Consider the following 72,089-nt stretch of genomic DNA (forward strand, 5'->3'; position numbering starts at 1 on the left):
CAAGAGGCAGTTTTATTTACGGGATCTCGGGCTGACACTTATCCCATACAGGAGATTGAGTCAAGCCCAAGCCTCTCTAGGCAGGAGCTTATATAGGGAAAACCAGGGATTTCGTGTGGATACACATATTGGCTAATACAAAGGGTGCACAGTTGCTTTTGGCATGGAGTTACATCAACAAAGCACACCTGTGATGTAGCATCTCAGCAATGTGGGCAGGGCAACTCATCTCACTGCAGCAGGGGGATGACCCATCCTCAGGGAGTGAAGGAGGGGGGTTGGCTCCAGATGGCCAGTGTCCTTGGGAGCTGATAGTTGGGCTGGTGAGCCGTATCTCAAATTCTCTCAGGCATGTCTGGACTTTGTTTGAGACTAACTTTTTGAAATTTAACTCTTCATTCCCTTCTATGTGTTGTGAGTAATTCTAATCTTAGAACTACATGGAGAACTCAGCTTCATCTGGCATAACATCATGGTACTGTTGTCTTAACATGAGGACGTGTACAGCGCTAATCCGCTTCCTGACAAAAGCTAAAAGGTGATTAATGGTGTAGGGCCCAAAGGTGAACAAAAGGAGGAGGATAATCAAGGGACCAGCTAAGGCTGAAAGCAGGGTGGTAAGCCATGGGGACCTATGGAGCCAGCTTTGAAACCAGTTATCAGTGGTTTCTCGTTCTCATCGTCTCTTTTTCAACCTCTCTCTAAGTTTAGCCATAAAATCTTTTATGGTCCCAGAGTGATCGAGGTAAAAACCTCATTCTTCTCTCAAAGCAGCACATAGCCCTCTTTCTTTAAGGAATGTCAGGTCTAATCTTCTCCTATTTTGAAGGACTACCTCTGAGAGAGAGGTTAGGTATTCTTGGAGGTCAGCTAAAAAGTCTTTAGGATTCTAATCTGAACACTATCTAAACCTATACACCAAGGTCATGACTATCTTAGAACTTTTAAACTGATGGTCCCTGAGGTACAATCCCAAGAAGTGTTAGAAGTATTAACATATGTAATGTTACATCATTTGTAATAGAAATCAAGCCTATCTCTATATTTTTCTCGATGGAACCCAGGGCAAACATGAAATTCTTGTTTCTAAAGCACACTCCTCAAGTGAGCATTATAACAACCTCCCAGTCACTTATCTGATGTGTAAGTCTAGGGAACTTTCTGAAGATCTGAGTGTCCCTCTAGGTCCCAGCTCTCAGCCCCAACAGCTAGTATGCGGCTGGTGAGGGCTGAGAATTCACGGCTGTCTGGGTGGTCAGCAGCACCAGGTATGGCCCTTTCCAGCGAGGCTCGAGTGTCTAGGCTCCATGTCATTGTATGTAGCTACAGTCTCCGACCTGGAACAAATGAGCTGTCTTGCAGGTTCCTGGGGCATAGGCTGTGGCTAGCTGTGAGCAGATTTCTTTCTGTATCACCTTTAGGTCTTTTAGCCTGGCATATAAATCATTATTACTATGACATGTTAGTTCAGTAACATCATCTAATACAGTCAGAGGATCTGAGGCTCCATATAACATCTCAAAGGGGGTAAAGCTGAATGTGGAAGGGGTATTTCTTGCTCTGAAGAGAGCAAGAGGGAAGGAGTGTCACCCAGTCGGCGCCAGTCTTCATGGTCAATTTGAACAGGTTCTCTTTTAGAGTCTTATTTATTTATTCTACCTGTCCTGAACTTTGAGGTCTGTAAATATAATGTAATTTTCAATCAACCTCTAAATACTTGGCCACACCCTGGCTTACCTTGGCAACGAAAGTAGGGCCATTGTCTGACCAGATTACCTTGGGTATTCTAAATCGGGGGAAAGATTTCTTCCAGTATTTTCTAGATGATTGTAGAGGCCGTCTCTTGTTTGGTGAGGAAAGTTTTTGTCTATTCCTGGAAAGGTATCTACAAGCACTAGGAGATACTTGTGATCATATTTTCCTGGTTTTATCTCAGTGAAGTTCACTTAGACTTTTTACTAAACTCTCTAGGTCTCTTTGTCCTGTTTTCTTGTTAAGCATTTACTTACTGACATATCTTTCTCTGAGGAATATAGTTTTTTTTTTTTTTTCTCAAGTGTGTCATTGTCTTTTTTTTTTCTCTTCTTTTAATCAATTTGGACCTTTTCTTCTGTTGTACATTTTAAGTGAGGCCATCCCTTAGTCCAATCCCAGTTCCCAGTGGCTGTCTCTTGTAGGCCTGTAACTAGGATAGGCTACTGCATAGCCATTTTCCGAGTCACTTTATCTGCTTTGTTACTTTCCCATGCCACTGAATCTCTTCCTTCTGATATGCTGAGCAATGAATAGTACTCACAGTTGTTGGCTTCATCAGTGCATCCAAGGTATGGTGAAGGCATCTGCAGCACTGATGTGCTGAGGGGTAGAAGTTCAGCCATCCCAGATGATATTGTGTTTGTTGCCCACCATGGCAGTACCCACTTATCTCTGACCTTCATGAAGAGAACTGTTCCCGTCTGTGGACAAGGTCCTTGGCTTTCAGCAGGGGTCAATCAGCCAGTCACAGAGGTTTTTCCTCCACTCATGGGCTTCTGCCAGTGCTTGACACTTGTGCTGTGGTGGCTTCCAAGTCAGGATTGGGCAGCAAGTTGAACAGATTGCCCCCAACAGGTGGAGAATCTAGTCCATGTCAGCTGATCAGTGATCCCATCCTCTGTGACATTTCATTTAAAGGCAAAACATCAGCCACTCTACCACAGTTTAAGTCTTGGATTGGGTGATAATTGTAAGAGCCCGGCTGGCAGGAATGATGTGTTCCAGGCAGAACGGCACTAAGCCACACACACATCTCACAGCATCAGGTACTGGTACACTGAGACAGGTCTTAAGCTCCACATACACAGTCTGTAGATATGCATACACAAGGCCTCACCCAGTCATTTTAGCCCACGCAAGCCATTTTGGAGAGCAATTTTCTCATGAGCAAGTTATAGGGCCAGTCAGGGATGACCATGAACTAGTGTGTTGGTTACCCGGCCCACGCCAATGTCCACTGTTTTTCAGGCAGTCCATAAGTATTGTTCATTGCCAGTAGCCCCTTGCACTCAAGGTCTTTGGATATTGGCCCACTGGGGGGGGGCATAGGACCACAGAGCATTGGGTCCCTGTATCCACACTTCCCTTCTATCTCTGTACATAGCCAGCACTCTAGGACCAAGAAGCTCTTGGTCCTAGAGGGACCAGTGGCCCCTCTTGTTCTTTCTTGGGCAGAACCTAACCCTGTGCCCTTTTTCTTCGTATTAGGCACCCTGATCTTTAGACAGGAATTATCTTCTGTTGCCAGGTACTATCTTCCTAGGTTCCCTAACTACTATGGCAGTATATGTTCCACTCTTTTCTCTTTTCTTCCATAGCTTCCTGTTCCTTTTACCTTCTTCCCTCTTTCTCTGACTCAGTCTCATTGTCTGTATCTTCTTCTACAGCTATTCGTTGCTGTTTACTTTTGTGCACTGACCCTGAACCATATATCAACCTTATTTTCTCTGCAACTTACAACAACTCTCTCAGTGACTTAGCTTAACCCTTCAAGTTTCTGTAACTTTTTATTTATACCTTTTTCTTACTTTAGCCAAATTGGTGGGGCATTTTCTAGCCCCTCAGAGACCCACCCTTGGAGCCTGGCGGCAGACCCGCAGCACTCCCTACCTTCAGGGGTATTCAAGTCAACAGTCAGGAGTGACAGTCTTCCATCGGTGTCTGGAACATTCTTTCTGGCTTCTAGTAGGAATCTGTCTTTCCTCAGTGGTAAAGAAGACCTGTAACAGTTACTAACAAGCATCTCAGATGGGATGGTGAGAAAACAAGGGAATCTTGAGAATAAAGGTCTACTGAAGAGGGCAAACAGCATTTAGTCACACAGCTAAACCAGGAGGCCTTCTTGGGACAAAAAGGCCATTGTAGAAATAAGCGCAAGCTTTGTTCCTGTGAAACAGAAAGGCAAGCAGGGAGGCAGCTGATCTGTTATCAACTATCTCTCTGGACTTAGATTTTACTTAAGAAGTACCTCCCTTCAGTGTCAGCTCAGTGGCTCTGTCTCTCAATAAACTCAGCCTCTGAAGGACACTAGGCTTCTAGTAAGAACTAATAACAAAAGGATGAAGAGAGGGTTAGAACCTCGGTGTTAGATACTAAGTGGCTGACAAAAGAATTGTAACCAGTTCACCTGGGGCTATGAGGACTGTAGTAGTAGTCCTTTACCAAGCTGTCTCACTGGGTTAAAGGCCCATGGAAAAGAAAACATTAATCCTGACCTTGGCCACAGCGAAAGCCTGAATTCTAAATTTTGACTGGCAAAACAAAGTTCTTCACAGTTTGTTGTAGATTCCTTGAAACTATTTTAGGGGCTTCTCTGCCCCCCCCCCAACCTGGGGCATTTTGACCACAGGGGCAGGAAATGGCTGCTGTGGGGATAGGATAAAAGGCACTCTCCATGTCAGTGATGACTAACAGGGAAGGTTACTTAATGTTGGAGATCAACTCCTCTCAGGAATAGGGCCAGCAGATAAGGCAGGATCCTTTAAAGAACTTCTCTTAATAAACACTCTCCTTTTGTTAGCAAGTGTTGAAGGTCTGTCCACTGAAGGCAGCAACTGTAATTATTTATTTATTTTTTCCAGGGACAAAAGTCTCATAATACAACCACTAACTCTACGCTATCTTTGTTGTCAAAGCGTCAACCCCAGCCGGCCTCCTTACCTTGAAACTCCTCTTACACTGACTTGGCCAGACCTGCACTGCTGCCCACGCACAGCCTGTAGCTTGCTAGCAGGCCTGCATGCCTGCCACCCTCAGCCCCTACATTTTCCTACTCTGTGCTGTCCCTTCCTTAGAAGCTGTGAATGTTTAAGCAACAGGGAGAATTTTTCTTCAGGATCTAAGGTAAAGCTTTCAGGTACTTGTTAATGCCTGCTTCAGACGGATCACTCGCTAACCTGGAGTCCTTCATACACAACGGTTAACAGCAGCTGGACTGGACAATGGGAGTAAAGAGAGGGGCAGCTCTCCTTGGGGATGAGGCTCAAGAGAGAAAGATAAAACTCCCTGGAAGAAAACAATTTCTCTCAAGCAAATTATTTTTAACTTGTCCTGCGCGCGACTTTCCGCCGGCAAGAAGCATGGGAGACATAGAAATTCTTGCTATGAGTGATACTTTATTCCTATCTCATGGAGAAAGCCCCGCGCGCCAGCTAGGCGCGCCTATTTAACCCTCGGGCACGCATCCATGCCTGATTGGTTGTTTACTCATGATCTCATCAGGCACGCCCCGGAATGGGCAAAGACCTGGCAGGAAGGCACTCTTGCACATGCGCACAGTTAACTTCCTGATAGGGGGGCCAGCTGGCGCAGCGAAGGCTGGCGCCATCTTGACTGACTTGGCCTTCCACGTGGGGCGCAGTGGAAGCCAGCTCCATCTAATGGTCGTGCATGTTATTGCGGCCCTCTACAACCCTAACCTCTGAGAAATGAAATGTAATGATAAAATATACTACCAAATGGGATGGACACTCATTACTTAATTTCTTTTAAAAGAAAATAAAACATACTTTAGGATTTTGAATAAGTGTGACAATCAGAGGTTCAAATACTTGAATGTGTTTGGTTTCCAATTTGTGGACTGTTTAGAAAGGATTGGGAGTTGTGTTTTTGTTAAAAGAGATGTGTCAATGGGAGGTGGGGGCCTTGAGATTTCAAAAGCTCACCAGGCTTCTCTCTCTCTCCCTCCCTCTCCCTCTCCCTCTCCCTCCTCCTCTCCCTTTCCCTCTCCCTCTCCTTCTCTCTCTCTCCCTCCCTCTCCCTCTCCCTCTCCCTCCTCCTCTCCCTTTCCCTCTCCCTCTCCTTCTCTCTCTCATATGGGGAGCAGGATGAGAGCTCTCAGGAACTACTCCAGCCATGCCTACCTGCCTGCCAGCCTGCTGCCATCGTGTCTACCACGATGGTACATGGAGTCACCCTCAGAAAGTGTAAGACCACAATTATATGTTTCCTGTCATAAATTGATTTGGTCACGGTGTCTCTTCACGGCAATAGAACAGTAACTAAGGCACACATCTTCCTGTGTATTTTTCTAATACTTCTGTATTTATTTCATTAAAGTTACCTGTTGTTCCTTGAAAAGGTTTATGGATAAGTTTCAAGTTTAAAGACAAATAGTACCAAATAGGAATGGCACTACTAGGAGGTTTGGCCTTGTTGGAGTGGGTGTGGCCTTGTTGGAGTAGGTGTGTCACTGTGGGCATGGGCTTTAAGACTCTAACCCTACCTGCCTGGAAGCCAATCTTCTAGCAGCCTTCAGAGGACGATGTAGAACTCTCAGTTCCTCCTGCACCATGCCTGCCTAGATGCTGCCATGCTCTTGTCTTGATGATAATAGACTGAACCTATGCACCAATAACCCAGCCCCAACTAAATGTCCTTGTAAGACTTGCATTGGTCATGGTTTTTTTTATAGCAATAAAACCCTAAGACATACAGACATATATACATATACATATACACCTAGGTTTACACACACACACACACACACACACACACACACACACACACAATTTACAGGGATTTTAGATCTAGCCAGGGCCCCTGCAGTTTCATTGGTCCATCTGATACAAGTGTTCATGTAACATGTCTCTCTCTGTTTCTTGTTCTAGGAATTACGTGGACAACATCTGCAGACTCGCTTCATTTTACTTTATTCTCCTCTTCAGTCTTAGAAATCTCAACTTACGGGGCTGGGGATTTAGCTCAGTGGTAGAGCGCTTACCTAGGAAGAGCAAGGCCCTGGGTTCGGTCCCAAGCTCCAAAAAAAAGAACCAAAAAAAAAAAAAAAAAGGAAATCTCAACTTACAGAGAGGGGAAGATGGGAACTTGGTTAGATAGCTCTTTTTTTCTGTGGGTAGCTTACATCTCAAGTCACAAAGGGAAAATAAATATAACAAGAAATAATAATACACATCCAAACCGTGATGGGAAGTTCATATTCGTTCCCCTTAATGAATGTCAACTTTGGAAATTGGAATCCTCAATGAAATTAGAGTTTTGAAAAATCCTAATTCTCAGGCAGGCTTTGGTAATTCTCTTTCCCTGAAAAGGAACACCACTAGAAAAAGACAGAGGGTAGGCTGCTTTTGTTCACAAATCGAATCAGAAGCATTTGATAATGAGCATACAGGGGGCTCACCCCATGTTTACCAAAGAATAAAGTATATGTGGGAGGGGGAGACATCTAGAAAACAGTTGGTGCCTTATTGGTATTTAAAAAAAAATCCAGAAGTGAAGAAATAATATTTGACAAAAGAAAAATCTAGGTTTTCATTAGGCAGAACTGTTTTTAAAATAGACTTCCTTTTATTCATGGAAGGAGGGGGGTGGAGCAAGTCAGTTTGTAGATAACTAAAGTCATTACCATCAAAAAATTAAGAATAATGTGGATTTTTAATGGACTTGAATAAAATTAGAAATTTTAGCTTTCAAAGGGGAAAAGTTGTGTTCCAGAGAGAGAGAGACAAAGGAGTGTCCAAACTCATACTTGATTCTTTCAATAAATCTACTGGTAACTCATGTGTTTGTTGATATTTGGATTAAAATAAGTTGGATATCTTGACTTAAGATTTTAACGTGTGTGAATAGCTGCCAGAGGAAAGACTTGTCCTCGGATTTCTCAAAAGGCATGAAAAAGCCACCGTGGAGTTACAGAATTTTGTTTGAAAGACTTTAGCTCCTTGTCTGCAGGGATGCAGAACCTCAAAGGAATGTCCTGAGACCTCCAAAGAGGTCCAACAAGTGAGGTCATGCGCACAGAGGGAAGTAGCCTTTCTCAGAAAATGGAGCTAGGAGATCTAAAAAATGAAGGCAACATATCGATCAAATCACTGTAAAAGAACGACGGAAACCAGTTCACAGAGTGAGGCAGCTGTCACCGACTAGGCCAAGAACTAAGAGGATTTGAAAAGATTATAACAACCCAGAGTTCACAGAAGCCACTATAGACTCATGGTGTCTGCGAATTTAATCCCATGTACTTTGGGCAGAGAAAACAATCCACACCAGAGATCCCTCTTGCTCAGCCCAACGGAACGCTGTGCCGTGCCGAGGATGTCCCATGTCAAGGATTCAACCTAGATGCAGGAAGCCTGTGAGAAACCGGAAGTAGGTCATTTACGTGCTGACACCGGAAATGGCTCGTCTGCACCTTCATTGAAAGGAGAAAAAATAAGTCACACAGCACCGGAAGTAATCCTTGTCAGTCTGTGTGAGGTCGGAAGTGTACGGCGCTATGATCAATCAGTAAGCACTGCCTACACGTGTCGGGTGAGCCCACACAAATGAGGAAATGATTTTTAAATTTAAACACAATTTCTAATAACTAGTAACTTTTAAGTGTCCAGTTTTAGCACTAGCTTCCAGATTCACAAGCTTCACTGAACCTGGTGAAACATTTCCTACTCTCCTAGGAATCATAGAAGTGAGAGGGAACCAAGGCAGCCTGGGCATCACACTTCAGTCTCCATACAAAGTGCACTTTGCAGGCTAATACCCACATGGCTAGTCTGCAGTTCACAAATCCTGGTCTTGAAGTCATCGAAAAACAGTAGACTCCCTACCTGGTAGAGCCACTGTCTCTGGTTCCTGCCTTCTGGAGGCTCCATGGTCATTCCACACTTAAGTCTCCACCATCCTGTTGACAAGTGTCTGGGCTTTATCTTTGACTTAGGAGTATATTTTAGTCCTTTAGATAGATCTCTCTCCCTCCCCCCTCCCTCTCACTCTCTCTCTCTCTCTCTCTCTCTCTCTCTCTCACTCTGTCTCTGTCTGTCTGTCTCTCTCTCTCTCTCTTTCTCTTTCTCTCTCTTTGTGTGTGTGTGTTTGTGTGTGTTTGTGTGTGTGTTATTGTGTGTGTGTGTGTAAATTTTATAAAGGTAAATAAAAAGAAAAAGTTTCAGGTTCCAGTTAAAATTTAAATAAAGATTCTTTTTTTTAAAGCTTTATTTATTCCATGAATGTAAGAACACTGTCACTGTCTTAAGACACACCACCAAAAGAGGGCATCAGATCCCATTATACATGGCTTTTAACCACCATGTGGTTGCTGTGAATTGAACTCAGCCCCTTTGGAAGAGCAGTCAGTGCTCTTAACCACTGAGCCATCTCTCCAACCCTAAAGTAAAGTTTCTTAAGAGAGCAGTTTAGCATGTGAAGCAGTAGATGCCCCATTTATGGATGAGCACACAGACTCTTTTAACTCCTGGGACTCGGGAAGCATCTTGGACAAGGAGGTGGGAAGAGTGTAGGACCCAGAGGGTGGGAAGAAGGGCTGTGGTTTGCTGCCTTCAGGACAGGACATGACTGCTGCAATTGTGAGCTCACAGCAGCTGTGGTCACCTGCATAGGTCTATAAAGGACAACCAGCAAGACAGAATCCCTTACTGAGGAGGCTTTCGGGTCCTAATGGCTGCTGGGGTAAAAGAATCATTCTTCTCTGAGGGTTTGGTCACTGGTATACTTCCCACATGCCTGTAGATGGTCACACACCCATAAGTACATAACCAATGCTAATTGGGCTTAGTGGTTATAGGTTGGGAAAGAGGATAGGAATTTTGAGGGATGGTTATTGTCAGGGAATTTGGGCAGAACAGAGGGTGAAATGGAAGAGTTTATGGCCATGTTTCATTGTATCCATGTATGAAATTCTCAAGGATAATGACAATTTATTATTTAATAGAAAATTTATACTATAAGCTTTAGCTATGTAATATAAGGCTGTATGACTCTGAAGAATTCAAATATTGAACATTAATCAAACCAATTGACTGCCTTATGATTCAAGGAGCAAATTATATGTACTTAATATAATGCACTTTCTCTGTCTTTTGGTCCCTTTCTCTCTCCTGTCTCTCTGTCTCTGTCTCTGTCTCTGTCTCTGTCTCTGTCTCTGTCTCTGTCTCTCTCTCTCTCTCTCTCTCAAACACACACACACACACACACACACACTCACACATGCAGATGTACACTTACATTATTTTTATGTCAAAGAGTCAAAATTCATGACACAATCAAAATAAAGGAATAGAGGTTTGTTAAGGGCACACAGTCACAGTCATTGGGTTCAGACTGTCGTGGCAATGACTTCATGGCAACAGTGTATTGATCTGTGTCACTGAGAGCCTGTATGGGCCCTGCTTATATTTGGGTGGATCAGACAGCCAAGAGTTCGGTCTTAACCAGCCAGCTCCTTCCTTCTTGACCCAGTGACCTACTTCTGCTAGGGCACAGCCTGAAAGTTTCCTCCACCTTCCTAGACAGTGCCATCAGCTTGAGACAAAGTGTTCCCACAGCTGAGAACCTGGGGAAATGTCACACTCAAGCCCCAACAACAATGATCCAGGCAAGTGTGAAATATTTTGTGAAAACAGTTTAATTTCAGTTCTGTAAACACGTCAGGGAGGAACCCTTTGATATGGATTGATTTAGTCTTTAGCTTACAGAGTGCACCCCCAAAAGATACATAGTGTAGAAAATACACAGTTTTCTATGTAGCAATCATGGCGCTGAAAACAACACACTAATGAAAATAGAATGCAAAGAACTGGGATATATAGTAACAATTCCAATCGTCAGTGTCAAAGGCTCTTTTATTTATATATGTGAGCTGTTTTTATTAGTTCCCTACTGGGTTGATTTTACAAGAAAAGAAAATCGCAAGCTCTGCCTACCCCATTGACCACGGTGTCATTCATCTCGGTGTTAGGGGGCTTCCATCTAGGGATTAATCGTCAGGGCTTGAGAACAAAATCCATCGGCTCAATACATGAGGCTTTAGTGGAGAAAGTGAGGTTAAAAGTATGTAATGCCCTTTAGTGTCTTCTTTGCCAGTCTGTTGCTTGCATGCCTTGTTGTTGACTATTGTCGATGGTAGTGGTTGTTATTGTTTTTAAATATGAAATGTTGAATGCAAGGGCAAGTGGCAGGGATCTGATAGATCTTTGCATCCTCATTTCTCCTTTCCATCTCTTGCTAAGTCTCCCAATCCTCAGCTATCATTCATATACACTGAAACAACTCAAATATACCGAAACAAGGTGAAATCAAGACACTGAAACAACTCAAATATACCAAAACAAGGAAAAGTCAAGATGCACTTGCCATCTCTAATTTGTGTTTGTATGTTGACTGTAATCGTCTGATAAGCCTTAAAAACCACAGGATGGTTCTTAGGAGAATGGGTGGGTAAAACCGCTTGCTTTCTTAGCAAACCCGAACTCAGATCCCAGTCATCATGAAACAGGCAAGGGTAAACTGTAACCGCAGGGACAGGAAGGGGGAACAGAATCACTAAGGTCTGCTGGCTTCCAGCCCGGATGAAAATATGAGAGATTCGGGTCAGGCAAAGACACCACCTTTCTTAGTTAGAGTTCCATTGCTGTGAGGAGACACCATGACCAACACAACTCTTAATAAAGGAAACATTTAATTGGGCCTGGCTTACAGTTTCAGAGGTTCAGTCAGTTATCATCATGGTGGGAAGCATGGCAGAGTCCAGGTAGACATGGTGCTGGAGAGTGTTCTATATCTAAATCCGAAGGCAGACCAGAAAGAGACTTGCATGGTATCACCTTGTAGCAGGGTGCTGCAACCCCCCCCCCACACACACACACACATATACCCATGCACATGTGCAAACATGAGCAGATTTATTTACTTATTTATTTACTTTGTTTTAATTTTTTCCTTAAGAAATTGGTACATACACATAATGTGTTTGAGAAAATCCATCCCCATCCCCTCCCCTTAAATCCCTCCCCTTTCCTCCCTCCTAATTCCATCTGCATTTTAATAGAAACTGCTGAGTCATTTAGTGCTGACTAGATGTGTGGGGTGGGTACAAACATCCAGGGGAGCATGGACAGCAATCAGGGGCCAAATCCATGAAGAAAACCGGCCCTCTGCCCTGTACTCATCAGTTGCCAGTAGCTCCTCAGTTGGGGGAGGGGATCTTCCAGAGTCTCCACCCGTCTATTCTGGGATTTATCTTTGCAGATTTTGTAGATGGGATCCTGGACTCTGTGAAACACATGAACACACACACACACACACACACACACACACACACACACACACACACCAAAATTTAAAACCACAGAATGTTTTCTAAAAGGTTACACAATGTCCTAAATTCAGTTCCTAGGTGACGAAATATTTAAATTCCACACCAGATCATATTACTATCTATATAAAATTAAATTATTCAAATGGATATTTTAAAGTTCAGCCGATCTTTATCTGTTAAATATCACAGGTTGAATGAAATCAGGTGGTGCCAAACCTCCCTACGACTGCACTAGAAAAATTGGAAATCAGTGTTCAAAAGCATGAATCCACAAGGCTGAAGGGATCATCAGAGATCGAGGACCTACAGGATTGGGTATGGAGGCTCAGTAGATCAGACAGGTGGACCATAAGCAAAGAGCCTGGAAAATGTGCCATTCATACCTTGACAACCTTCAATGTCTAGGTTAAACGAGGGATAGGTACCCCCCGAAGTGGGAATAAAAAAAGTTAAAGGGGTTGGGGATTTAGCTCAGTGGTAGAGCACTTGCCTAGGAAGCACAAGGCCCTGGGTTCGGTCCCCAGCTCCGAAAAAAAGAAAAAGGAAAAAAAAGTTTAATACATTTACAGGACCCTTAGATTCTAAATAAAGTGTGGATTGGAATCTACACTGTGAAAAGGCATAGGAGTAGTAGTATCCAGTTTTCCCCTTACTGTGACAAAATTGTGTCGTTTATGGGCTGGAGAGATGGCTCAGCAACTCAGAACCCTTAGCATCCTCACAACTGACTCTGGCTCTGGGAGATCTGCCTCTGTCTACTGGACTTTGCATGTACTGCAGCCACATGACATAACACAAAATAGATCCATGAACAAAATTAAAAATGAGAACTTAAAATGGGTCATTTAATTGATGTTAATGCACCAAGGTTTATAGAGAGAATCTCTTCTAAGCATCACCTGTCAATAAAAAAAAGTCTATGACCTATGAGCTGAGGCAGGAAATAGAAGGCAGAACACTGGCAGGAAGAGAGGATTTTGGCAAATAGTGTATAAAAGGAGACCCAGGGAGGGACGCTGCGGCAGATGCTAAAGGAGATGTTGAGGATGATACTAAGAAAGGGGTTGAAAGCATAGTAAATAACCATGTAGAAGACACAGAATAGTTTGAATGGGTTATTAAGTTAGTCCGGGAATGAGCCAAAGACTGTGGCTTAGGAATTTGTTAATAAATAATTAGTTTCATAGTTGTCATTGTGGGAGTGGGAGCTGTGATTTAAAAAAGTACTTTTTTTTTCCCAAAGGTTAATTTCTCTTAATTATTTTCAAATGATTATGTACTATGCTAATATATGGAAATCATGTGTAGGTTATATGGGAAATTACAACTATCCTGGAGAATTCTAAATAAATGTGTTTTATAATGCAAACTCGGTAGTGATATTTTTTCCACTTCCATTTTTCAAGTCTCTGTCCATTATTAAGTATATGTGTTTATTTTATCTACAGTAGAAAATGTCCTTGTGATGTAATGAAACATTAGTCAGCCCAACTAAGATGCTTTCTGGAAGTCAGTTAACCTCAGGTACTGAGAGATGTGATGACTTAAGATGGGGCCCAAAGCACTTTCTGGATCTCGACCTGATGAGCATGGCCTTGTGGTCGCATACACCCCCAAAAGTGATCACACACACACACACACACAAACACACACAAACACACACACGAACACACACACACACACTCACACACACAACGGACAGCACTGACCTCAGATAGAGCTGTGGCTTTGAATTCCTGGAGGAGGTGGCACTGGGTTTATATAGCCTTACACTTTGGAACAAGCAGACAGTCACACTCACAACACTCCTTCTGGTCCCCCTCTTCCTTCAGAGCGAGTTCCAACACAATTTGTTATTTCTGATTTTATACATCTAGTCTGGGCATCCCTCTTCTAGAACTTAATTTTTTGCTCAGTGAGGAAAAGAAAAAGAAGAAGAAAGAGAAGAGAAGGAGGCAGCCCTATGAAAGCCACAAAAACACTGAATTCAATTTTTTATTTATTTACTTTATTTATGAGTACACTGTAGCCATCTTCAGACACACCAGAAGAGGGCATCAGTTCCCATTACAGATGGTTGTGAGCCACAATGTGGTTGCTGGGATTTGAACTCAGGATGTCTAGGAAGAGCAGTCATTGCTCTTAACTGCTGAGCTATCTCTCCAGCCCCTTGATTATTTTAACTTTGTAGTCCATAAGTTCAAGCTCTTACTTTGAAGGAAATGCTGGGAGTGTGTGTGCACACTGTATATTATTAATACGGTGCTGATGTGTAGAGACTGGTGGATCCTCGGGCTTGGGGGGCCAGCCTATCTAACCTAACTGGTGAGATACAGGACAATGGGAGACCTTGTTTCAGATGATGTGGGTGGTGTTCCTGAGAATGACACCAGTCTTTCAGCCTCCACAAACATGTGCACACGACCGTGTGTACACATGCTGCATACAATAAAAAAATGAAAAATGAAATGTGGAAATTCAATAAAGAAAGCTCCTTTCCAGCTGGTGGCGTATAAAGAGGATTGCTTCTCCAAGTATAGTTATCTCTGAAGAAGAACTCAATAAATGACTCATACAAGAGCCTTTGAAATATCAGCTTCCAACCCAGGGCCCAGACCTTCTCTCTGGCTACAATTTCCGTCTCAATTTGGATCCACATTGTCTCCTGGGACCCAGGTTTCCCCTTCCCCATAGCTCTGCCCTACTTTGAGCATAAGAACCTAAAGAGCTAGCCAAGAAAGGAGGGGAGAAAGTACAAGAAGAGCTGGAGAGGAGGCTGCCAGTAATCCAGTCATATACACTGACCATTCCATTGGCACTCAGTCCACGGATGCCAGGCAATATCACTGAGCTGGATGCCCAGGAGGAAAGGCGTGGTTTAATAATCAAATAGGTGGCGGTCTTTACCACAGTAAATTCAGCCAGTTGTGAACACAGTCAGAACACAGAAGAAGATGACACCTGTCTGTGTACTTTGAACACCTGAGTGCGTGTGCATGTTCCTATAGAAGGACTGTGTGTCTTTGTGTGTATGCACGTGTGCATTGTTATTTAAGCATTGTTATTTCTTTCTTTTATTTTCATATATTATTAGTCCCGGGACTACTTCATGACTTAATAAATCATCCCATATTTCTTCCACTTTGCCTGTTAGCTCTGAATACCCATGCCGGTCACCCAAAGATGTGCTTTACCTTGTCAACTATTTCAGGGGACTTGGGGGGAGGGGCTTTCCGTGAAGCCCAAGAGACAAGAAGAGAACAGAAGCCCCACCTAGGCAAAAGAAAGTGGGTACAACCTTGTTTGGAATGATTCGGGGTGGGCGAGCACGCAGATAAGAGAACGTGATGTGAGAACTGAGCGAAAGCAGGACACACAAATGGGGACATTGAACACCACACAACCCCGCCCCCCACCAAAAGGTTCCTTTCGGGTTTAGGCTTAAAAGTACCCTTCCACGGAGGGCCCAAAGGAATCAGTACTGAGTCTGTTGGGACATTGGGGAGAATAGAAAGCCTTTGCCTCTGCTCTCAGTAGAAGAGACGGCACTAAAATGGGTTCCGGATGTGTAGGGCTATTGGCAAAAGCAGATTTAAAGAAAAGAACTTGACTCATCTGCTTTGATTTAAAATAAATCTTTATTATGTCAAATGGTGGTTATTAGATAAAGATGCCTCACACATCTTCCGTTCAGTCACAATGGCACTTTCAGCCCGTTTCAGCTGGTTATGTGTTCATGGATTAAAAGCCTTTTAATATCTACTAATTTTTTTTTTTTTGCTCTCTCCCAGGGGAAGGTAGTAGCAAAACTCTCTGTATGGCCATTTCTCAAGCTTGGACCAGAAAGATAATGGCCAAGTTTTATAAGGCAAGTGGGAATGGTCAATTATACCCCGACAACTACTACACAGCTCTATTACATGATCAGCAGGAGTGCTGGAATTAACCTGGATTTGGGGACCAGCAGATACACGCTGTCCCTACTTGGGCTTCTCCGGGTGCAGGTCTGTCTCTTGTGGCAACATGCAGGGAGCGTCCTACCAGCAACTCTGAGGAGCAACAGGAGGACACTTCATGGAAACCAGGGCAGAAGAGAAGAGAGGAAAGTGTCCTTCTCTGGCTCCGATACAAGAGTCAGAGACCTGAGTATGTGCTTCTAACTGAGTACAGAGCCACTCCCACCATGTGTGTATGAAATGTGCTGGGGTCTCCAGTCTATGATCGTATCCACTTTCGGTCCATCGTTTCCTACCAGAAGGAGAAGACACCCAGCTCCATCTAAAGTGTTATTGAGAAGCAGGACAATTACGGCGTGGAGGTGGAGGACAAGAATAAGTAGCAACAACACAGACATACACTTTCATGCATACAGACATGCATGACACATATATCCGCATGCATATGCACACCAAGAACATGAGCACACATGCATGCATGCACACATAAACATGCATACATGAATGCACTGATAATTTTATAAATACACATATACATATTAGCATGTGTGCACTTAGTTTCACACATGTGATACCTTTATACAGTATATATACAACATACTATATATATATATAATACATACACACACATATATATATAACAAACATATATCTATCTATATCTATATCTATATCTATATCTATATCTATATATATATATATATATATATATATATATATATAAATACTAGTTTTGTGGTATCTGATTTCTGTATTCACCCTAGAAAGAGTCAGCCATTTGGTTCCCATTCCTAAAGCTTTTTCTTTTAAAATGCATGACTGCAAATAAGCAGGTCACTAGGTCAGTGTGTCAAGTCTCTTCTAAGTTATGTCAAGATGTCAGTGAAAACTAACCAGGATACCTCATAAGCATGAAGACATGGGTTTGATTCCCAGAACCCACATCAAAATGTGAATGGAGAAAGCTTCTAATGCCAGTTGGGGAAAAAAGGAGAGGATACCCATGATCTGCTGACCACCACAGATGGCATGATTCGTAAACTCCTGGCCAATTAGAGAACCTGTCTCTAAAAAACAGACCATGCCTGAGGATGAGGCCTGAGGTTGTTCTCTGACTCTACCTGAATATGGAAACAAATACACACATCTGCACACATATGCATCTACACGCACCCATGAACACACCTTAGATAAATAGATGATAGATATTAGATAAGCAAATGGTAGATAGATAGTAAATAGACAAATTATAGATAGATAGAAAAATGATAGATAATAGACAGACAGAAAGATAGATAGATAGATAGATAGATAGATAGATAGATAGAATGTAGATGGATGGATGGAGGGATAAATAGATGATAGATGATATACAAATGATAGAGTAGATAGATAAGATAGACAGCAAGGCAGACAGATAGATAAGATAAATAGACAGCATTGTATTTGAATGCAACTACTACAGAGCAGATTGGAGTCCGCCTCCTTCCATTTTAGAACATAACCTGTATTACAGGGGAACTCACAACTTTTCCGCAGAAAACAAGCATCCTATTCCAGCAGAGAGGTGGAAACAGATGTTAATGTTTTCTCTATGCCTTCATGGGTCAGAACTGTGCATCACAAGATGAAAAACATGGCACCATAATTAAGCGTTAATTTCATTGTGGCAGAAAATAAAAGAATGGCACCTCAGTTAGCAAGGAAGGCAGTTCCAACCAATGACTACATTTGCCCTGAGCTTTGCTGAGCCCTGAAGCAAGAACTGTGGTTCCCAGGAGGCCCGAGCTCTCATGCAAGGCTCCTGGAGAGTGAAAATGTCCTCTCCCTACACGAGTGATAGTTCTCCTTTAACTTTAATCAACTTCTGTACTGGCTGTGTCCTCCCTGCAGCCAGTGAGGTCATTGTAGTGCTGTAGGTTCCTGAAGTATTGGATCTGGGCGGTAAACCAGTGTAGATGTGGATTGTAGGATGACGTCATGCCTGGTGGTATCTGGACCAGCACAGAGGTGCAGGGATGAGGGAGGAGGATGAGGAACATCCTTCCTCCCCTGGGTCCTCTAGAACCTGTGCCCAATACCCTGCACTAGTTTTGCTCCCTTAGCTACCTAGTTCTGGTTATGTAAACATAGGGTGACTTCTGCTACTTTTTAACCTACATTAATGTCTAGCAGCTTATGTTACATGACCCATCCTGGGTAGACCTTAACAATGTGTGTTCACCTCATGTAGTCCTCCAACTAGAAACAATTCCATCCAGGTCTACCTTATCATGGCTATTCAGGAGCAGACGAGTGGCTCAGTCAACTCTATCAGTGGGAAACCCACACCAGCATGGGAGACACTCAAAATAGTTACATCCTGTAGATTTCAGCCCAACTAGCAGGCAGCTCCTCCCAAGAAGCCCCCTTCATCATGGTTGCCCCCGACCCCCGGGGCAATTGTTCTCATCTTATTGCTCTTTGGAACAGGACCTGAGCGTCATAACCTTCGAGATTCCTAAGCCTTAAAGGTTTCTTAAGCTTCCTGAAACTTCTGAGCTTCTTTCTTTCCTCCAGAAGGGAATGCTTCAATTCCAATGGATTCCCAACAGAACCCATGAATAAATAAACCAGAGGTCCCGAAACAACATTCATTCAGTCAATGTAACTAAAGCCAGAGCAAAGAACGTTCTTGCTAGTGCTGTCCTATGGATACCAAATGTCTCCCAAGGTCCCGTGCTAAGGGTGGGAGTGCTGTAGAGAATGGCGGTTGTTTCCCCAGCAGCACATCCTAAGGCCTAAGGTGTTCAGTGTGAAAAAGCCAGGATTCCTGCCCAACTTCCCGACCTCAAAGAAGAAGATACAAGAAACCCAGAGGGGAAAATAGCTAAACTTGCAAAAACCTACCCGCCACTTACAAAGTTGTGATTTACTTGAACAGAAGAAACCATATCTCCCACCTCCACCCCTTTACTTTGGCATTATCTCAAAATTTCAAACCACAAGTAAAGGCGCCCAGAGTGAGGCTACCGAAAACCGGGTTGAGCAAACAAAAATGTGTCATGAATATACACAGGAAACACAAGGGAGTCTGCAGCAAGCTGGGGTCAGCTAGTCTGCAGCAAGCTGGGTTCAGCTCTACCCCTCAGGCTGTTGCCCCCTCCCTTCTGCACAGAGTGGACCTGGCTTTGCAGACAGAATTCAACAAGTTGTGCCCCTCTAAGCATCCCTAACAAGCTCCCAGGGGAGTTAAGAAGGACTTCCTTCACCATCAGCCGTGTCTCTTCTATGCTGACATGAATGAGACATGAAGCTTGGGGAAGTGGAGAGAAGAGAGGCTCGCCTCGCAGAGTATGGTACTCACTGCTCTGCACATAAAGACCCATCCTAAATTCTAAGATCATGATAAACTGAAGAGAAAGAAGCAGACACACACTGAGCAGTCCTGGGGCTGAGCGGATTTACCTTGTGTCTAGCACTAAGAGAGGAATAGTCTCACACATTCAGTGCCACTGTCCTAGGAGAAGCTACAGCAGTGGCTCCAGTAGCGGATGTCCCACTAAGAGTTGGCTGCTCATCCTATCAAGAATAGCACTTGCTTAAGAACAGTGTACTGACTACCAATGGGACCTGGGATATACAACCACTCAACCCAGAGAACTGAGAACTATGACAGGATCTACAGGGATTATCTCAGGGCAAGCATCTCCTCTTCTGTGTGGCCAGTTCATGCCCACTGGGCTTGGGCCAAGTTGAGAGCAGCAAGGGATTCAGTGTGAGTGCCATAACGTAGCTACAACACATGCACATACATGGGGGATATCACAACAGATGCTCATTCTCTCAGCATTCTGGAAGGTGAGTATCTAGGGCCTAAGTGTCAGTGGGGAGTGCGCACACATAAACACACACACACACATACACACACACACACACACAAACACATACACACACACACACACACAGAGAAAGAGAGAGAGAGAGAGGGAGAGAGAGAGAGAGAGAGAGAGAGAGAGAGAGAGAGAGAGAGAGAGAGAAAGAGAGATCTCCCCTTGTTTCTGCAGGATGCCACCACCCTTTGCTTGTGGACAAATCGTACATCCCTGCCTCTTTTGTCACATAGTGACCTCCTCTGCTTCCCATTCTTCTCATGGTCTCAGAAGTCAACAGCAATGGAGCAGGAGCCAACTCCAGTCCATATGTGATCAGCTTCACTCGGCTACAATGGGTAAGGACCTGCCTTCCAATCAATGACATACACAGACATTTTCATGTAAAGATGTCAACTCATCATTCTGGAAGGAGACAACAGGATCTTCACCAACTCTTCACCTAGCGCAAAGCCAGAACGGTACCCTTTTCTCTCAAGACTGCTTCTAGTTAGTTGAACTGCTATTAATTGCGCTAATCAGTTCCCTTACTGTCATAACAAAGTACCTGACAGAAGAACAAAGAGCCTGCCACTGTATATAAAGAAGCAGGCTGGAGTCAGCGACAGGCAGGCCATGAACCTCGCAGTCTGCCTCTGTGGCTCTATGGCTGCCAGCTTCTCCCCATGTCAAAGATGTTCCACACAAAATGTTCCTTCGCAAAATGTTTCCCACAACTGAGGTCTAACTGTTTAAACATGTGTGCCCTTTAAATGAGAATTTCTAGGAAGAAGCTGTCTGTGAAAGCTGACTGTCTGGTTAGAACTGCAGCGGTGAGGAGATGTTGGAATGTTGCTGATCCAGAGACTAGTTACCTGATAATTTTAGCCCCCAGAATTCTTTGCCTACCGTTTTGTCAAAACTAATCTATGTCATAGATTTAAAATAAAATCTTTTTGGGATCTATTAACTTAATAAACCCCTAGAAACCAACAATCCAAAAGCTAAGAATGTCATCAGATAGCATCGTAGGAACATAGAAAGGATCCCCCCAATTAGCTTTGACTGCCTTGCTTGTATGCCCACCAACGTATTTTGCATTTGCCTTGCATTATAACGTTTTTGGTTGTGTAAAACTATGAAACCTCGTGACACTGCATCCACACTGGGATAAGGGGTGACCTACATGGCTCCAGAATAAATCATCCTTAGTCCCTTAAGGTGAGAACTGTGTTTCTGTGTTTACAGTCTCTGAGGAGCATTTCACATTGAAACTATCCGAAAAAGGGAGGGGTGCACCAGAGGGAAGCAGGGACCATCCACTTCTGCCTGCAATGTTGAGAATCTTTGTCTGCTCTGTGAAGTTATGGGACTACAAGTTCCAATGTCTTTGCCACTCTTTTGTCTAATAATAAGATGTTATGAAGCAATGATCTTCATCATGGAAAAGAAGTGGGGAAGGATGGAGGACAGGAAGGAAGGGCAAAGAAAGGAAGTAGCAGGGATGGGGGTGGTGGGCAAAAATCTCAGAGAAGGCAAATCCAGACATCAAATATCAGACAAAGCTGCAGTTGTCCCAAATTCACACTCTCCCTCGACTCAGAAGCACAGCATCTTTTCTGCTATGACTTACTGTATGCTCCCTTCCTGAGGTTAAGACAAAGAGTGTGAAGGGCAAACCTTGGAGGTCAGACTCCAGTGAGAGGCGTATGGCTCCAATGAGTCAGAGTAGTAATCAGCCCCTAATGGAAACGCCAATAGCAGTACTGACACCCTGTCAAACAAGTCTGCAGAAGGACAGGAGTACTCTCATGGAAATCCAGAGAAGCCAGGAGACCTGTGCTGTCTGAGTCACACCAATACCCAGATTCCTCGAGAAAATGCGGAAATCCCAGAGCACACCAGGACAATCCTCACCAAACACAAGAGCCCTCTAGGTTTGGCACTGGGCTGTGGACAGGAGTCAAGGAGACTGAAGTCTTTTCTGAAGTGATAAGAATCTGCCTCCCACCGGGCCTAGTTAGACATTTAAAATGGAAATAATGGGGCATTTCCCACCCACTAAGTGGCTAATGGTCCTGCTAATCACCAGGTCTCCCTGAAGGGCCAATGTGAGCAGCTCAGACCTGACCCAGGGCTTCCAAAAATCCATACCTCTCTAGACATTTCCTGTAACACAGACTTTGCAACAAGGGAATTGAAAGGGAGGGAATGAATGGCTGGATTTGAACAAATAGGCCTTACATGCATCTATATAAATTCTCAGATAATAATAAAAGAGATTAAAAGAAAACACCTGGGTTTGGGGTTTGGCTCAGTGGTAGAGCACTTGCCAAGCAAGTGCAAGGTCCTAGGTTCGATCCCCAGCTCTGAAGAAAAAAAAAAGAAAAGAAAAGAAAAAGAAAACACTTCATTCAAGTCCCACTGCCTCCTTTGGTCAGCATTTTGCTCCAGGCTGGTGAGATGCTCAGCAAGTCAAGGCAATTGCTGCCAGGCCTGAGGACCTGAGGTCCACATATGTGCAGCGGCAAGCTCACGCACACACACAATAATTAATTAATTAACTAATTAATTAACTAACTAATTAATTAAAGTAAATTACCAATTTTTAAGAAATAAAACATTATAAAGCTGTCGCTTGCATGAAAGGGTCTGCATTATTAGCTGACCCCTGACCCATTCTCTCTCAGGCTCACCAAAGAGAGGACCATGTGGGATTATCACCAACCAGTGCTTAGCACCTGACAGAATTCTTAGTGTGTCTGTCTGTTGAACGAAGGGCACCCTGGGCATGCAAAACACCACACAGGTCCAAGACAGAAGGGTGCCTCATGCACGTATGCAAAACCAAAATTCAGATGAGTTCACGAGAAACCATGAAATAACATACAGACCGCATTTTCAATCCTGAGCTTTCTCAGAATTAAAATTTGCCTGATTCTACCTAGTGTTTCCACTGAAAACCAGCAACAGCTTCTTGTCTTGTTCTCTTCCTTTCTACTCTATTTCTATTTTGTTTAATAAAAATTTTAAAAAATCCTAACTATTAGAGAAACACCATTTATCAAACAGGAATAAACAGGTGTCTCTTGTTAAACAAGATGGTTTTAATCTTGCTTGGTACGTTTAACCCTATTTGGGGGAGTTTTGTTGTTTTGTTCTTGTTTTTGTTTTCAACTTAATGCACACTGTGGCATCATGGAACAAAGACTTGGGTGGAAATGCTGCGGGTTTGGAGTTTGCCCTTGAGAAGCCCCTACATTGTTAGGCAGAGGACACAATGGCTGTAGTCTACTTTGTTCTGAGAGGAAAGAAGGGAGCTCTCTGTGGAAATTACAAATACCTGTTTCTCTTTTATCTACTTGTCCCCAGATCCACTCACCCTGCCTTCCCTGCCAATATCCTGCTATGGAATTAAATAAATGAATACATACGTGTGTGTGGTTGCATAAGCATGGGAGGTCAGAGGTCAACCTTAGCTGTCTTCCTCAGTCACTGGCTCAACTCCCTACAGTGGTCAAGTTGACACACCTGGGAAGAGGAGATTGTAGCTCCTTGTTTTCTAATACTAATCCCCAAATTTGTTTGCAGGGGAAAGTCTGCCCCTAGCTTCTGGGAACCTGCCCACAGTTGGTGGTGGTGAATTGTGAATAAAGATGCTATCCTCCGATAGCTGGGAAGGAGAGACAGAGAGAGAGAGAGAGAGAGAGAGAGAGAGAGAGAGAGAGAGAGAGAGAGAAAGAGAGAGAGAGAGAGAGAGAGAGAGAGAGACGGGATTTAGGGTTCCCGGGCTTGGGTTCTGGAGCAAGCAGGAGAGAGAGGTCCCCATGCCTTAGTGGAGTGTGGAAGAGGGGAGACAGAGTTTGTCATGGAAGGGAAATAACTTGCAGAAGGGCAGAGCTGCCGTATAAAAGGGCTAATAGATCATGGCCCAGAGGGCTGCACCTTGGATTCAAGAACAGCCAAGATGAAGCATAGAAATTAATAAATAGTAACTTGGACTTATTGCTGGGAGATGGATTCTAACAGCATAGAGGGCAGGCAGCTGCCCAGCTATGGGCTGCCTTAGATATAGAGGCTGGGCTTGTTTCTTTCATTCGGGAACAGAAACCATTGATGTGAGTAACTCCACGTCGGGATTTATTAAATATATATATTTTTTTTTTTAGTACAGGGGACCTCAGCTGAGGATTTGCCTCCATTGCATTTGCTTGTGGACAGATCTCTGAGGCATCTTTTGGAATAATGATTGGTGTGTGTGAAGAGTTAAATTTCAAAAAGTTAGTCTCAAACAAAGTACAGACATGCCTGAGAGAATTTGAGATAGGGCTCACCATCCCAACTATCAGCTCCCAAGGACACTGGCCATCTGGAGCCACCCCCTCCCCTTCCTTCACTCCCTGAGGATGGGCATCCCCCTGCTGCAGTGAGATGAGTTGCCCTGCCCACATTGCTGAGATCCTAGATTACATGTATGCTTTGTTGATGTAACTCGATGCCAAAAGTAACTGTGCACCCTTTGTATTAGCCAATTATGTGTATCCACACGAAACCCCTGGTTTTCCCTATATAAGCTCCTGCCTAGAGAGGCTCGGGGCTTGACTCAATCTCCTGTATGGGATAAGTGTCAGCCCGAGATCTCATAAATAAAACTGCCTCTTGCTGATTACATCAAGACCGGCTACTCGTGTTTCCTGGGTGTACCCCAACCCGTGACTGGAGTGAGAGTCTCCCCAAGTGTGGGGGTCTTTCATTGGGACCTTGTCCGGGATAGGAGTGAGACCCCCGGAGACTCGAATGCCTCTTGGAGGTACGTTGGAGTGAGTGTTGAAAGCGGCTGTGTGTGTGTGTGTGTGTGTGTGTGTGTGTGTGTGTGTGTGTGTGTATGTTGTGTATTATGTACTGTACATTGTGCCATGGTCTAGGTTTAATTTGAGTGTACTCTGGTGGATGGGCTTCCCACCCCGAATTTGAGTGCACTCGAGTGGATATGCTTTCCACCCTGTATTTGAGAGTACTTGGGCCGATGGGTTTCCCGCCCCGGACAGATGCCTGTGAGTAGGTACTGGGTTCCTATTCCGAATAGCCATTTTCTTTTTGTTTTCTTTTTTTAGATAGCGGAAGTGGGGATGCCTCAGCTCTGGGAGACGTTACAAGAGCCAAATATTGTTGGGAGAACCCGGCGACTGACAGTCAAAAAGATCTGACTGTGACTTGACTTCGGAGGTTGTGTTCGGCTGCCTCTTTAAGTATAGGCATGGACAAGTGTGCTTAGATGTGTTAGTGTCTGTTGTCTGTATTCTGTTTCTGTGTTTAGTATTCCAGAAGCAGCTAAAGTTCAGCTGCAGTTTGGACCAGGTACTGAAGGTACCAGGCATCTGTGCAAATTGGTTATAGGATGCTTTGTCTTGGTCTTGTTTGTCTGGTTTGTTTTCTGTGGTATTGTGGAGTGTCTTTTTGGCTTTTGTTTTGTTTTTGGACTTGGACTGACAACTGTGTTTGAAATCTTGGACTGATGACTGTGTTTGAAATAATGAAACTGTTTGCTGTATTTGTCAAGGAGTTTTACTTGGTCCTCTTGGTGCTTAATTAAAAGTTAATGTCCCGCGCGCGACTTTCCACCGGCAAGAAGCACGCGAGACATAGAAATTCTTGCTATGAGTGATACTTTATTCCTATCTCATGGAGAAAGCCCCGCGCAACAGCTAGGCGCGCCTATTTAACCCTCGGGCATGCATCCACGCCTGATTGGTTGTTTACTCATGATCTCATCAGGCACGCCCCGGAATGGGCAAAGACCTGGCAGGAAGGCACTCTTGCACATGCGCACAGTTAACTTCCTGATGGGGGGCCAGCTGGCGCAGCGAAGGCTGGCGCCATCTTGACTGACTTGGCCTTCCACGTGGGGCGCAGTGGAAGCCAGCGCCATCTAATGGTCGTGCATGTTATTGCGGCCCTCTACATAGGGTTATTTGCATAACAAGCATCCAATCAAGCCATAACTCTCCCATAAGCAATAGGCATCATACCTCCCCCTTTCTACTTAATTATCCACGTAGGGGTTACAGAAACATATCCCTTCATAATGATTTAGTTAAAAGCATGGGACACTATTGATGTGCAATTAATTGCTATTCATAATGGGATAAAACAGAAGCCAACATGATTGAGTCTATTGTTGCTGGGAGCTGATGATTTCCCTTCCATTTAATAAAAGGTGATAAATATGATTTTAACACAAGACTAGAAACCCCAACAAAGCCTTTAGTTTATATTTGTTTCAGTATTTCCAGATCATTCTCTGTGATACACAGGAACCCCAGAGGAGGAGAATTGTGTGGAGTCACTGACACACACTCAACAAAGGATTGGTTTTTCACAATAAGGAGATATATCCTGTCCTCTGAGAGTTGGCCCCAGGACTCCCAATGATTTAAAAGTCCTCAGGTTCCTTAAATAAAATGACACTGCATTTGGATATAACCTATGAAAGCCTCTTGTATACTCTAGTCATATTTATGTGTGTGTTTGTGGGCGTGTGTTCATAGATACATGTAAGTTCAGAGGATGGCGGAGTGTAGAGCGTGTTCTGCTCCTTCACTACCTACTATATTCCCTTGTGACAGGGTCCCTTGCTGAACCTGAGGTGAGGCTCACTCTCAGGAAGCCCCCGTCTTCCTCCTGTTCCCATACCAAGCACTGGTGTTTGCAAGTGTGACTACTCACTTGGCTTTACCCCTGTGCTGTCTCCCCAGATCCTCCTACATTTTAAATAATCTCTGAATTATTTTTGTACTTAATGAAATGAAATCATGAGGGACTATTAATTAGGAGATGACAAGAAAAATGGTTTGTTTGTGTTCAGTACAGATATGGTATTTTAAAAACCACTTATATTAGTTCCTTGATAACTTTGTACATTATATAATGATAGAATTTACTTCTCTCTTCTCTTCCTAACTCCTCCCAGATCCATCCACACCTAATCCTTTTTCCCAAATTCAAGCTCTCTTTCTCCCCTCTGTAATAACCTACTGAAGTCATTTATGCTGCCCATAAATTCATGGGCATTGGACAAGCCACTACAGACTGGCCAGCTTATCACCAGCTGTATCTGTGCAGAAAACTGACTCTCCCTTTCCTGTCAGCTAGGGCTGAGGAATAGTGGTCCTGTCGTGTATAGAAGACACTGTTTTGTTCTGGTTCTCACTAACATCTGTATCTTATATTTTCACTCCCTCATCCTTGAGGGTTCCTAAGACTCAACTCCTTCCCTTTTTGCCCCTCTTTGTGAGTCTGGGTACATGCTTGTGTGTCTATATTATAGATGTACCATTTTACATTCAATCAACACATGGTTGGGGGGCGTCTTTACAATTGACTGCTGACAGTATCTCACCCCAAACAAAATGCTGCAATGCAGACATGGTGTAGGTCAGTACCAGAAAGAAATAGGAGATGCTGAGAAACCTACCCATTTGTTTCTAGTGTGAGGTGAAGTTTAGACCTCTGACACAACTTTCTGGCCCTACCCTATGGGTTTAAGAAACACATTGTCCCAGTACAATGTTCAAAGGTGGGACTATGAAAAGCAATGGACCCTGTGTGCTGTAATCAATGAGTTCATCTGTTGATGGATGTGTATGAAGGTGGCGGGAAACTAGGAGATAGGATATTAAGGGATTTGGTCATTTGGAACATGTCTTGGAGGGTGTTTTTTTGTCCTTGGTCTCTTCCTGTGTTGATGCTTCTTGGATGTCAGTGAGGTTAGCAATTGAGTTCTATCGTGCCTCTTTCATGGTCATGTGACCATGGACCGAAACCTATGAAACCATGAACTAAAATAAGTTTGTTTACTATGTGAGTTGCTAGGCAACTTGTAAGTGTGATGAATGAGATTAACTTCAAAGTGTCCAAAAGTGATGCTGACCATACCAGGTCAGGTCTGGATTTGATGTAGGAAGACCCATGACTTAATCCTTTAAACTCTTTGTCTGGATGCTGCACGGTAAGAGAAGACCCAATGTTTCCCAAGTGGTTTTATCCAGACGATTCTGCCAATGTATCTGTTGTCTTAGCAAATCAAGAACCTCCTGTTTCCCGCTCTGGTCCTTCTCCTGATTTCACTTCTGTGTTTTTAATAGACTTCGATATCGTATGAACTAGTGGGAAATGAGTACTAAAAAAGGGAAGGAAGCTATAAATTTTGCTGTAAATTCATTAAATTACACAATTAAAATAAATGGATTTTTAAGTATGTAAATTATACTTCAATAAGGCTGCAGAAAAGGCTTGGATAACTATGATGCTTGTCGTGTGATTTGCTATTTGTCATAGTTCCTGTGACATTGATATTAATAGTAGTGGGTTTTATTACAGATGAATCAGACACCAGTGTAACCATCAGGGAGAACACTCCATTTTGTCAGGGAAAAAAAATCAAGTCAAATTCATTGGCCTTCTTGGTGAGGGTTTTCTGGTCACAGTTGAGTTGGCTAGAAGTTGGACAGCTATTAGGGGAGAGCAAAGATGGAGAGAGCACAATGTTTACGGGGATAACTGAAGGTTGTGCTCATGAAAGGGGCTGAGTTTCATAGAGTGCAATTGCAGAAGCTCTAGTGGCTGATGGAGCTGAGGCCTAAGAGCCTTGCAAGACTGCCATTATAAATTTTGTGATGTCATGGCCGAGTGTGAGATAAGGCTAGATGAAGTTAAAAAATTTTGATTTCTTTGGAAATTAATTTGTGTCACAGGATATTTTTCTGGAAGCTATGTTAGGAGAGGATGTTTTGCTGAAGGAGACACATGAGAAGGCATATGATATTTAGCTAGAGCACATTCTTGAAGGGGGACAGGATGTTTATGGAGAACATAAATGTAATCCCACAGAGAGGGACAGGACATTTTTACATTGCTACACCTTGCAAGGATTCGATTGTCTTTGCTGGTCTTATTTCGTAATGAGAAATGCACAAAAGAACCTGTGCTATTCGGGCTGCTTCTGGCTGCTTCTGCTGCTTCTTGTTGGTTTATTAGAGCCTTGAGGTCTCTGCCAGATCAAGGCACTGCTACTGATTTGTGTTTTGCATTTGCTATTGGACCACACTGCACCATGAAGATTGAAGTTACCCCAAAGAATTACTTCTAAATAGGTCCACAACTCTCTCCCTTTTCCTATCAACTTTCTCTCTCTGCTACCTCTGGTTGGTGGGCTAGAAGGTTTAAAAACCCTAAATAAAGTAGGTTTTGAAAAAATCTAAGCATACAGATAGATTCATGGGTTTTGAGAAGGGCTATGTCTCCTGCTGAGAGGAGATGATATGTAGGTTGTGACTTTTTGGTTCTGTGGTCTACTGTAACCCATTAAATGGCCAGTGACTGACTGTCTCCCAGTAAGTGTAGCACACACTAAAACGCTTTTGCTTGGCATTGGGAGCTTTAGAATGTATTCATTTCTTGTCACATATCCTCGCGTATTCATGTTGGTGACAGTAGTTACTCTTCAGTTCTGCCATACAGGGAAGTGTGTCTATACACTGAGAGAAGAGAATGGCTGGTGGTGAGTATGTAGCATGGAATAAGAGAAACTTTACAGTGCTGGGTCTCTCTCTCTCTCTTTTTTTTCCCAATTTGACAATCTGGATACAACTGAGAAGAGAGAACAATTCAAGAACTGCCTCCGTTAGATGAGACTTTGGGTAAGTCAATGGAACATTTTCTTTATTAATGATTATGTGGGAGGGCCCACCATTGTGGGCAAGTTAATCAGTAGTCATGTATAAAAAGAATAGCCTTTTAGGCTGTAAGAAATAGTAATGGAGCAAGCCATGGGGAGTGTGACAGTTTGAATAAGAAAGGCTCCCACAGTCATATATTTGAATATTTAGTTAACAGGGAGTGACAGTATTTTCAAGGATTAGAAGGATTAAGAGGTGTGCCTCATTTGAGGAAGTGGGTGTGTCGACAAGGGTGGGTTTGCTTTTTCAAGAGACCCATGCTTTCCCAGACTTTCTGTCTCTCTCTCTCTCTCTCTCTCTCTCTCTCTCTCTCTCTCTCTCTCTCTCTCGTTGCTTACAGAGCAGTAGCTCTCTATTGCTCCAGTTTTATGCTCCCTGCCATCAGCAGACTTCTGAAAATGTAAGGTAGCCTCCAATTACATGCTTTCACTTATAGTAGTTGCCTTGACCATGGTTGTCTCTTCACAGCAACAGAACAATGACTGAGACAGGGAGCAAGCCAACAGGCAGTGCTCCTTGTTACCATTTCAAGCTCCTGTTCTGGTTTCCCTCAGTGATGGTCTGTAACCTGTAAATCAAATAACCCTTTCCTACCCAAGTTAGTTTTGATCATGGCATTCATCACAGAGAGAAGGAAGCAAACTAGAACTTCACAGGTCAGTATATGAGCAAGTCTTACCTTTAAATTAAAACAAAGTGTCTATACTTTTCTATTTATGGTTATGAGGTAAGAGTCTGTGGCTCTACTAGACTCACTGTTTCTATAAGAAATTGTCTTACTTAGGGTTCCTATTTTTGTAAGGAAACATCATGACCAAAAGTGCACGTTAGGAAGGAAAAGGTTTATTCAGCTTACACTTCTACATTGCTGCTCATCAGCAAAGGAAGTTGGGACAGGAACTCAAACAGGACAGGATTCTGGAGGCAGGAACTGAGGCATTGTCTATGTAGTGGCACTGCTTACTATCTTGCTCATCATGTCTTGCTTAGCTTGTTTTCTTATAGAACCCGGACCACCAGCCTAGGAATGGTGCCACTCACAGTGGGCTGGGCCCTCCCCAACCAGTAACTACGAAAATGCCCTACACTTAGATCTTATGGAGGCCTGTTCTCAAATGAGGCACCCTCTTCTCTGATTACTCTAGCTTGTGTCAAGTTGGCATAAAATCATGGTGGTGGTTAGAATGTGATTGTCCCATGGGAAGGGTGGCACAAGTAGGAGGTGTGGCCTTGTGGGAGTAGGTGTGGCGTTGTTGGAGGAAGCATATCACTGTGGGGGTTATATGCTTCTTCTCCAGCACTATGTCTATCTAGAAGCTTCCATGGTTCCTGCCTTGATGAAAATACAATGAAAATCTGAACCTGAAAGCCTGCCCTAATTAAATGTTGTTCCTTGGGGTTGAGGATTTAGCTCAGTGGTAGAGTGCTTGCCTAGGAAGTGCAAGGCCCTGGGTTCGTTCCCCATTTCCAAAAGAAAAGAACCCAAAAAAACAATGTTGTCCCTTATAAGTTGCCTTGGTCATGGTGTCTTTTCGCAGCAATGAAACCGTCAGACAACCAGCCAGTATAAAAACTCCCAAATAGCAGAAATAATCAATGATAGAAAGTATTTTCAAGTCCTGCAGTGAGAAACTTATTCTTGAGAGAAGAAACAGCAATGAATGAGTCCAAGATAAGGTTGATTCCAAAGACAGTCTTGTAGTGTAGATGTGGCTCAGGTAGACCCCATGGAGTGCACAGGGGCTTCTAAGGAGGAGAGAGCTACATGGTCAGGAACCACAAAGCATTTTAAAGTCAGGGCAAATGGCATAGGAAAGAGCTCAGCACCTCTGCATTGGAGGCACCAGCAAGATTTTCCTGAGGATAAGCTTACATGTGAATAAAAGACGGGAACTTCCTGAGGCTAGATAGGGTAAAAGGGCCCACAGGTATGTAGGAAGCCATCCAGTCGAAGAAGAGCCAGGCAAGACAAGCCAGTGCAGGAGCTCTTTGAGGTTATCTAGGGGCATTGAGAAGTGACGTCAAAAAATATTACAGGATGCAACAGAGTCTAACAGTGCACAGGGAAGCTATACACAGGATTTAGGTAACACCTGACATAAACTCACGGCATCCTCATGTTCTTTTTTAAATTACATTTTAATGATCATACAAAATAATGGGCTTTATGATACTTTCAGGAATCGATAGATATAAACTGAGTTTAGCATTCACTACTCTTGAGTTATCCTCGTCAAAATGTCCTCTGGGGAAGCCTCCACCTCACATCCACCTTCTGAAATGATGGCTTGGCTGTTCTTTAAGGAACCAAAGAGACCAATATGGATGTGGCCCAAGTTTAACTCATTCTAGACCCTTTCTGTTCTTCCTGGGTCTCCTGCTTCACTTTTTGAGAACTCCATCTTGGAATTCCTTCGTCCCTCAGTGTCCTCGACTCCCCCATGTGTTCTTTAGTCTTTCTTCCACATCACCATCAATTTAATCTTTCTTACCCTCATCCTGGTCTCTTCTCTGCATGGGAAGGTTGGATTTATTTAAAAAGATGACTTTAGGGGCCTGGAGAGATAACCAATGGATTAAGAGTTCGTCTGCTTTGAAAGAGGACTTGGATTTGTTCTTTGAGCTCATGTCCAATGGCTCCCAACCACCTTTCATTTCAACTCCAGGGGACCTGACTATTCTTGTCTCTGTGGTCTCCTGTATTCATGCCCTTCCCCTAACCACATAATTAAAAATAATACATCTTCAGATGAGAAACAGGTTTCATTAGGTTTTGTTAGTCAAACAATCCCAGATCTTCTCTGATTCTGAGTCTGCTTGGATCAGTTTATTGGATTTCCCCTTGTGTTCCAAGACCACCTCCCTGTTACCTGCCACTCTTTCCCCAACTGGCTGTTTCTCCCTCAAACTTCACTTCAGAGAGTCTATCTATTTCTGGCCCTTCTCCACTGCTTCCTAAACATCATTTTTTTTCCCTGTGCCATCCCTGCTCCTCTAAGCCTGATCTCAAGTTTTTTTCTCTCCCTAAAGACCAGACCAGCTCTGTCCTGTTTGTTTTAGCCTATGTGAGAATAGACTTACTATTCACAGCCTTGACCTTTCAGGCTTCCTCTCCATGTTCCATCCACCACAGTCAGTCTCCTCCAAAGTGTTCACACACAAAAGGTCACATCACACATTTTAATTTTAGAGCAAAAACACATTCCACAGGAAAAGATCCTGGGGTTGTCAAAGGCCCTTGTGTATCTGAAACACAGAAAAACAAACATTTTCCCCCAATCCTATAAATTCCCCATCCATGTCCCGCACACTTTGTGAATTTCACCTTTACGGATCTTTTCCATCAGATTATAGACATAGATGTGGACGTCACAGTCAAACTTGATGAAGTACACGGAAGGCTTTGCAAGAACTTGGTAAACGACTTTGCTGATCTTTTTGGACCCGTCACTTCTGGTGAACTGCACACATTGCCCTGTTAAGATGTCGCTGTCAACATCTGAGTTTACCTCTACTGGAGTAATCTCTGGAATGATATGGAGGTTACCTTCTGTGTAATCATCCAGGATCTGGTAGATGTATAGGACAGGATCTTTCTCATAGGTGATGTAAAACCAGTCCTTCATTATCGGCACCTGGGCTAGGACCACCTCCCTCCAGTTGTCCCTAGAGCTATGTTTTCCCTCAAATTTATGCTCCAAAACTCGGCCAACAATGGCACTTGCGAGATGGGCTTCTTTCACTTGAGGAAACACTACTTTGTGAGTCAAGATCTTATGTTTTAATATCCTCTCATCACTGTGAAGTGCCAGTCCATAGACACAATCAATTCCATCATACTTGACCAGATAGAGGGAGGGACTGGTTGGCAGTTGATCTAGAATGATGGCCTTCCATTGGGTGATGGGGTCATCACATTTCTTCCATCCATGAGAAAATCTGCAGCCCACAATTGTCCCCAGGGCCTGGGGAGAAGGACTCCTCCTCCTCTGCTTCTGGAAGGATGGTGTGCTCATCCTCCTCAGAGAAATCCTCTTCTTCTTGGCTGAAGACCTAGTGTGGTAGGCCAAGGCACTCCTTGTCCACTGTCTTGTGGCTATCATTCTGTGTTCAGGCTTCATACTTTCCCATGGCCTGGGTTTGAAGAGCTCACCTGCTTAAACCACACACAGTGCTGTTGCCTCTGTCATATGAGTGCCTGCAAGAATGATTGGGGAGGGGTGGGGGAGGGCGCTCAACCAATTCTCTTGTCCAAGAGAACTTTGGAAAAGGTGAGGAAGGCAATGATAAACAGTTTTAGCATCTGAATCTAATTCTGTCATAATCAGAAGTTCGTAGGAGGGCTGGGCAATGGTGGAGCACACCTTTAATTCTAGCACTCAAGAGGCAGAAGGAGGCAGACCTCTGTGAGATGAAGGCCAGGCTGGTCTACAGAATTAGTTCCATTGTAGCTAAAGCTACCCACATAAAAACCCTCTCCCAAAAATCAAAATCTAAAGTTCAAAGGGAAATGAAAAAAAAATGGTTCTCTACAGCTCAGAATAACATATTCAGACACAATTCTTCAGCCCGAGGCACTTTGCCTCTGCTGAGGAACATCTTGAATGCCTAGGTCAGTGAGGGATTAAGTATCCCTGTCCCCACTTTAATCAAGCAGAAAAGAGAAAGGATAGCAAAGGAGCCAGAAGGGTGGCAACACCCCTCTTCTACCCTCTAAATATGAGCTATGTGGCAACATCCACAAGTATCTGCCCAGAGACAATGCACACCAGTCCACTGGCTTTCTGTACTGTGCATCTTGACTGAGTCCCAGGTTTATTCCGCGATGCTGTTGCATCTTCAACCACAACAAGAGTCTTTTGTGTAGGCAAAAACAGCCATTTAGAAATAATATCTCCTGGGGTTGGGATTTAACTCAGTGGTAGAGCAGTTGCCTAGCAAGCACAAGGCCCTGGGTTCGGTCCTCAGCTCCGAAAAAAAACAACAAGAACAACAACAACAACAAAAAAAAAAAAAAAAAAAAGAAAGAAAGAAAACAAAATACAAAAAAAACAAAAAAAAAAACCAAAAAAAAAAAAAAAACAAAGAAATACTATCTCCTAAAATGCACAGGCACAGAGAGGACTTTGGCATTTTAGTAGAGTTATGAATTAGATATTGTTATCAAAGTATAATAAACTCCGGAGACTGACTAGCCTAGACCATCCGCCTAGCTCTCAAACGTGGAAGACATTAGAACATAAGGTTACTTGCTGTACGAGGGAAAACTTTTAGCTTTCTGGGATACAAGGGTCCCAGTTATCTTCATAAACACATTTACCGAAAGAAAATATCCTAGTCGTCCAGATTCTGTCTTCTGAAACAGGTCAGGCACCAAAAGGCTGTTGAACAGTTGTGGGGTTCAGGAGCTGAACTGGCTTTCACACAAAGCTGCGAAGATAGTGAACCCACCTTCAAGGTCATCTAGCGCCTCCAAGTGGAAGAGATGTGCAACATCCCCCCTTCTCTCTGTGACATCATTCAGGCTCTTCTTATGTCATAGAAGCCCTCTCAGGCCAGTTCCTTCCCTAGTTATGCTTAGAAACTTCCAGCATCTAGGTTTTAGCTTCTCGTGTATCCTCCTGATGACCCAAAATAAAGTCCCCACCCAATTATTCTGATGACTCGAATCACAGTCAGCCCAAGTAGCTCTTTTCATGCATTTTTTTTTCTGAAAAAAGTCTTTGGTTTCTGAGTCACCAACATCCTTGGTGGTTATTTTCCCAGCTCCTATCTTTCCTTTGGTTATCTTTAAGTCATTCTACATATCAGAAATATTGCTAGGCTCTCTCTCCGAGGCAGCCCACAGGATAGCACACCAAAATTAGCTATATCAAAACACACAATTAGAGGAGGACCACTTTTATTCAAACAAAACTGGAATTTGACAGGATTAAATACCTTGTATTGAAGTAAATGGCAATCATGAATTATGGATTCCTTGCAAAAAGCGAGGTAAATTAGCTCCTAGGCCTGCTTCCAAAGTCTGGATAAACTGATGACAAACCCGATATCGATCAGTCATATTTTAAATGTCTTTAAAATTTACCAGCACTTCTGGTTACATGGAATTTATTAGATCAAATGCACCAAAACAGGATGAAATAGATGAGGTAATTTTTTTTTTTTTTGAAATATGGGTAGACAGAATACTGGATGCAGGTAAGTATGGAATTTACCTGTAAATAACAGCGCACTTTAATTTTTTGTGTCACATAGTTCTCCAGATCTTCAAAAGGATTCTTTCAGAACCCTCCCCTGTCCCCACTACACTCTGACCATCCCTTCCCTCTTCCCAATAATTCCCTTCCTCTTTAACATTATAATTTTTTTTAAATGTACTTAGAGCTTAACACTTATGGCAACTTTTTAAAATATGTCCACTTTTCTAAGTGCACCGTCTTCTTTTTCTCCCTTCTATCGTAGTTTAAAGCACATTTTCCTTCACACTTTGAGTTTTACTCTCTCTCTGCTCTTATGACTACTCTGCCATTATGTGACTGTTGGTCTACTATGTGGCTGACCTCAAAGTGTGGTTGACTCAAATGACGTGATTTTTCCCCCTTTTCTCCCCTTCATCTTCCTTCTCTAGGCACCTGATGAGATTTACAGCCTTGGGAAATTTTTTTAAGCCTGGAAAGAAAACACACACACACACACACACACACACACACACACACACACAAACACACACACACGCACACACATACACAATTACGCACATATTCACAGAAACACTTATAAAAACACAAACACCCACATACATACACACACAAACACACACACATGCACACACTAACACACAAAAAATACAATATACACACTCAAACACACAAATACAGAGGGAGATTGAGACAGAGACAGAGACAGAGAGAGACACGGTGAGAGACAGAGAGCCCATGAGAAAACATGTAATATCATCTTTCTAAGAACAGTAAACAGAGACAACTTTCAAAAAAGGAAGACCAAGTAGGCAAAAAGAAGAATAATCTCATCATAGCCATCAATTTGAGGAGGAAAGTTACTCACTCTAGGCTTCTAGTTCCCAGTCTGTTACTGAGCGAAGTTGGGGCAGGAACTCAGGCAGGACTGTAGAGGCAGGAATGGAAGCAAAGACAACTTAGAAATGCTGAGTAGTGGATTGCTATCCATGACTTACTCAGATTTCTCTACTTCACATACAACCCAGGGACCAACTTCATAGTGGATGAAACTACACATAGTGGGCTAGACCCTTCCACATCAACGATCAAAAAAAAAAAAAAAAAAGAATTCCTTACCACTTTACATCCATTCTGTTTGCCACATTGTGTGCAATAGACAAGCCATTGGAATAACTTTAACTGTTGATCACTGGATGAATGGCTTAAAAAATGTGATATACATTGATGTGATTTTCATCTATGTATAAGGGGAAAGGGTTTTGTTCTCAGAAAAAAGGATGGAACTGTAAAATACAATGTTAAGTGAAACAAGCCAGACTCAAACAGATGACTGTGAAATTTAGATTTTAATAAGGGATATTAAGTGAAAGAGGGCATTTAGGAAGAGGAAGGGGAGAAGCAGGGTGTGTGTGTGTGTGTGTGTGTGTGTGTGTGTGTGTGTGTGTGTGTGCAGGAGGAAATGGAGGTGAGTTGTGAGGATGAAGATGGCTAGTGTACAGTATAAAACTATACAAGTAGTCACAAGCAAGCCCACTGACTTGTACATTTAAAGAACATCGATATAAGAGAACTGAGTCGAAAACAATGTTTTGATTAAATTGGGGGTTTACAGTTTAGAGATACCATAAAGTTTATTCATATTTTCCTTCCCACAGGTGGCTCTTGCTGTTTCGAGCTTGATACTGGTGACAGGATATGACAATGAGCTTTGGTGTCTGTACCTCATTAATAACCCGGAATTCACATCATTCAGTGAGGCCTCCGTGGAGAAGGATGTAGTTAGAGATCTTAAGGGTACACCACGTGGGAAGAATAATACCCACCCCCACTATAGATATCTAAATATTCACCGTCATCTCTGTGAATGTGATCACACAAAATTAATTTTCTGAAGATTAATACCCAGAGGGAATTTAGTTGTGAAGAATTGGTTAGGTCAAGAGGGATACGACCTACTAATAAAGATCCATTAATGATGCTATTGTGCAAAAAGGTTAAATTATGAAAGGGCGTTTGGTTCCCTCTCTTTTATTCCTAGCACATTGGATCCCTTCTTTGGTGTCAACATCCCACAAAAACTCCTTCCTCGGCCGATGGTCTCTTCATCTTGGATTTACAGGCTTCTGAATCAGAATCATACAGAATCTGTGTCATTATAGACTAGCCAATCGGTGCCATTCTGTTGGTCCATGGAGGCATGAACATGCCTCACAATTGTGAGCAGCTGGGTCATTTGGGAAAGCATAGCTGGCAGAGAGGACTAGGTTGTTAGTGTTGACTGAAGACAAGATGGGTTCAGGTTTAGCATGTGTGCTCTTGGTTAAAGAAACAGCACAGAGGAAGAGTGTACATTGGAAAGGTGCAACTTAGAAGGGACTCAAACATCTACTGTTGGCCTTGTGTACAAGGAGCCATTAGGTAAGGGGACAGATCACTAGGGATAGCTTCAGCCACTGCTTTTGTCTAGCAGAACCCTTTTTAGAATCCTCATCTTTGAGGATGTAAAATAAAACTGCCTGGAGTCAGTTGATACATCAGTAACCATCAAGAGTGTGTCCACTGTTACAGAGGGACCGAGGAAAAAGCCTGATCTTGGAAGTTCCTTTGCCTTCAAGAGTTGGAGACTTCTCCCCACCAACACTGGGCAACCCATCTATGTTGGTAAGGGCATCCCACTAAGTCCAGATCAGTGGTTCTTAACTCTTGGATTGAGACCCCTTTGGGAGCTCAAATTACACTTGAACAGGATTCACATATCATATATCCTGTATTCCAGGCATTTACATTACAATTCATATCTATAGCAAAATTAAAGTTATGAAGTTGCAATTAAAAAATTTTACAGTTGGTGGAGCTATATTAAATGGTTATGTTAGGAAGGTTGAGAACCGATCTTCCTGCCCCTATAAAATATGCCTGTTGGTATGAACTGGAGGTATAATCCCTTTTATTCAATCAGGCAAATCCAGAAAAACCAAAACGCCACCATAAGCTTATGAAAGATAAACAGCCACTGTATCCACAGTGTTAGGACTGCTCACGTCTTAGACAAATGATGTCAAAATGGAAATTACATCACACCATGACCATCCCCCTAAATGAAAAGCAAAGGAGAAAAACCAGTTCCCTGGTGGTGGCACCAAGAGAAAACCATTGTCAGAATTGTCAGCAAGGATCTTAAAGCCAGTATTCAAGTGTCGTCAATGAGAAACTTCCAAAACTGACAGAAGGGGCTGAGGAGATGGCTCACTGCTTAGGAACACTGGTTGCTCTTGCAGAGGATCAGGGTTCAGAGCATATGATTGACTCTTTGGTCAAAACACACACACACACACACTCCTCATAGAGATAAATTTAAAAAACAAATTAAAAAAAGAAGGAGAAAGGTATGTCTCTTTCATGCCAGTTCTCAGAAACAAGCTGATCTCTGTTAGTCCAATGCCTACCTGGTTTATACAGTGAGTTTCAGGCCAGCCCTACCTACATAATGAAACCAAGTGTCAAAATAAAACAGAAAAGAGTGTTTTATTTATTTCTGATAATGTAGGCAACAGAGAAACTATTTCTACAGATAAAGAACTTATTGTTGAGAGAATCAGTGGGCTGGAAGGAGACCCCAATTCTTTGTGTAACTACTCCATCACAGCCTCAGCAGAGAACAAGAATGGGTACAGCTAAAAATGAAGCAGGGCGATTATGAGTAAAGCTGCAGACACGCATCAGCCCATCATCAACAGAAGCAGGCAGAAAACCAGCTAGGATGAGATGGCTTCACCAGCCAATGTCTCTGAACTGACAGTCCCTAGTATCACCAGGTTGTTCTTTTCCTTCAAGTACCACTGGACTTTTCAGACACTCAGAAACCATGCTGGATTTGAACTTGTGATCTTCGTGAGTATTGAGAATATAGGTATGCACTACCACACTCAGCTTTCCCTCAGTTATTTTAAGTGACACAGCTGTGGCCCCTCACTTGCCAGCCTCCCTCAACATTAACAACAGCATCCACAATCACATGCTAGAATAATCCCATCCTTTAACTCATCTGTTAAGGTCGGAATTTACAGAACAGAGAGTAAGCAGGGTCCTCCTCCTTATTAGAACAGATTTGTGTTGAGGGATTTGAGTGATTGTTTGAGTGATCCAGTCATACCTTAACCTGGTTCTGATATTATGACCAAGACGAAAAAAAATAAGAAAACAAAAGTAAAGGAGTTGGGTCCAACACCGGGACTTGACCCTTCACAATTGAGGAGATGGCTCTCAGGTCTCAGGTAAATGATGGGTAGGATTTGTAGCCCACATAGAATCCCAGTCCAGGAAGTTTGAGATAGGGCAGATCCCCAGGGCAAGATAGCTGTCAAGACTAGTCATATTGGTGAACTCTGGGTTTGACTGAGAAATGTTGGTTCAATGAATAAGGTAGAAGAGAAATGAATTAGTCCCTTATTATACACTCCACGTGCATGCATGTACACACAAACACAGACACAGATACACACACACACAGACACACACACACACACTCACAAACACACACAGGAACAAAACATAAATCCTTTGACTTAAGGCATTGCCTCCACTGTAAGTAGCACATAGTAGGAGGTGGGAATCTAAATAAGTGTACCTTTCCACGACCAGAATGACCAACATAATTATGAACCCTCAACCCTGGATCTGTACAATCTGCTGAGGAATCCCAGATGTTTAGTTTAGTCTCCTCGCTCTCTAACATATTCTGTTGTTTGGTTTCAGGAATCCTGAGCTGCTACTCAGCTGACTTGAGCCTTACTCCCACTCTTGCATCCAAGACAACTTTCAGCTGCCACATGTACTGATCCTTTGAATTCCCTGCAAAAGTACCCTGACTTGCATTTCACACGAGGCCATGCCATGAAGCCAGAGAAAGTGCGGCTTTCTTACTCTGCCATTTATTATATTAGAGTATTGGGAAATTGGCTCAACATTTAAATCTCACTTCCTTCATGTATAAATGAGCAGGCGAACAATTCCAGTTCATCAGATCTACATTAGGAGTGAGTTAATAAAACATATCAAAATGATTAGTGCCAGTGTGTTTTATGAATGATAAGCAGTATTACTTATATGATTTGTAACATTGGTAATTATGGTACCTGGAACGTAACGGTTTTCATTACCTTTGCAAGGAAAGCATCTAGGATGCAGAAATGCTTCCTTTTTTGCTTTATTTCCTAGAAGCATTTCTTTCTGCTCCAATTATTTTTTTTTAAAACTTACTTTCCACTCCATCTCCCCTTAGGTGAGTAGGTTAGAACACGGTTTGGTGAGAGGGGTTATAAAACGTTGTGTTACAGAATATATCTATAAGATCAACTGTTGAGTTCAAATGGAGGCACCCTCCATGGATAAGCCATGATATCCCTGAAGCTATTGATTTCTTTTCTTTTTTTATTTTCATTGATTTCTTTTGATGGCTAGTTTTGGAAGAAAGAACCTCGGTTGAGGAGCTTCCTCCATCACATTGGCCTTGACTATGTCTAGGTGGCATTTCCTTGACTGTCAACTGATGTTGGAGAGCCTGTTCTACTGTGGGCAGGACCGCGCTATGCAGGTGGGTCTTGATTCTGTAAAGGTAGTTGAATGTGAGCTTAGAAGCAAGCCAGTGAGAAGTCTCTGTAGTTTCTGTTTCCCAATCCAGTCTTGGTTTTCCTTGATGATGGGCTGGAACAGATAAGATGAAATAAAGATTTCTCTTCCCAAGCTGGCTTGGGTGACTGTATTTATCAGAGCAACAGAGAACCAAAATTAAGATAAAATCACAGTACCAGATGTGGGATATCTTCCTGAAAGTTGCTGACCAGCGAGATCACAAAAGCCCTCACAACCTTACAGGTTGTTGCCAGTGTTATTTGTAGTACTCCAGAACTTGATGGTAAGACCCTATTGCTGAGGATACTGAATCCTTTTGTTCACAGGTCACAGAAGTGTCAATATGAAGCTGAGGTGGAAGCATCCTCTATAATGGCTTGCCTTCATGGTTCAAGAAAGTGCTATGTAGGCTTCCATGGGAGAAAATCATCTACAAACTTACTCGGGGGTGAACCATTCAAGCTAAAATGTCAGCCAAGATGTGCCCCTAATTTGTTAGTGGCATCACAGTCTTGGGAGTACCCAGTGGCTTTCCAATTGGATACAAGTCATATTCCACACGAGGGAATACACACCAGGTTCTGTAAAGTCGTCAAGAACCTATGGTTAGGGTGATATATGCCCTATGAAAGAACCTAATGCTAAATACATTGTCGAACTTCCTTCCAAAAATCCATATTTGTATCTACAGATCAGCGTTGCACTCAGCTCTAATCAGAGAAGAAGCCTCTGACTACCATGGGCAGAGACATACAGCTGGACAAAGTGCTGGGAATCAGTGGTGTTGAACTGTTCAGGTGGAAATAGGAAAGGTAATTCTTATCCTCCACAGCTCAGAGAACATCATAAAAGAGTGGGTAGAAGGAATATATGAAACAGAAGATGGGGAAGGGGACAGAAAAAGGATATCCTTTAGATTGGACCTAGTCATTGAACTCTTCAACTTATTGTGGCTATGGTCATGGGCACAAGACTAGGCCCCTCAACACTTCATTACAGATGGGAGAGGCCATAAAGTCCATCCACTCCCTTGGCAATCAACATTTATTGGAGGAGGGGTTCTATCCTGCAGGCTTAGATTTTTCAAGACCTACTTTAGTAAGAGTTCTTAAACGCTTTAACCTTCTTTTAGCCCACCATCCACCAGTGGTAGTGAAAAGGAAAGGACAATAGGGCAAACAATGGACAATGTGGACCTGCTTCGAAAATGGTTCTCTGGGGCGATTTAAACCTTCATCATCAGGATATCAGTTCAGTTGATGTGAGTCAGCAGAGGTGGGTCGATCTACTTGCAAACACCATTCACGAATCACCAAGGACAGTTCAACCCAGAAGAAATTGCTGAGCTCTTCTAATTGGCCTGGGTTCGAGGAGGCAGCAAGAAGCCATTGATTTATCACCACAAGAAGTTCCCTGGTGCTTTTCTCTCTACAAAGCCATGGCAAACAATGGTCAGTGAAGAAAGAAAGGTGAACCAATTCCAAAGCATGGTAAATGAAGACCAGAGTCATCAAAGTCCATTGAGCATCAGCGAAAAGTGGCAAGGCAAGCCAATTCCATGGTGTTGCCCACTGTTGTCCAGGGTTATACTTGTAACCTTTCTAAACATCACATGCCCTTTTCCCAGGCAGCTACCAGAAACACCATGTGTTTGTTCTCAGCAAAACATCCTCTCCTAAGACAGTTTCCAGAACAACATCCATGACACAGTTGAGTCTGCAAAGAAACCAGAATTTTCTCCTTCACTACCTTCTTTATTCCTGTACACATAGATAAGTTGTTCTGTCGAATTCCTCTGTGCTCATGTAATTAATTAAACTTAGGGATTACATGCATAAAAGAGACATGAAATAGGAGGGGGGACTTATTCAAAATATCGGTGCCAATTGGAGAGGGAATGGAGTGAGAGAAGGGGTCGTTGACCTAGGGGATGATGGAGGAGGATTAGGAAGGAAGCAAGGGTGAAATGAAGGATGGGATGGGAGAATGAGGGAGGAGGATGAGGGAGGGGAATTGGGAAGGGAAATCCAGAAAGGAAATGTCTAAAACTCATTATATAAGTATAGGAAATTGTTAAACAAAAACATCAAAATTGTCTTTTTAAAAAAAAAAGTTTAATGGTTCTCTTTATAGAGGGTCAATCATTACAACTTTGGGCTCATTTTGTTGGATCAATATTGTCTTATGGCTTTTTTTTTTCCTTCGTGCAAATTGTCAGATGTGAAGTTTTAGTTCGAGTCAGTGCCCTTCAGGGTTCTGTGTAAATGAAAAATCAAGTCAATAAACACTATGTATTTATCGTCAAAATCCCAGTGAGTTCTCTCCAGTAATATTCTTTTTATCACACTCCACCCACAGCCCTTCTCAAAATGCTGCCTGAATTAAGTACCTACCACTGAATGGGACACAAGTTCAAACCAGTGGTAGTGGGAAGAACAACTAAAAGCAAACAAAGTAACAAGGAGCAAAACTTCTTCCCTCTGCATCTGGGATTCCATTTTATGGTTTTGGAGAGTCTACTACACTGAACAAAATGAAAGAGTAGAGTCTGAGATGGTGTTTAACTTAGTGAAGAAAGGCAGGCATAGCCGAATATGGGGAGTAGGCTGGGTTAGGCTGTCAGGGCTATTCCTCTTTTGAAGATGTATGTAAACACCAAAGCTGAGAATGAAGAGAACCTCCAAGTGAAAATGGCTATGCCAAATTTCATGAATACAAGAGCATTTGTATTACACTGACTGAACATTCACACAAATAAATCACACCACAAGTCTTGTATGCATATTTGCACACATCAAGTGTTGCTGTGTTTGGGGGGTTGTATAAACAATGATTGTGTGTGACTGGAGAGGTGGCTTGGAAGTTGAGAACCGTTATTGCTCTTGCAGAGGACCTGAGTTCAGACCCTGGCACAAACATGGTGGCTCACAAGCATTGATTACTCTTGTTTAGTTCTGTGCCCTGCTCCTCTCTCTTGTTTTGATGAATACACCTGTGGTCGTGAGGGAAACTGACTTGAGCCCTGTGGCCTCCCATGTCTTATTGACAGCTATACCTGCTTTTCTTCCCTAAATTTCCTGTGGCTTCTGTATATGCATCTTTTATACAGATACATAAAACCAAGGGAAACACCTATATATGTTATTTAAAACAAGGAAACAAAGAAACAAAGAAAGAAAGAAAGTGAACATCCTCCAGGTCTGCAATGTGACCATCACACTCCAGTTGCTATGCTTTCCCCATCATGATGTATGGTACCAGCTCAAACAATGAGTCAAAGTAAACACTTCCTGTCTCTTTTTTTATTGTAATTTTATGTATTTAAATTTCAAATGGTATCCCCTTTCCTGGATCCCCTCTCTCCCACTGCTTCAGTGATGTTGCTTTTCTTAACACCTACACCCATCTCAACACTCTGCCATTCCCTCACATTGGGGAAATGAGCCTTCAGAGGACCAAGGGCTTCTCCTCCTATTGATGACAGACAATGCCATCCTCTGCTATATATGAGGCTGGAGCCTTTGGACCATCCATGTGTACCCTTCAGTTGGTGGATTAGTCTCTGGGATCTCTGTGGGGGTCTGGTTGGTTGATACCATTGATCTTCCCATGGGGATGCAACCCCCTTCAGCTCCTCCAGTCCATTCTTTAACTCCTCCTCCATTGGGGTCCTGTTGCTCAGTCTAATGATTAGCTGTAAGCATGTTCATCTGTATCAGCAAGTCTCTGGCAAAGCCTATCAGGAGACATCCATATCAGACTCCAGTCAACAAGTACTCCTGTCTTCGTTAAGTTTTTGCTTTGTATTTTTTCATAGCAACAACAAGAAGAATCAATATGCTCTTCATATCCGGGCCATGTGAATTAGAGTCAGTGCTTCACTGAGCACAGTAGGGTTCTCTTGGCTCCATCCACAGAGCCTGGAGAGGGCATGGACCCTCAAACGGACATGGTCAACATTGACTTTTGATGATGTATTCTCTTTGTGAGAAACAAAACTTCATGTCATTGATAAATACAATCAAGGAGGGTATCACATGGTTATCCTCGAGTCTATTTTTTTGTATACTTATTCTCAGCAGCCCTCCTTGGGAGTCAGGGACAGTGTGAGGCGCCAAAAACATCTCAGTTCTATGGACCACATTCTGCATTCCGTGACATCATAGAACTTGGCCCTGGAATGCAAATTCTTAGCTCAAATATCTAGCTCTTCCTTTCAGGTGTAGCTGTGTCTTGGGTCTATGACTTATAACAGGAATCAAAACCTAAAGGTTTGGGAGAAAAATGGTCTCATATTAATGGGAAATGTATCTGACATGCATGCCTTCGATATACTTTTCCAAGTGAAATTTATGGAAGGAAAGGTGTGATCAGACACACAAAAGACAACCTAAATCCTAAATTCAAATTCTTTGAGTGTTGTCCTAATGCAGCTGTGCGTGTGTGTGTGTGTGTGTTTGTGTGTGTGTGTGTGTGTGTTTGTGTGTGTGTGTGTGTGTCTACACATATTTCTGTGTATGTGCATGAGGAGAACAGAGGCAGACCCTGCACATCTCTTCATTCATCTTCCTCCTCTTTAGTTTTTGAGACAAAGTCTCTTACTGAACCCAAAACTCACTGATCCTGGCTATCATAGGCACCCCACACATGTTATCCCCTTTTCTGGTTCTTCACTTTCCCATTTCCCTCTCCCCTTGCTATTATGAGGATGAACTACCTCCCACCCACTCCCACCTCAACACCTTGGCATTCCCCCACACTGGGGAAATGAGCCTTCACAGGACCAAGGTATTTTCCTCCTATTGATGCCAGACAATGCCATCCTCTGCTATATATGTGGCTGGAGCCATGGGACCCTCCATGTGTCCTGTCATTATCCCTCAAATCATGGGTTATGGGCTTTCATGCAGGTGCTGGTAATTTCACAGCAGGCACTGCTTCCCAAAAAACTATCTACCCAGCTTGCATTTTATCCCATGTTACTGGCATGCTGGAGATCCTGTATTTTGTTTAGTTGGCCCATAGCTAGACTCTCTTTCTTGAACTATAAGTCAGTGATCTACCTTCCTAAAGCTGCCACCCTTTAAGAAATTTCCTATGTTGTTACGACCCTTGATGACAAAATTATTCTTGTTGCTACTTCATAGTTGTAGTTTTCCCACTGTTATGAATTGTAGTAGGTAATCATTTTGGAGACTGAAATTTGTCAAAGGGAACATGACCACACACAGGTTGTGAACCGCAGCTATAACCGGTTGGTAGCAAGATATATTTGAAGGACAAACTGGGGAAGACAACCACCAGCCCTGGGTCCTAAGGGCATAGTTTCATTGACCTAGCTCACCTCTTCACCTCCTTAAATATGGAGTCAAGGAAGAAGAGTTTGTCACCTTGAATAAAAACACCTTAACAGAGACACATGATGGTTCGTTGTTGCTACCATCTTGTAATTTCCTTCCTCAAAACCCCACATTTTAAAAATCATCGAAAGCAAAGAAAATAGGCACACAGATATGTCTGTGTGAGGTACTGCCCACAATTCATTTCGTTCACCTGGCCCTCAACTTTAGAATACTGCAAGCATTAGCCATTTGAGAAATCCACTTACTGCTCATGTTTTGTTGAAGACAAAAAAATCAAGCTAAATAGAACAATAGAGATGGAGTGTACAGGACGGGTTGGGGGTTTAGTGCTCTTAAGGAAAGCTCGCAAAAAGTGAGTATGGCAATATACCTCAGCTGACTCAGAAGCAAACAGGTGAGGACCATAGGAAGCCTTGGGCATGAACAACAGGGATGAAGGTGTCTTTCCAAGGCAGGGAGACAGAGCAGAGCACCCTTCCTTGGTCTAGTTGAAGTGAGGAAGCTAGTAGTTATCAACCTAAGTCATCCCACACTGAGCTGGCTTGTGAAGTTCTGGACCCGTAGACTCTCCTGTGCCTGAGGTTGAAATGCAGCTGCCCCCCCACCACGCCCATAGGAACAAGCACTTGTTCCAAGGAGAGGTGCTTGTAGACTTCATTCTTTGAAGCCATCTTCTCTGAAGGGCAGGTCTCCAATTCCTTAGCAAGAAAGGCATCATGTATTCAACCTTGTTGTCTTTCCATATCTGCCATATCTGTGAAGACCCATCTAGAAGATCTTGGCCAGGAGTTAGGATGAAAAGAGAGGCTGGTGCATAAGCCAGACACTCATCCTGTCTGTGATACTGACTTACTTTATTAAATGATTAAAAAAAATGTATAAAAAGTTAGAGAAGTTCGCACCCGAAGAATGGATTAGCACTTTCATGTTTATAATTCCTTCACCTGCACTTTATAAGCACCTACTACCTCCAGGGTCTCAGATAAGCCAGAATTAATTCCCTTTTTCCACTCTATATAAGGCACAGGTAATCCGGCGAAAACTGCTAAACTTAGACTTTAGTAAACCTGTTGGAGACATCAGTTCAGGAAGCCAAATGCCCTGGGACATCAAGCATCCAAAGGAACAAGTGCTTCCCCTTCCATTGATGTGAGGTTCAGCAGTCCTCTCCTACATATGTAGGATAGCAGACCATGAATAGTCTATGGTTGGTGGTTAGGTCCATGAGAGCCCTGAGGGGTCTGGTTTATTGATATTGTTGTTAATTATAGTCTCTTTCAGCTCCATCATCCCTTCCCCTACATCTTACATTGGTATCTGTAGGCTCATTTGAATCGTGGCTGTGAATATCTGAATCTGTATCAGTCAGGTGCTGGCAGAGCCTCTCAGAGGACAGCCATACAAAACTCCTGTTCGCAAGCATGTCTCAGCATCAGCAACAGTTCCCATTTTGGTGTCTGCAGATGTCTGAATGGCCTTTCTTACAACCTCTGCTACATATTTACTCCCGCATTTCAATAGACACGGATACCTCTGATTTAATAAGAGATGGGTGAGTGGTCCCATCCTTACACTGGGGGCCATGTCTATCTACTGCAGGTGGTGCCTTCAGGTTGAATTTCACTGTTGTTGTTGATGTTGGCTAATGTCATCACTGTTGAGTCCAGAGAACCTGTTGCATCCTTAGTATCTGGGACATCCTAGAGGATACCCCCATCCTCCAATGTTCCTTCTTTCTATACTCATTCTCCTGGTCCTCTGTGCTTCTCTCCTCTCTCTTCCCACATCTTATCCTGCTCTCCTGTTTTTCCATTTAACTCCCTTCTCCCTCACAGGGTCCTTCCTCCATGTTGCTCCCATGATAATTTTCTTCCCCCTTCTAATTGGGATTGAAGCAGTCCCTCTCTGTCCTTTCTTGTTGAGCTGCAGAGTGTATATGAGTTTTTTATGGATATTCTGAGCTCTTAGGCTAATTTCCACTTACAAGTGAGTGCATTCTATGTGCCTTTATTTGTGTTTTTGTTACTTCCATCAGGATGATATTTTCTAGTTTTATCCATTTGATATGGTCTCCTTAAAGTCTCATGTGATTGTTTAAGGGATTTTTGTGTTTGCTTTGTAAGGGCTTCTTTCTCTTTACATCTGTTGTCCAGTATTTCTTTGATGGAATTCTTTATTTCCTTCTTAAAATCCTTTAACCTCATCATGTTAAGTTATTTGAAGTACAAACATTTCTTTTTCTTTTCTGTTGTGTTGAGGATATCCTAGCCTTGTGTTGGTGTGAGATCTGGGATCTGATGAAGTCATATAACCTTGGTTTATATTGCTTAGGCTATTATACTTCCCTCTTGCCATCTCGTTATCTCTGGTGTTAGCTGGTATTACTGTCTCTGACAATGGATTGATCTTCCTGTAAGCCTATGTGTCAGGACTCCAGGGACACTACTTCTCTCCTGAATGATCTTGTGTACCAAGAGCTGTGGATCAGGTTCAGCGATCTAGAATAGATAGAAACCAGATGTATCCTGTAACAGATTGCCCCTTTGTTCCTGGGTTCTGAGGGCTGCAGGCAGTTCACCCTAAAAAGTGGTAGTCTGTCCTGTGATCTTGAGTGTGTCAGCACTCCTGGACCTCCAGCCATTTCCTGGTGGGATCTGGGAAAGAGAGAGATGAGGTACAGGTTCAGCTCTGTAAATACAGCTTTGGGTCCTCTTGGTTTTTAATCTTTCACTGAAACAGCTCACAAATGATCTTTAACTCCGTGAACAGTAAGCCCCTAAGAATAATCATCTATTTGTATTTTCCGAGATGGGACCACAAATGATTGGCACCTGGCATTTTTACATGGGTGCTATCAATTAAAATTAGGTATCTTTTTCTCTCATGTCAAAAGTATTCCTAGCTGAGATAATTGCTCAGTCAACAAAGCATTGCTGTTGAATATGAAATAGACTATCGTTGACAAATAAAAATGTTTAGGCAATGTCATCTAGTTCATTGAAGTGTAATATATTGAAAAACTCACATAAATAATTCATGATGGTTTAACCAATGCATGGAATCCATATTCATTAAAACAAAGAATAGTATAAGGTTTATTTTTACAACTTACTGAATCATGTAATAAATAATAATCTTCATTAATGTGCCAGGCTCCATAATAATGCTGTTGATTAGGAATGAAAAAAAAGTATTATGAGCTTTATCTTCTAAAAATTGCATTATGATATAAAAAAAGAAAGGAATGAATGCATAAATCAGTGTGTTGGAGTTGATTGTATGCAAATAACTGAAGAATCTATCTTAGAAATAAGGTTATGCAGATTGTCCTAAGGAAGTGAAAGCTAAGTTAAATTAGATGAAAAATAATTGAACTATATTTCGGGCAATATTACTATAAATATGAGGCAAATAAAAGGAAAAGATCTTGACATATACAAAAAGTAAATTTGAAAGGATTTTTTATAGAGTAAGTGATGGAAGAGAGGACCAAATAAAGCTGAAGCTTAGATATCACATATGGGCTTACAGAAACAATATGAGAGATATAAATTTTTATTTATGGAAAATTGTCTAAGAAATCATGAAATAGTTTGAAATAAGTTTGTTTAACTCTCTATGTACATACTAAGGGACTCTGGTTACTTATATATTATGAAATGATACACAGAGTGATTAGAAGGATGTTTTTGAAGTCAATCTGGAAGTAGAGTCAGTGATAAAGAAAAAGATTCATATCAGACAGCTATGTTGGAATTTTATGTTGTTTGGTAGTAGACTGATTATGGTGAGGGCCGATAGAAAGAAAGACAATGTCTTGTTTTGAGCAATTGAAAATATGTTGGAGTTATTTACTGTGATGTGGAATATTTCATGATAAGTGTATTTAGGAGATTTTCAAGGAAATATTTTAGATCGATTTATTTGAAGATGCTTGAGAGAATCTCTAACTCACTAAAAATTCATACTTCAAGGTTTGGTGATTTAAGCCATTACTCAGACCATGAATTAATAGCTGTTATATAACAAAAAATTTACTTTAAAAGATGTATTTTTCCCCATTATATCTGGTAGTTCTTATTTCATTAAGAGCAAACCTATGCTTACATTAGATTCTTGTTTAGTACATGTGGACAAATAATTTGCCATTTACTTTCTGCAAATATTTTGGATTGCAATTAGCATTTAATTTAACTTTATGGGAGCTGACACAGGAGTTTGATTAGAATGTAATAGCTCATGAATGTGAATTTCACAGAAAGAAGTGATTTGCTCATATTTTGTAAAGCTACAAACTCTAGAAGAGTAAAAATATTTAATAAATATCTACTTCTACGTTTCCTCTTTAGTTTTTTAGCGTGTTCTGATATTCATCCAAAAATTCTTTATCCAGATGATTTTTAACTATAATATCCAGTACTATGAAACATATGCACAGCATTTTAAAACTATTAATAATATATGCTTTCAGAAAATTTTCATTAAATGAGCAGAAATTCTTCCTGACTTCAACACAACATGGCCATTGGGAAAAGAATAAACCACAAATAAGGAAATGCAGAAAGTGAGTGACACACACAAAATTCGTGGTTTTAAATTTAATTATCATGCTAGTTATGGGATAGAGCTTTGAAAATAGAGTCAATGACAGGATGAGAAACACTGAAGAAGAGTATTTAAATTGAATTTTTACTAAATAAAATAAAACAGTGGATCTGAAGGTAAGCTACATTTAACAAAATGACCCTGTTGTTCTGCCACTACTTATTCAATGCTTTGTTTTTTGTTCCTATATATATTCCAGAAAAATCTCAATGATTCTGGTTATTCTTAAATAAATGAACATGCAGTTTAGCTGATCTAATATTCCACATTATCTAAATGTTTTTCTGTATCATTATACATTAAATTTATAGAGAATTATTTTGACTAGAAAAAATTTTATTGTTTCTTTACACATGAGAGAAGATATTATTAATCTTTTTTTTTTTTCGGAGCTGGGGACTGAACCCAGGGTCTTGTGCTTCCTAGGCAAGTGCTCTACCACTGAGCTAAATCCCCAACCCCGAGAGAAGCAATTATTTACAGAGAATGGACACCTGATAATTTCTAAATAATCTCAATAGAGGATTAAACCATATATATTAGATCAATCATTCATAACTTCTCCAAATGAAACTCATTAAATGTTACTACACATATAGTACGTAAAGGGACTGATATGTAGAAATAAAAAACATCACCTATGCAGCCACAATCATCTATTATCCCCATGATTAAAGCCAGTACTAGGAAGAGAAGATAGTACAGACACATTGCAGGATAGATCAGCATCATTCAAAATGAAGATTGAGCTGGAAAGTGTTTTGTACTAAGTACAGTGAAGAATAATGTAAATAAGTTTAATGGTATGAGAACTAGTTTACCTGTTATGGCTGCCTTATCCCTTCTTAACTTGCCCAGTCACATTTCTGCTCTGTGGAATGAGACAGTCTCCACCTTCTCTGCCTTCACGTATTTCACTTTGTCACTTGGTTCTCAGGACATCCATATACCTGGCAATGAATTTTTCTTCTTGAAAATTCGAAATTTTCTTATCCTGAGTTCGGAGAGAGGGTTAAGTGCAAATGGGAAGTGAGTGCCATACCATAACTCTTCTATATTATTATCAAAATGGTTTTTTTTTTTTTCGGGGATGGGATACTTGAGGTGAAAAAAAAAGGAAAGGTGCTGCTTTATTTGAAATATTTTCTTACCTCATTCTGTGCCACTGTAAAGGGCACAGACTTATCTGTCAGGCCTGGCCATGTTCCTGTCATTACTCCACTGCCTTTCTCATGCAGTTCTTAATTCTAGATCCTACTTGCCACTCTAGTTTTAATCTTGACCAGATTCATATCATTTCCCTGTGATCCTGCTCTGAAACATACGCAAAATTTTTTCTTTTGTTTCATTTTCAAACTTTTAAATGTTTATGTTAATTTTTGTTTAACCTGTTTTAGGGAAGCCTTAGAGGAGAATTATTCAATGCTGTTTGTTTTGATTGGAAGTAGAAAATAATAAAAAAAACAGTTTTTTAATTTTACAAGACATTTTCATTTCTAAGTATTTCTCTTATATAAACCCACCATGCTAGTTTATCTCCCTGTCTTGTCCTGAATTCTTTCTTCCCATTGCTACTTGAATACTGTCTCTTAGGATTTACTGCAGATCCGTAAATGCTGGCGTACGCGAGGAAGGAGTTGATTCTTCTACACTTTTGTAACCCATTTTTAGATGTATCTTCTTGCTCTCTTGAGCTATTTGAATTAATTTGGAACACTGTACTCAGTAGTATAGTACTATAGTGATTGGGCCTTGAAAATATTTATTATTATTGCCTTGTCATAGTTTTACAGCTCAGGGTTGGCCTAGTTACATTTTGAAACTTTACTCCAAGAAGTTTGTGAACTTGGAAAAAACCTAGACAAAAAATATCAATACTTTCAAATGGTATTTTAATACATCAGGGCTATAAAAATCTTTAATAAATCATGGAAAAGCAGTCTGAGTTTCTTGTTTCTATTAAATACTTGAAAAATATGAAAGGGGGGAAAGTCCATGGCCCACTCACTTTTGTCTTAACATAGGGTGCTCAAAGGTGACTTTAGTTTTGGTGCCTTTTCTGGTTAGAACATAAAGTTGTTTGTGGTAGTTTGTGGTAATGGTTTGCTTCTATTAATATACACTTTTGTTATTGTTTTTGATTTTTGTCTTCATCATTCCCATTAGGGCAGGGTTCCCCACTTTGTATAGATAAAAGGTGGGTTCAGTCCAGCTATTATTGTCCTGGGTTACAACCCAAAAGTTTGGGAAAAAATGTTCACAATTATATAGATGACCATGGTTTAAAATCCTTCCTTGACTTCAATTTCTTGTAGCAATATAAATGTTTACTTCTGCTTCACTTAATTGTATTGATCACCCTATAATACCATTATGTATCTGTGTGTAGGGGGAAAGGGATTCTTTCAATTTTCTCTGTTTTGTGCTTTTATTCTTCCATAAATTATTTCCCACCACCACATGTGCACAGCATACTACCTGGCATTATTGCATGCTGGGATCACTGTGGAAGAGTAGTGTGAAATACATCACTGTTCTTTGTTTCAGAGATTCTTATTTTAATAAGTAATCCATCCTATTGAAATAGCTAATTAACTCTTATATTCTCCTTCAAATATGGCTGCTGCTGTGAATAAATTGCATTTTCCATTGATAAACAATAACAAAATCCCATTAAGGCACGAACATACATGAAAAGGGAAAAGAATTCACAAAGAAAAAATGCATAATAATGGAGAAATATATAAGCAAAATGAGATCAAAAGTTAGAGTTTGAAGTTATGAAATTAAAAATTTCTTTATAAGATTACAAATTTGTTAGATTAGATAATACAAATATATTTTCAAACAAAGAGGCAAACATTAAATGCAATATATGCACAAAGAGTTAACTCAAAATGTAGTATATAAACCACGATTGGAATGGAAAAATCACTCTTGCTATTGAAGAGGCAAAAATGGAAGAACTACCAATAGGTTTAACCTAGTCTTTATTGCATAGTGACAAACTATCAAGAAAGATGATGTTTCTAAAAACACATAAATATGTCATCGATAATTTAAACAAATACAGAAAATAATAAAATAAAGAAGAGCAGCCCTAGTCCATGGTGATCTGATAGGATGCGTAGGATTACTTCAATATTCTGGTATCAATTGAGTGCTGTTATGTGAATGAGTATTTGGACAAATTGGGAGAAGTTACAATGAGGTGCATAGGAAATGGTATATTGTTCTGATTTAGGATGAAATGTTACCTAACTATCTGTTAAATTCATTTGGATTTTTTAAGATACTAAAATAACTTCTGTTATTTTAACCATATCTGTTCAGTTACAGTTTCCATAACTTGTCCATTGATGAGAGTGCAGAATTGAAGTCTCCAACAATTTATTCTGTGTGGTGCAATATTTGCTTTGAGCTATAGTTATGTTTCTTTAATGAATTTAGGTGTCCTTGCATTTGAAAAATAGTTGTTCAGAATTGAAAGTTCATCTTAGTATTATTTTTTCGTTGACAGGTATGGTTCCCTTCCTTATCATTTTTGATAACTTTTTTTTGAAAGTCAATGTTGTTCAATATTAGAAAGGATACTCCAACTTGTTCCTTGGGGACATTTGCTTAGCATTTTTCTCCATCCTTTTACCCTGAGATTCTCTGTCTTTTTCTCTAAGGTGTATTTCCTGTATACAGCAAAATCTTGCATCCTCTTTATGTTTTCAGTCTCTTAGTTTATGTCTTTTTCTTTGGGGAATTTTGTCCATTGATGATAAGAGATATTAAATGAAATGGACGGTTGCTTCCTGTTATTTTTGTTGTTAGAAATGTAATTAAAATTGTGTGGCTATCATCTTTTGGGTTGTTGAAAGATTAATTCCCTACTTTTTGCTAAGGTGTAGTTCCCCACCTTGTGTGGGAAGTTTCCATGTACTATCATTTGTAGGGTTGGATTTGTGGAAAGATATTGTGACATTTGGCTTTGTCATGGAATATCTTGGTTTGTCGATCCATGGTAATTGAAAATTTCACCAGATATCCTAGCCAGAAGATACAGAAATGAATGCACACACCTATGGTCTCTTTTTCTTTGACAATGGTGCTAAAACCATGAAATGGAAAAAAGACAGAATTTTCAAGAAATTGTGGTTCAACTCTATGTCACCATATAGAAGAATCAATTATGTAAATAAACTCGCGGGGGGTCAAATGATCATCTTTTCAGATGCTGATATAAAAATTAAAAAAATAAATATTTCTTCATGTTAGAAGTCTTGGAAAATATTAGGAATTCAACGCCCATCCTTAAACATAATAAAAGCAATATTAAAAAAAAACAAAAAAATAACAAAACAAAATAAAAAAAACCAAAAAAACAAAACAGTTGCCAACATCAAACTTACTGGAGAGAAACTTGAAGTAATACCAAAAAAATCATGAACAAGAAAAGATTGCCTAATCTCTACTTACTCCATCAATATAGTACTGGAAGTCTTATCCACAAAAATTAGACAAAAACACGAGGCAAAATGGAAAAATTTAGAAACCAAGAAGTTAAAATATCATGATTTTAGATGATGTCATTTTATATTTTAGTGACTCCAAAAATTCCACCAGAGAACTCCTTCAGCTGATAAACAACTTCAGCAAAGTGGCTGGATGTAAACTTAAATCAAACAAATCAGTAGCAATCTACTTCAAGGATAAACAGTTTGAGGAGAAATTAAGGAAATGACAGCCTTCAAAATAGTCACAAAAAATCATAAATACCTCAGGTTGACTCTAAACAAGCAAGTGAAAGTTCTGTATGACAGGAATTTCAAGTCTTTGAAGAAAAATATTGAAGAAGACGTGAGAAGATGGAATAATTTCCCATGGTAATGCATGTGCAGGGTTAATATTGTAAAAATGGCCATCTTGCCAAAATAAATCAAGAGATTCAAGGCAATCACCATCAAAATTCCAACTCAAATATTCACAGAGTTAGAAAGAGCAGTTTGAAAATTCATTTGGAATAACAAGAACCCCATGATAGGGAAAACGTTCATCAACAGTATAAGAACTTCTGGGGCAATCACTATCGATGATTTCAAACTGTATTACAGAACAATAATAATAAAAACTGAATGGGAATGCTACAGAGACAGTCAGATAGATCAATGGAATATAATTGAAGGCCCAGAAATGAAGGCACACACCTATGGCCACTTGATATTTGATAGTGAACCGAAACCATCAAATGGAACGATAACATTTTCCAAAAACGGTTCTCATTCGACTGGAGGTTAGCATGTAGAAGAATGGACATCAATCAAATCTTATCAGCCTGTACAAAGCTCAAGTTGAAGTGAATCAAGTCTCTCCACAAGAAACATAAAATCTTAAACTCATAGAAGAAAAAGTCGGGAAATTTACTGAACAGAACATCAATGGCTTTGATCCAAGATCGAGAATTGACAAATGGGACTTCATAAAGCTTTTGTAAGGCATAGGTCACTGGAATTTGGAAAAAGGTAAAATCAATAGGTTAAGAAAAGATCATTACCAATCTTTCATCTGATATAGAGCTAAAATCAATCTATACAAAGACTCAAGGACTTAGACTCCAGAAAATCAAATAGTCCTTTCAAAAATGGTGAATAGCACTAAACAAAGAATTCTCTACTGAGGAATATTAACATCCTAACCAATCAGATAAATGCAAGTCAACAAATTCTGAGGTTACACAGAATACTACTCATAATGGCTAAGAAAAGAAATTCACAACAGATTCTGGCAAGGAGGTGGAGAAACAGGAACTCTCCTCCATTGTTGGTCAGATTGCAAGCTGCTATAACCATTCTGGAAATCAGTCTGGAATTTTCTCACAAAGGTGGATATAGTACTAACTGAGGATACAACATTCCCATTTCTTTGATATATATATCCAAAAGATGGTCCAATATATAAGAAGGACACATGATGCTACAGATTGAGAGCAACCTTTATTTTTATAACAGCCAGAAGCTGAAAAGAAACCAGATGTCCCTCAACATAATAATGGATAAATGAAATATGGTACATTTACACACCTGTGTTCTTCTAACCTATCAAAAACTATGTTTGCATAAAATTCTTAGGATAGACTAGAAATTATCATTCTGTGTGAGGTTACTCAGTCACAAAAGAACACAAATGGTATACATTTCTTGGAACTGTGTATCAGCCCAAAAGTTTGGAATACATAAGAAAGAATTCACAGGTTATATGAAGCTAAAGCTGGAAGAAGACCAAAATGTAGATGTTACATTCCTTCTTTGAAGGGATAAAAAAAATATTCATTGGAGGAAATTCAAGAATAAAGAGTTAAGCAGGGACTGAAAAGAGGGTCAACCAGAGACTGACCCATGTGGGGATCTGTCCCATATGCAGTCTCATAAACCAGTCACTATTGCTGATGCCACCAAGTCCTTGTTGACAGGAGTCAGATATGGATATCTCCTGAGAGACACTGACAGAACCCTACTGAGTCTGGTGAGGATGATTGTAGCTAATCATTGGATTGAACAAGGGGAGTTCAATGAAGTTCTTAGAGAGTATACTTAATGAGATGAAGGGATTTTCAAATCCCCAGGAAGAATAACAATATCAACTAACCAGACCCACCAGAAATTCGAGGGATTAAACCATCCACTAGTGAGTACAGATTGAGGGACCCATGACTCCAGCCACATATGTGGCAGAGGATTGCTTGGTCTAACATCATTGGAAGGAAAACCCTTAATGTTGTGAAGGCTTGTATCCCCGATGTAGGGTAATGCCAGAGCATTGAGGTTGAAGTAGATTGGTGGGAATTAAAACATCCTCACAGAAGACGGGCAGGGATGTTATTGGAGAAAAAGGAAAGGAAATAACATTTGAAATGTAAATACATAAAATATTCAGGAAAAATTATTAAATAAAAATGATATCTCGTCTCATTTAATTAATAATACAGTAATTATCATTCGCCATTTCTGATATTGACACAAATATTAGAGTTTGGTACTAAATTCCTTTGGTCTCTTTTGCTTTCTATTTAATATTTCCCTTTTTGTTATGACTTATTTAAATAAAATATATTTTATAATTTAAAGGAATATAGAATGAAAAACTTATTGACATAATTGCTGACTTCCCTTTATTAAAAGTTGGACAACTCCTTGAAGAAACTTGAATAGATAATATCAAAATAAATTTTTAAGAATTGTATATCAAATATTTTTTGTTAATAGCCTCAGTCAAGAAATGCTTCTTATATTTATGCATTATGATATTTGATTTCGGAAAATACTCAATGATCTTAGATTTTATAATAATGTACATAAGTCATTTATCCTTAAAATTTGTTCACAGGGGGAAGTTATCAACGAATACATATATACAATGTAGAACACATTTCTAATATAAAGAGAGCAAATAAATCATATATATATATATATATATATATATATATATATGACCAATAATGAACAATCATGTTTAAAAGGAAGATATAACATTGAGTGTACCGACATTTGAAGTTGAGATGATTCATGCTACCATGTATTTCTATCTAGACACCTAATATGATAAAAATTAGTGTTGGAAAAAGCTAAAAATTCAATTAGAATGCTTAATCTAGTATACATATCTAAACAATGCTTTGAAAAAATATACAGAACATATTTTCATAAATATATATACATATATATAAATATGTGGAAGGGGAAGGCCTTTGTCATGCTATGACTGAACCCCCAGTTTACGTGATTGTTGCGGGGAGGGCGGTAAAGAGGGGGGGGGAATGAGTAGGGGAACATCCTTCCATAAAAAAGAAAAAAAAAGAAATACATTTAAATGAAAATTCTATACTTAAAATTAAAATGAATGTCTACTATATTACTACAAAAAAACTAATGAACAAAAAATATACTTAAGAAAAATAAAAGAAAAATAAAAAAAAGAAAAAAGAAATATGGGTAATTGCATTCTAAACATGAGTATGCAATTGTATCTAAAACAAATGTACTTTTTGGATGCAGGAGAAATAAACCTGTTTTCTTATACAAACTGATAGCCTGTATATTATTAGTGTGGGACAGTTAATGCTTAGCATTATTAATGAGGAGTAGTTTTTTATTTTGTTTTTGCCATATTCTTTTTCCCTATTCCGATGAATTACTACAGGGTTATTTACCATTTCTGTCCTCTTGAGACTATCCCTTATTTTCAGAACGCGGTTTACCATTTTTAGACTAAGATTGCTGAAGAGACATGGCTTCCTAATGATTAGGCTATGTAAAGTTTGTCCTCTTTGTTGATGTGAATGATACATTTGCTCAGTAATAAATTCTAGGCTAGTATCTGTATTCTTTGAAGACGTGTTAAAAGGTGAACCAAGCCCATTTATATTTTAGAATATCCATTGAAGATCCAGGTGTTAGTCTCATTTGATCAGCTTTACGTGTGACTTAGTCTTTTTCCTTCACAGTTTTTGTATTTTTATTTCTCTATTCAATTATGCTTTGATGATGATGATGAGAGTGAGGATGATGATGATGATGATTACTTTATTTTTATTATAATTTATTATTGTAATTATTATATTTATTATTGTTATCATCACTTTTATTATAATATATTAAATTATTTAAATGTATATATATCATTATTATGTGTCTACTTGATAATTTCTATGATTCTTGTACTTTAACAGGTATCTCTTTCTTGTTTGGGGAATATTGTTCCCATAAAATCACATACAAATAGTTATTGCAGCTGATTTTATTCTCATGCTTTTCATAGTGTCCTGAACTTATGAATTAGGGACCCTGCCTCAGTTGGTTCTGATTGGAAAATAGAAATATTGATAGGCAGTGACTAGGCAGGGCAGACAGAACAGGAGTTTCAGGATGCTTGGACAAAGGTCCAGAGAGGAAGAAAACATGGAGATTCTCCAGGACAGACTTTCAGGACAGAGAAGCAGCTGACATAGAAGAGCATGAGAATAAGCAGGCCCAGGAGAGCTGCCCAATGGTGTCCAGGTCAAGAAAGATGTGATATAGATTTTAGCAAATAATAACGTGGGAATATCAGTGTGGGATAGCTTAGCCACTCGGAGGTTAGGAAGTGGCCTTGCCATTGAGCTGTTAAAGGCATAGAAAAATATAAAGGCTGTATGTGTGTGGACTCCATCCATAAGCCCCCTATCCCTATCCACTTCCGCTGCCCTGTCTTCTTCACAGGTGTTTCCACTCAGCAAAAACATCCCCTTGCTGCCTCCCCAGCATGACATTCTATTTCCTGGAAGGTCCAGCCTTGGCATGACCAAGGGCTTCTCCCATTGGTATAGAACATGGTCATACTTTGCTACATATGCAGCTAGAGCCACCAGTCTGTCCATGTTCAGACTTAAGGAAGTGCATTAGTCCCGCGGAGATCTGGTTTGTGACCACTGTTGTCCTTACTGGGTTGCAAGGCACTTCAGCTCCTATAATACTATCTCTATCTTCTCCAAAGGGGACCCTGTTCTCAGTTCTATGGTTGACTGGAAGATTCAGCCTCGGTATTTGTCATGATCTGGAAGAGCCTCTCAGGAGACAGCTATATCAGGCTCCTGTAAGCATGCACTTGTTGGCATCAGGAATATTGTTTAGGTTTGGGGGTTGTATGTATGTGGGCTGGATCACCAGGTGGTTTAGGCTCAGAATGGCTATTCCTTCAATCTCTGCTCTAAACTTAATCTCCATATCATGTCCTATGAATATTTTTGTTTCCCCTTTTAAGACCGACCATCCTCACTTGTTTCATCCTTCTTGAACTTAAAGCGGTATGTGAATTGTATGTTTTGTAATACAAGGTTTTGGGGTTGTGTGTGTGTGTGTGTGTGTGTGTGTGTGTGTGTGTGTGTGTTTGTGTGTGTGTGTGTTTTATTTTTCTTTTGTGTGTGTGTGTTATTTTGTTGCCTCATTCAGGATTGTATTTTATAGTTTCCTTCATTTGCTTATGAATTTTATGATGTCATTGTATTTGATTACTGAGTTGAACTCAATTATGTAGATGAACGACATTATCTGTATCAATTTATGTGGTCAAATCATCTGGGTTCTTCCTAGCTTCTGGGTATCATGACTACACCTGCTATAAACATAGTACAACATGTGTCCTAGTTATATGTTGGGGCATCATATGGGAATATACCCAGGAGAGGGTAGCTAAGTTCTCAGCATATTCTATGGCCAATTTTCTGAGGAAAGCCCAGAGTAATATCCGGAATATTGTACCATATTTCAATCCCACCAATAATATAGGAGTCTTCCTCTTTCTCCACATTGTGTCCAGCATTTGCTGTTAACTGAATTTTTTATCCTAGCCATTCTGCCTGGTTTATCTTTTGATTTGCATTACCCTGAGAACAATGACTTTGAACATTTCTTTATGTATTTCTCAGCCATTCAAAATTCTTCTGCTGAAAATTATTTGTTTAGATCTGTACCCCATTTAAAATAGGGTTATTTGACTTTCTGGAGTATAACTTCTTGAGTTCTTTGTACATATTGAATATTAATTCTCTTTCAGATAAAGGAAGGCAAAGATCTTTTTCCAAGATATTAGTTGCCATTTTGTCATAAAGACAGTGTTCCTTGCCTTACAGACACTTTGCATTTTTACAAGATCCAACCTGTCAACTCTTCATCATAAAGCATAAGCCACTGGTTTGGTGTTCTGTTCAAGTAATTTTCCATTGTTATCATGTGTTCAAGCTTTTCCCCACTATTTCTTCTATTGGTTTGTGTATATCTCTTTTTTCTGGATGCCCTTAATCCACTTGGACTTCAGCTTTTTACAGCGTGATAAGAATGGATGGATTTACATTAATTTACATGCTGACATCTAGATGATCCAACACAAGTGTTCTACTTGTCTGTCTCTGTACCAAAACCATATAATTTGTATCACTATTGCTGGGTATTCAACTTGAGGTTAGGGATGTTGATTTCCACAGAATTTCTTTATATTGAGAATAGTTTCAACTTCCTTGTTTTTTTTTTCTTATTCTAAATGAACTAGCACATTTCTCTTTCTAACTGTATGAAGAATTTTGTTGAAAATTTCTTAGGGATTGCATTGAATCTGTAGATTGCTTTTGGCAAAGGGCCATTTTTGCTATATCAATACTGCCAATCTATGAACATGAAAAGTCTTTCCATCTTCTGAGATTTTCTTCTTTTAGAGAAATTAAGTTTTTTTCATACAGCACTCTCCCTTTCCTGGTTTGAGTTACACGGAGGTATTTTTTGTTATTTCTGATTATTGTGAAGTGTGTCATTGCCCTAATTTCTTTCTTGGTCTGTTTATTCATGGAAGGTTACTGATATGCTTGAGTTAATACTATATCCAAGACTTTGCTGAAGTTGTTTATCACTGCAGCAGTTCTCTGGTGGAAATTATGAAGTCACTTAAGTATACTATCATATCACCTGCAAATAGAGATATATTGACTTCTTCCTTTAATATTTGTAGCCCTTTGTCCTCCTTTTGTTGTCTAATTGGTCAGGCTAGCAAATTGAGTACTATATTGAATAAGTAGAGAGAGAATGCATTGCCTTGTCTAGTCCCTGATTTTAGAGGGAGAGCTTCAAGTTTCTCTTCATTTAGTTTGATTTTTGTCTACTGGATTGCTGTACATTACGTTACTGTTGTTGAGTATGGGCCTTGAATTCCTATCATTGTAAGACTTTGGTTATGAAGGGATGTTTTATTTTGTCAAATTCTTTCGCAGCATCTAGTGAGATGAAAATGTATTTTTTTTCTTTCAGTTTGATAATCAAGTGGAATATGTTGATGGAATTCCATGTTGAACTATCCTTGCATTCCTGTTAAGAAGTTTCCTTGATAGTGATGGATGATCATTTTGATGTGTTCACGGATTTGGTTTCCAATGATTTGATTGACTATTTTTTGTTAATAATCATAAGGGAAATTGGTTTGAAGTTCACTTTCTTTATTGGGTCTTTGTTTGCTTTAGGTAAAAGCATAACTGTGGCTTCATCATTGGAATTGGGTAGTGTTCCTCTGTTTGTATTTTGTGGAATATTTTGTATTAGGTTCTTGGAAGTGTTGACTGAATTTTCCACTAAAATCATCTGGTCCTGGGATCTTTTCCCAATTGTGAGCCTTTTAATAATTGTTTCTAATTTTATAGGATTCATGGTACAGTTTAGATATTTTATCTGACCCTGACTTTACTTTGGTAACTGTTCACTGTAGAGAAAATTAATCATTTTATCCAGATTTTCTACTTTTCTTGAATATAAATTTCAGTAATACGGTATGATGATGTTTTGAATTACTGCAGATTCTGTTGTTTTGTTTCCCTCTCAACTCTTATTTTCTTATTTGGATACTTTCTCTGTGCCCTTTTGTTATTCTAGCTCAGATTTATCTATCATGTTGATTTACCCTTGGATCCAGCTCCTGGTTTTATTGATCCTTTGTAGAGTTCTTTTTGTTTCTCTTTAGTTGATTTCAGCCTTGAGTTTGATTATTTCCTGCCTTCTGCTCCTCTTTGGTGTATCTGCTTCTTTTTGTTTTTGAGCTTTTATATTTGTTGTCAAGCTGCTAATGTATGCTCTCTCTAGTTTCACTTTGCATACTCTCAGATCTTTGAGTTTTCCTCTTAGCTATATTATCATTGTGTCCTAGAAGTTTGAGTTTGTTGTGCCTTACTTTTCCTTAAATTCTAAAACATTTTTTTAAATATATTCTCTATCTCTTCCTCTACCAAGATATCACTGAGTAAAATATTATTCAACGCTCATGTGTATTTGGCCTTTCTTACATTTTTTTTTTGTTATTGAAGTCCAGCCTTAAGTCATGGTAGTATGAGAAAATGCATGGGATTATTTCAGTCTTTTGTATCTGTTGATGCCTCTTTTATGACCAACTCTATGATCAGTTTTGGAGAATGTGCCATAAGTTCTGAGAATAAGGTATATCCTTTTGTTCAAGGATGAAATATTCTAAAGATATTTCTTAAATCCATTTCGTTCAAAATCTATTAATTTCTCTGTGTCTCCGGTTTCCCATTCCATGATCTGGCCATTGCTGAGTGTGGGTTGTTGAAGTCTCCCACGACTATTTTGTTCGCCTGAGCTTTAGTACTGTTTCCTTTACAAATTTAGGTGTTGTTGGATGTAGGGTATAGATATTCAGGATAGAGAATTGACCCTGGTGGTATTTTTTTCTCTGATGAAAATGAAGTGTCCGTCCTTATCTTTTTTTTTTTTTTTTGATAACTTTTGGTTGAATTAGGTACTGGAATCTATGCTCCAAGATGTTTCTACAGATCATATTCTTGGAAAATTTTTTCCAACCTTTTATTCTGAGATACTATCTGTCTTTGTCACTTAGCTCTGTTTCCTTAATGCAACAAAATTCTAGTTCTTATTTATGTATACGGTCTGTTAGTCTATGTCTTTTTTATTGGAGAAATTTGCCTTGATGCTAAGAGATATTAAGGAATAGTTTTTGTGGTTTTCTGTTATTATTTTATGGTAGAGGTGGAATTATGTTTGTGTGACTGTCTTCTTTATGGTTTGTTGACAGAGGATTACTTTCTTGCTTTTTATAAGGTGTAATTTCCCTCCTTGTGTTGGAGTTTCCCATCTATTATCTTTCATAGGGCAGGATTTGTGAAAATATACTGTGTAAATTTAGCTTATCATAAAATATCTTGGTTTCTCCAGCTGCGCTGATTGCAAGTTTTGCAGGGGATAGTAGCCTGGGCTAGCAATTATTTTCTCTTAGAGCATTATAAAATCCACTCTGGATCTGACTTTCATAGTCTCTGGTGAGAAGTTTGGTTTAAAACTTATAGATATGCCTATATATGTTACCTGACTTTTTCGCTTACTGCCTTTAATATACTTTCTTTGTTCTGTGATTTGGTGTTTAGACTATTATGTGGAGGGAGAAATTTCTCTTTGGTTCAATCTATTTGGAGAAATATATGATTCTTTTATTATTATATTCATTTCTCCCTTTAGGTAGGGAAGTTTTCCCCTATAATTTTTGATGATATTTACTGGCCCTTTTATATGGGATTCTTTGTTCTCTTTTATACCCATTATCCTTTGGTTTGATATTCTAATTGTGTCCAGGATTTCCTGCTTGTTTTCCATTAGGAGCTCTTTGAGCTTTACATTTTCTTTGATGGTTGTTTAAATATTTTCTACAGTATCTTCTGCCCCTGAGATTTTTATCTTTTATCTCTTGTATTCTCTTTCTGATGCTTCTGTCTATGACTTCTGATTTCTTCCCTAGGTTTTCCACCTCCAGGGTTGTCTCTCTTTGTGCATTATTTATTGCTTCTAATTCCACTTATTGATCCTAGATTTTTTAAATTCCTTCATCTGTTTATCTTTTCCTGTGATTCTTGAAGGAATTTTGTGTTTCCCCTTTAAGGGCTTCTACTTTTTACCTTTTATGTCCTGTATTTCTTGAAGAGTTTTATATGTTCCCTACTCAATGTCCTCTATCATCATCATGAAAAATGATTTTGAATCCACATCTTGCATTTTCAGTTTGTTGGGATATCCAATATTTGCTTTCTGGGGATAAGGGAGCTCTGATGATGCCAAGTAGTTTTAGTTTCTGTTGCTTAGGTTTCTGTGATTGACTCTTGTCATCAGGTTTTCTCTGGTGTTTTGTGGTCTTGCTGTCTCTGACAGTGGCATGACCATCCTGTAAAATTCTTTGTCACTGTTCCTATAGACTTCTTTTCTCCCACCAAGATGTGGGTACAGAGATATGTAGGACCAGATCAGCAATGAGTGGAAGCAGAAACAGGAAGTGTCCTGCCCGAGAATACTCTTGTTTTCTGTGTCCTCAGGCCTCCAGCCTGGTTGCTTGGAGTAGAAGGGTTGGTCTCGCTTGTGTTCTCAGTTGTGTTACTTTTCCTGGCCACTGTCTTTAATCTCTGGACACAGGTAGATACTGGATGGATCCCCTCCCTTACTCTCCCAAGGTTCCTTTATCCATAGGGCTCTAAGCCGTTTCCTCACAGCACAGGAATGTGAGCAGAGGAAATGGTTTCCTCTAAGTTCTCAGAATTGTCCATGATTCTGGGATTCCAGCTTTCTCCCCCACCGAATTTGGGTACAGAGAGCTATTGTGCTATGTCATCTCTGGGCGCAACCAGAAACAGGAAGCTTGTATCTTCTTGATACAAGATATTTATTATTCCTAATAAATGGAAATATCAGGATAGGCATTTCCAGTATATGAAATATATATTGAGGGCATTGACATGGGGAGGTGGATACAAATAGATACAAATTACACTTGAATAAGCAAAGTGTATTAACATACATCCTGACTGGAATCTGTGGAGAAGAATGACAGAGTCTGTATGATGTAAAATGGATTATGAAATTGAGAGGAAAAATTCTTCTAATAAACATAATATCATTTTAAATCGAATCTAATTCATCATTTATTTATATAACACATCTTCACTAGGAATCTAGAATTTCATTGATTATGATACATTAAGGATGCAAATAAGAAAAAAAATAATCTTCCATAAACAGGCATTTTAGATTTTTGGTTGTGTCTTAACCAGAACTATGGATAATTCAGAGAACATAGGGGAAATCATTACATCTGCTCCCTTATTGTAAAGGGAGAGAAAGAACTTAGAGTGTTGTCAAGCATGTGCTCACAGGTATTTACTTATCTAATGGGTTCATGGTCTTTATTTTCATAGAGTTGGATTTCGGTGGGGGTAATCTGAGTTTGAATTTTGTAATTTATTTCTGTGTTTTATAACTTATTTTACTATATTTTTTATCTTTTATAAAGATTTATATTTTATTCAGTTTGTTTATTTTATTTATATTTCATTTCAGCATTTCTGCTGAGATTAGATCTCTCCAAAGTAAATGAACTAAAGAAACCGATTTTGATATTTTACTAACATACCAGATTACCGCAGACGATGTGGCGATTTGATTATAAGAGAGCACTAACTATGCTTCCTTTGGTATAGGATAGGAAGATGAAACCAAAACACATGTTAAATAATTCAAATAAGTTATTACCTAAAATGGTGAATTTTGTAATTGGATGGATTCACTATCATTATAATTAGACCTGATATGATGTAGAGAATTACAAAAAGCTAATATGTGACTATTTCAATACAAATACCTAATATACAGTGACTAATTTCAGTTTCATTGACATTTTGGTTGGGTCACAAGCCTTTAACAGGTATTTTTGTAGCCTCTTATGTGGAGTTCACATGCACACTAAATGTATTTACACTATAGAATGCAGGAGAGTTCAGAAAGCTCATGGCTAAAGTATTACATCTAGGTATTATAAGCATAGAAACATTACTGTTCTAAAATAATTTTAATTAATTTACTACTTAATTTTTTACATAAGTAAGTGTAAATACTAGGATGAGAGAGGCTTCTTTGTATCTTACTATGAAAATAAGTGATAGATAAAAAGAATACAGGTAGTCAATTTTTTAAACACTCTTTGACTTCACTAGAGATTACTTTCTGCTTCACCATAAATAGTATAGTCAAATCACCAGACAAAAATGTACACTATAAATGTAAATATGTGAATGTTCAGTAAGTGTTTGTGTCATCATTGAAATAATACCAGGGAAAATACTATCATCCAAAGAGCCAAAACAAAAGGGTCTCCATGATGTGCATCATAAATATAAATTAAAGATAAATCAGATGCCAAAACAGTGAGCTTAAAATGATGTAGAGACATAGCCATCAACATAAGGAAGCTAAATAATATTATCAGCAGAGGTTGTGATTGTTGGCTAAGCAGGGTTTTTTAAAACAAATGTAATGAGTAGTGCATAAAATAGAAGAATGGGTAGCATTATAGCACTGTGGCTATAATGTACAAATTAATCCCAAATAATCACTTTCCACTAAATAATCCAGGTACTAATTCTGAAGTCATAGAAATGCTCTCAGATAGCATTAGGATATATTAAATTTTGGGATTGCATAAAGGTTCCCTGGCTAAGGGTGGTTGTTTGCCAACCTGAGCTTGACCTGCTGAGATCAATTCCTGTGACCCACATGGCAAAAGCTAATAAGTCACTTCTGAAAATTGTCCTTTCACCTAACTAGAATACTGTATCATTTGAACACACAACAATTGAATAAACAAATGTAAGTGGAGAAGAAAAGTAAATGAGTAAATACTATCACCTTGGGGAAAGGAGAAGGGAGATGTGGGGGCAGTCACAGAGAGCATGGCATATCCCGTTATTTCAGCTGCATCAATACATGAGACCTCTTGCAGAAATATGTTCACAATATACATTTTTCTTATGCTTGTTATTCTCTATAAATTGTTACTTTTAATCATTCCATAAAAACTAAAAAAATGAAAAGGTAAGGATATCATGGTATTCTAGAAGTTATGATCTCTGCAAATTTCATAAATACCCAAAACTAGAATCTATAATCTTAGAAATTGAAAACTAATAACTCTATAGAACAGCTCACACATGAGAAACAGTGATAAGCAATAGCCAGGCTTCATGCAGGTGGAAGAGCCATGGATCTACAGTAGACTAAAAGGAGGAAAAGTCAAAATAAGAAGAAAAAAGTATGCAGGCATAACAATGAAGGTATTGTAGAATGAGAACAATATAGTACTCAACCAAACAAATGTCAGGTATGATAAATAAAAAGAAATCTGAACCCAGGTGATCAAACTGAACCCGGCAAACAGCAGAAATAGAGTTCCTAGAAGCATCCAGAAAAGAAACAGAAATTTCCCACAAGGAGGGATAGCAATTGACATAAATGCCAGAATAGTCTTCAAAAACATCCTCCAAAAATGAAACAATGTAGCTATCTAATGAAAACTCCATGAATTATGGAAATTATCGTTCAAGAATGTGTTTAAGGAACATGTATGGCTTCACATTGGAGAAGGGTGTCGACACTATGGTAATCCACACTCAGTCTTAGCCACAGCTCAGAAATAGCTCCTTATGTCTCCTGAAAGAGGGATGATAAATTGTGTGAAAGAACCAGTGAAGGTCTGACCCAAAGGTTCTAAATCTGTATCCCCTAATATTCCAAGGAGGTTATCTGTAAATCCCAGGAACACTATAATGCTACAAAGAAAGCTATTTAAAATTAAAATATACAACATATAAGGCCAGATATATTGAATGTTCCTATTCTTTTTCTGGTTTAGAAAGTCAGAGATAAAGTTAGAGTTAGGAGATTTGCATTTCAACACAAAACGAATTCTAAAAATTAATCACAATTTAGTTATTTGAAAATCACTCAATAGAGAAATACCTGAAATTTGAATGAAAAAATTCAGTTGTGAAGATCAAAGCCATAACCTACCGTGTGCCAGGCAGGCCCTGATCTATATTTCAAGCGATTAGGATTTTGAGAAAAGTTCTCACGTTTTTCATGTTAGCCTTGTACTAACTGATCTGAAGCTCTCACCTGTGAAGTTCTGACCTCCTACTTGTCAGCCCTTCTCAGATTTTATGGTATAATTAATGTCATGAGTCATTACTTGTAAATGAAAGCAAAGCAAAACAACGAAAATGAAACAAAACCACCTTTGAAAGTCTTTGTTTTTTGTAATGTGTGTGCCTTCATATATGAATGTGTGTACATCTCTATGTTTATTTGCATATATGTCTGCACATGTATATGTCACACTTCGCAGGTGGATAACTAGAGTTCAACTTTCCAGCCTCGAATCATGGACCCAATCATGTCATGAAACATGACCTGCAGTTACTCTTATCTTAATTCCATTTTGAACTCCCTTCCAACATCTCTTTTAAAATCATATTAATGTACCACTAAAGAAATGATGTGAAGTATAAATGTATCAGTATATTTTTCCAGGATGTCTACATAGTTTATATTAAAATAAAATAATAACTTGAGACACTAATTTCACTTTTTTTCATGTCCCTACAGGAAAAAATTAGCAATGGTGTCGATAAATCAGACCTACACATGAGAAAGGATGATAATGCATCTTTGTTCAGAGTAGATACTCAAGTTTAGTTTGCCTTTCACAGTAAGGTAAGTTCTTGTCCCAACTTTATATTTATAACAGACTTAATTTCTAATCTACATACAGACACAATAATTTTACCTATACGCTATATTATTCCTCATGAAAATGTAGAATTTCAGTGTTATGTATCAGAAGGTAAGTTATTTAATTTCCTTGGACTTAAAGAATAATACATTCTTTTTCTGATTACACATAATCAGAAATTAAAACATGGCATAAAATATTGAGAAATAAATAAACATGAATATTTGATATAAAAATAGTGGTGATCATTTCAGGACATATCAGAGCTAAGTTGCATGGTTAAATAGTTATGTCCCGTTTTTCATCATGTATATTTTTAAGTTTGTTGTTTTTTTTAATTACCAAATGATAACATCCCCTGCCCTTCTGTTTCTTTGTTATAAATTTTATATTTTAAATGCTGAAATGTTCAAGATGACTTCAGTAATTACGGGGCCTATAATAAATTTTGATTTGAAGAATAGAACAGAATGTTTGATAGTGAGAAACTCAAGGAGAGGGGATGGGGATACTTTTGTATTTGGAAATGCAACATTGTGAATTGCTACAGAGCTGGACTATTGTGAACCCTCTTTCCAGGTGCAATGCAGTAGGGGACACTGAGGCAACACTATAACAGTGCAATTCATGTATGTATCAGTTAGATGGAAGAGAAATTCTTTGTACGAATGATCAAAATAATAAAAAGCTCATTGGGTTCCTTAACCCAATGCATGTTTTAGGGGTAGATTTGGAAGTTTCTGATGTTATAGTTGACATAAAAAAGTTTCTGAGACCCAGACTGAAACATACCTTATAAATCTAAAATCTTGACCTGAGTCTAATGACAGAATAAAGAACGTCCTGAAATGTAGTTACAGTGCTAGCCATTTGTATAAAAATAAATTCCACACTCGGAATTGCACTGGAAGAGCCGAGGCGACAAGCATGATGAGGAATGGTTTACTGTAGCAGAAGGTGATTGCTTTTCAACCCAATCTCAGTGACCCTCTTTGAAAATGGATCACTGCACATCACACGCCAGAGGAGGTGCTATGGCTAAACATCATAGGGCAACTGCCTTCCTGAAATGAAGAAAAATAAGTGAGAGAGGTTCCCATTGCACAGGACATACTCTGGCAAGAGACAGAATTACAGTATGTCACAGATCAAAAAAAAATTCTTCCTATTATCAGTTTCCCTAGACTATGTCACAGATGAGAAAATGTCCTCCAATTATCATTGTACCTAGTCTATGTCACAGATGAAAAATTGTCCTCAGAAAGGGTCTTCAATTATCAGTGTACATTGTGTATGTCACAGATCAGAAAGGGTCCTCAATTATCAGTGTACCTAGTCTATGTTACAGATGAGATAATATCCACAATTATCAATGTACTTCGTCTATGTCACAGATGAGAAAATGTCCTCAATTAACAGTGTATCTAGTCTAATCAAGCCTACATTTGAAGAGTCATAGAAACACAGTAACTATGTCTGAATGTGTAATGGAACACATGCAAACGAACC

The 72,089-nt window shown here is 40.1% G+C and overlaps 1 pseudogene; it reads right to left on the bottom strand.

The window, feature by feature from the left end:
• Window positions 1–32,542: 32,542 nt before the first annotated feature.
• On the bottom strand, window positions 32,543–35,115 carry LOC134484401 (Y-linked testis-specific protein 1-like; annotated as a pseudogene).
• Between the last annotated feature and the right edge of the window lie 36,974 nt (window positions 35,116–72,089).

The sequence above is a fragment of the Rattus norvegicus genome, chromosome Y, assembly GCF_036323735.1.
Source record: "Rattus norvegicus strain BN/NHsdMcwi chromosome Y, GRCr8, whole genome shotgun sequence".
In the NCBI taxonomy this organism is placed as follows: Eukaryota; Metazoa; Chordata; class Mammalia; order Rodentia; family Muridae; genus Rattus; species Rattus norvegicus.